Below are 72,089 nucleotides of genomic sequence, written 5' to 3'. Positions count from 1 at the left end.
AAAAACATACATCCCGTTTATTTTGTACTGAAAAGCAGTTTCTCTAAAACAGAGAAACGTGTTTTCAGTTCTCACTTGAAGGTTTCAAGCTGCTCAGGATTTAAGATAAAACCTTCAACCCATCTCTACCGAGTATTGAATACTTTTTACTTAATGTTTAAAAGTTATGTTTAATATTTATGCCTAATATGATTATAGAAGCAATACTGTTTGAATTATCTATAAACTTATTTGAGTTGGATTGTTAGTAAAATTACAATTTTATGTAATTTTTACCATTTTATAACATTACAACTTTGTACCAAAAAATGTTTGCATGTAAAAGAGGTTGCCAAAAATAAAATTCCCCATCCCCATCCCCATCCCCATCCCCATCCCCATCCCCATCCCCATCCCCATCCCCATCCCCAGACGAAGACGAAGACGAAGACGAAGACGAAGACGAAGACGAAGACGAAGACGAAGACGAAGACGAAGACGAAGACGAAGACGAAGACGAAGACGAAGACGAAGACTAAGACTAAGACAGCCAGGCCCCCGGGGGTCGCGGCTGCGCCGCTCCCCCCGACGCCCCCCGCCCTGCCTCCGGCGGGCCGGGGGCCCCCGGGGGTCGCGGCTGGATTGGAACAGCAGGCAGCAGGGTTTTCTACAGTGACTCACGGCTGAAAGTGCACTCAGACCATGTTTTCAGCTCCCACCCCCACCCCACAATTGCCTGGAAGTAGCCTGGGGCTTAAAATATGGCAATAGGGGTCACCTGGCTGGAAGCTCCAACTAACCGGATGGAGGTTCCAAGTAACCGGCCTGTTCCATGGTGTTCCAGGAGTAGTTTGGCAGGGAAAGGGTTAATAAAAGCATGACAGTTCAGTATTTTCATTTCTAAAATATTGCTATCCGGTGTCTTTAATGCTTCCCATTGTTTTTGTGGTACTAGCATTTCTTTAGTGCTCATTCCGGCCTGTTCCCGTGGTGTTCAGGGGGCATTTTGGCAGGGAAAGGGTTAATAAAAGCATGCGAGTTCAGTGTTTTCACTTCTCAAATCTTGTTCTGCAGCGCCTTTAATGCTTCCCACTGTTTTTTGTGGTACCAGCATTTATTTTGACAGGAAAAGGGTTAATAAGAGCATGCTATTTCCATGTTTTCATTTCTAAAATATTGTTCTCTCGTGTCGTTAACACATCCCACTGTTTTTTGTGGTACCACTATTTGTTTAATGCCCATTCCAGCCTGTTCCAGCTTTTACCCCTTCTCTGCAATAATAGAGCAGTCTTCTGCAGACTGACTGTGATCTAGGCCCATTGAAATCAATGGGTCTAGACAAGAGTCACTGTGTGCCAGAGTGCATGGTTACATGGCTACTCTGGGATTTGGTCATTTTTATTGGAATGTCCTTTGAAATCTTTGCCTCCAGGTGTCCCTTGGTACCAAAAAAATGTCCCCACAAAATGCTTGTTAATCACCCCTCATTGCTCTGGAGTTGCCCCCAGATGTTCTTAACAGAAATAGTGAGGTCCCTTGAAAAGTACCACCATTCAAGCACACAACAGGCTATACTCTCAGGAGAATAAAAGGCAGCAGTTTTCCTGGCAGTGGCAGAGCATTGTTCTCAGCCGCAAGCAGACAGGTTAAAGGAGAAAGGAGGAGGGATGGAAGGGAGGAAGCAGGATGACATCGGAGCACACCATGCTCTGGGGTTGTGCAGGGACACAGAATGCTGCAGAAATAATGAATTGCTCCTTTGTGCCTCTGCAGTGCCAACCACCACAAGAGATGCAGGAAGGAGAACACAGATATCTTTGTTGAATCGATTACAGTAAGTGGGTTTCAGTTAGTACTATGCCTTGGCCCAAATGACAGGTAACCAAGCACTGTGTGCAAATGTGTGTAACTAGAAAGAATGACTTTTTGGCACCACTTCAGGAGGGGGACCTTAACTACTCTTTGCAGTTGCTTCTTCAAAATTAACACTGCTATCCTGAGCAAAATTATATGATCCTTCTAATTCCATTGACTTCAATGGATTTAGAAGCATATAACTGCTTTCAGGTTTGCACAAGCTGCTCCCCTCCCCCAGCTCCAAATTGTATTTGTCAGGATAAACACCTATTTAGAACTGGAAGGGGTGAAATAGTGACACCACAGTGGTGGTGGTGTGTGTGTGGGGGGGAGTAGAAGTGATGGGTGGGGAAAACGGATAAGCAGCCTCCTCTGCTGCACTGCTTCTCTGCCCCAAATGCCCTCTCCTCAAGAAACTTTTTCTGTTTTCTGGTGTTTTAAGGCATGGGACTTTTGTATTTTTACCAGTTCACATGTAATGGACTACACAGGTTGGGAATGGGTCAGGCATGTTGCAGGTTCTCTTCTATTCCTGTGCTTGTAATGCTTGATTCAGATTGGAACTGTAGCACATGTGAAGAAAAGGCTTCAAATTCCCTCTACACCACTGTTTCCCAAAGTATGGGTCGGGACCCACTGGTGGGTCGCGAGCGGATATTGGGTGGGCCCCAAAACTGATAGGGCGACAGTCACAACACGTTGGCCGGGCCGTGTCGTTCGGCCGGCAGCCGAATGGTTACTAATAATTTAATTTCTCGCGGCGTGGCGCGGAGTGTGATCGTTCGTCATGGCCGTGGGGTGGGGGTGGGGTGGCCGAAGGCGACTCATGAGCCCGAGCGTCAGTCGTCACTGTAGTATTCGTCGTCGCATATTGTGTGTTTATTATCTTCTTAAAACTAAATAATGGACAAGTGGTTGAAACGGATAGCAAAAAGTATGCCGCCAGTGGCAGATTGCGTACAGAGCGATAAAAAAATAGAAGACGTTATTTCGGATGACAAAAGTGACACTGAGCCTGACCTACTAGCTCCCTCTACAAGTTCACATGAAACAAAACGTCGAAAAGTTGTGAGAAAATATGATGTCGAATACCTGAAACTAGGATTCACGTGGAATCAAGATACGGTGGATCCACGCCCTCAATGCGTTATTTGCTGCAAAATATTGGCGAACGAAAGTATGCATCCAAGTAAGTTGACACGTCATATAGAAACAAAACATTCCCATTTAAAAAATAAGCCAGTGGATTTTTTTCAAAGAAAATTATTGGATATGAAATCTTCAAAGAATATTGTTTCACATTTCATAAATATTAATGAAAATGCTACTTATGCCTCATATCTTATTAGCTTAAGAATCGCCAGAGCAGGTAAACCTCATACCATTGGCGAGAATTTAGTGTTGCCATTGATTAAAGATGCTGTTGGAGTAATGTTTGGAGAAAAAGAAGTAAAGGAAATCGAACGTATACCACTTTCCAATAATACTGTTGCACGAAGAATTGACGAGATGTCCGAATGGGCAGAGGATGAGTTAATCCATAGAGTAGTTGGTAGTAAATATTTTACACTACAACTGGATGAGTCTACCGATGTGCAAAGCCTATCTCAGTTACTTGTTTTCGTGCGTTATATATGGCAAAACAACACGCATGAAGATATCTTGTTCTGCAAACCAATTATTCGTGAAACGGCCGAGTAAATTTTCAAAGAAATTGATTCTTATACAAAAGAAAAGGGTTTGGAATGGAAGAACTGTGTCGGCATATGCACTGACGGAGCTCGAGCTATGTGCGGCAAAAATAGCAGTGTGGTCACGAGGGTTCTTGAACGAAGTCCCAGTCCTTCGTGGACACACGGTAGCCTTCATAGAGAAGCACTGGTTTCAAAACCATTGCCGGATGATTTAAAAACAGTATTAAATACCGCTGTGAAAATTGTAAATTATTTTAAAACAAGACCCTTACAAACACGTTTATTTCAAAAGCTGTGCGAAGAGATGGGTAGTCTCCATAAATCTCTTCTTCTGCATACAGAGGTACGTTGGTTATCCAGAGGGAAAGTACTGACAAGATTAGCGGAATTACGCAATGAAGTTACAGTTTACCTGGAAGGAAAAAATGAGTATCTTGAATCTCTACTGGACGAAGAATTCATCCTCAAGCTCACATACATGGTAGATATTTTCTCAAAGTTAAACGAACTCAATTTGTACCTGCAAGGATCAGACGGATCCAACATTTTTGCAGTTCACGATAAAATTCGAGCGTTCATGAAAAAACTTACGTTGTGGAAGAGATGTATCGAGGAAGGCAAGTATGATAGTTTTGAAACATTTGAAACTTTCATTATAGAAAACGAAGTGCAGCCAGATATCAATGTAGTGTCTGCAATTTCCACTCATTTAACAGAGTTGAAAAATAACTTTGACGCCTACTTCGGGGAAGAGATGAAAAAGTTTGACATGATGAGCTGGATTTTTAACCCGTTTCAAGACAACATACCAACTGTCATGTCAACAAAAGCAAGTGAAGAACTTATTGATATATCGGAAGATACATCACTGAAAAACACTTTTAATCGCAAGCAATTAACGAAATTCTGGCTGTCAGTTGCTGACACCTATCCCTGCCTGTTTGATGAAGCCATGAAAGTCCTCCTCCCCTTCACTACCTCATACTTATGTGAAGTGGGATTTTCATCCATGGTTCATATTAAAACTAAATACCGAAATAAATTGGACATAACGAATTCATTGCGATTAAAAGTGACTAAAATCGAAGTCGACGCTAAAGCTGTAATGGCAAGAAATAGGAAACAAATACATCCTTCTCACTGAAATATCACATCTTATATTTAGTAAGTAAAAATTTCAATTATAACTGGATGTTTTTCTTTTTTTCTTAATTGAACAGTCCACATAGTTAAGATATGTATTAACGAGAAAATGCTGCAGCAGCAATATAACGCTGCTTTTTTCCCTTCATGTTAGGCACGGGTGCGTTATATATCGTTATCGTATTAGGTGGGTCCTGAACTTTGAATTTTTTTTTAGATGGGTCGCGGTCCAGACAACTTTGGAAAACACTGCTCTACACCATTTTCCAGGCCTGAAATGGCTGGGCAGAGGTCGCTTTTTAGCCCATAAGACAAACTTATATGTATCCTGAGATGCATTTAAGTTTCCTCAGCAAGCCAAACAATGGCCCCTGGAGCTGTTTCAGGCCAGGAAAATACTGCAGGGGGTGAGGGGAAAGGTTGAAGTCCCTTTATCATATGTGCGATGATCCTTGTCCAGGCTGATGGGAATTGATGAGAAACAGAGTAGCAGCCCCAAACCTGTCCTGTTACTCTATAATGTGTGGCTTTTCAATAGCCCAATGACAAAGACAGAGAGAAGTAAGAAGTTTTCAGTTGTCTACATTTTTCTAAAAATTCCTGCTGGACACTGGGATTGATGTTTGTTTTTAATTTTTTCAGATCCAATCTAGTGACATGTGCAAGACTGAGCACAGGACTGCATCCTTGGGTTCAGTCTAAAGGGCTTCAGCAGAGAAATGTAAGGTGTATGTGAGTGGGGGAAGGGGGAGAGAAAATATACATGCAGAGGAGCTTTGGCTTCCTCCTTCCGTCAGCTGCACCTACAAAGCCACCCTCCTAATTCTGGCCAGTGCAAACTTTTCTCACAATACTAGGAAGTACTTTCAGAAAAAGAGTACAAGAAGCTGGATGCATGCAAGTAGCCTTGAAACAGTAAAAAGATTCTTTGGGATCCAGTCACTGGCATATACCTTATTTTTTCTTAGGATCTCCACAGTTTTGAAACCAATAATGAGTCTTCTATGGTATTTTATTTATTTATTTATTTAACAAGATTTTTATTCTGCCTTTCTGCCCTCATAGGGCCACTAAGACAGCTAATAACTTAAAATATACAAATTAAAATCTTATCTTAAAAACCATTAAAACTAGCACACAAATACATCATTATCATAATCTTCTGACTCACTGCCTTGCCAATGTGGGGATTCATGGAACAGCCCTGCAATGGCTGAACTCCTTCCTTCGCAATCGGGGACAGAGGGTGGCACTCGGGGAACAGATGTCTGCTCGCCATTCTTTGGTATGCGGCGTCCCTCAGGGGGCGATTCTTTCCCCGATGCTATTTAACATCTATATGTGCCCCGTCACCCGGTTAGCCCGCAGCTTTGGGCTGGGTTGTCACCAGTATGCGGATGACACTCAGCTCTATCTGCTGATGGATGGCCAGTCTGATCTCGCTCTGGATTCCTTGGCCAAGGGTCTTCAGGCTGTGATGGTATGGTTACATCAGAGTCACCTGAAACTGAATCCCCTGAAAACGGAAGTTCTGTGTCTGGGTCGTGGGGCAATTGAGCTGGGGACCCGGCTCCCATCCCTCGACAGGGTACAATTGAAACCACCGACGGTGAGGAGCCTGGGTGTGACCTTGGATGCCACACTTTCAATGGAGGCCCAGGTCATGACTGTTGCCAGGTCTGCCTTTTTTCATCTTCGACAAGCCAGGCAACCGGCGCCCTATCTTTTGCCCCGGGACCTGGCCACAGTAATCCATGCAATGGTCACCTCCAGGCTAGACTACTGCAACTCGCTGTACGCTGGGCTGCCCTTGGGTCTGACCCGGAAGTTACAGCTGGTCCAGAATTCAGCGGCACATGTCCTTACTGGAACGCCAATCTGAGCGCACATTCATCCTGTGCTGTGCCAGCTGCGCTGGGTCCCAGTGGAGTTCCGGATCCAGTTCAAAGTATTAACCTTGGTGTTTAAAGCCCTTCACGGACTGGGACCTGCATACCTGTGGGACCGCCTCTTCCATTACGTCCCCTGCAGTGTGTTGCGCTCTGCAGACAAGCAACTCTTGGTGGTCCCCAACCTGAAGAACATCTGTCTGGCCTCAACCAGGACCAGGGCTTTTTCTGCCCTGGCCTCAGCCTAGTGGAATGCTTTTCTGCTGGAAATCCAGGCCCTGCGGGACCTGTTACAGTTCCGCAGGGCCTGTAAAACGGAGATGTTCCGCTGGGCCTTTGGCTGAGTGCCAGCGGGTGTCCTCCTTTTTCCATCTAAGGCCACCACTTTTTCTGGGGTTGCCCTCAGCCATCTGCTATGCCCATATACGGACTCCCACTATTGTTTAAATAGCCTGCTTCTGGACCATTTTAATGACTTAAAAATTATTATTAATTTTATGGTTTTGTAACTTTTAATGTATTTTTAAAATGTTGTTAGCTGCCCTGAGCCCATCTGTGTGGAGGGTGGGGTATAAATCAAATCAAATCAAATCAAATCAAATCAAATCAAATCAAATCAAATCAAATCAAATCAAATCAAATCAAATCAAATCAAATCAAATCAAATCAAATAAATAAATAAATAAATAAATAAATAAATAAATAAATAAAACAATTTAAAACCAGAACTTATAATAAACATTTTTAAAAAGGCCAGTTAAAATACTGGAGAGGGAGGAGGGATCACTGAGAAAATGCCAAGCAAAACAAAAAGATCATCACCCACTGATGGAAGGCAGCAACAGACAGGGTAAGGAAAATCTTCCTGGGGAGACAATTCACTGTAGGGGGAGAAAGAGCTCCTGCTTCTCTCCCTGCCCCCAAGCTGTTTTCTGTGTCAAAATAGCACAGAGGGAGTCCCCCCCCACTGTGTTTATTGCTCTGCATGCACAGAGACACCCCCAGCTTACTATTTGTAAAATGGTTTGAGGGGAGGGGGAGAGGGAGAGGCTAGGCTGTCCTCTCGCCGGCCATACCACTGAAGATCGTCCACCACCCATGCAGGAGCTCATAAGTGTGGCGCAAGGCATGATGTAAGAGCCAAGCCCTGCACCTAAAATGCTGTATTTTAATATTTATATCCGCCAATTGAGAAATTTTATTGTATATGGAATAGTGTTTTAATGTTGATTTATAATGTTTTTATTGTTTTTAAACTGTATGTTACAATTTGTATGCTGTTACACTGCCCTGAGCCTGTCTGATGGGGAAGGCGGTCTAGAAATGCAATAAATAAATAAATAATAAATTATATCTTGTCAGTATTGACAGTTGGTATGTAGAACATACCTTGACAATATAAACGATCAACTGGTGTTCTCAAATTGGTGGAGAGCCCAGCTTTACTTAGATGTGTCATGAGTGATTTCAAATATACTGTGTCCTACAGCTGCAAATATGACTACCAGCCATAGTCAAAGTAAGCAAAAACGGTAGAAGATCTCCCTCATTTCCACCCACAATTAGACTCATAAATTCTGAGCATGCTCATTAATCTCCAGAAACCACAAAATGTTGAGGGCTGTTGAACATCATTGTGTGTGTGTGGGGGGGGGGGGGGTACAGAGAGAAACTGCTTTGTTCAAGTCCCTAAGAGAATACAGTATTACAATTTATCAGGCTTAGATGCTAAAACTCCCTCATGCAGAATAAGGAGGTAAAACCTTGCCTCCTGCATTTTTACGTCCACACTTATTGTACCAAAGCTTCTTGCTCACCCAGCTACAAACCTAAACCTCAACAGTCAAAGTTTCTTTCATTTTTAATGTCACTAGACATCTGTATCCTAGCTGTTTACTTAAGACAATGTAATGTTCCTAGAAACAATCTTGCTTCTCACTAGAGGCCTCTCCCTGTGTTTCAATTACACAGGCATATGACATATTATATAATAACTGTCTTGTTGATGACAAGCTAAAATGGAACCAAAGAACAGAAGACTAGTCATCAGATCTATCAAGATGCTGACTGACAAGACAACAACACTGGTTGCTATTATGAATATTCTAACATTCCAGAACATTAAGCACTTTTAGAAAACTTTGAGAATGGCTACATAAATGGAAGCATCTGGGTTCAAACCAGCAGATTGCTTTTCTGTGGAAGTCAAACAATTAACTCAGTGAAATTACAACTCACTCCCACTTAACTTGACTAAAATGTATAATTTTGGAAAGTAAATGTTTAAGTTGCACTCTGCCAGCGCTTAAAAACTAATGTAAATAGTCTTCCCAGGTAAGCAAAATGCTCAAGATCAGTTCTTGTCCCAATCTTGCTTTCAGTTTTGATGGAAATGGATTTAATGAACTAGAAGATTTTATATGCCTTTACTATCCTTATGCAATCTTATGCTATCGTTATGCTATGTTATTCTCAGGTACAATTGTAGTATGCAAAGAACCAGCACTGAATGAATGCTAGACACTGTGGGTGCTGGGACAAACCTGCTGCCTGCAGTGGGGATAACTATTCCTTCACCATCATGTGTGAGAGAAGCTGCAGGCTCCACGTTTTTCAGCACTTCAGCATACCCCATGCAGTATGGTATGGGAGAGGGCACACAGCTAAAGAAATTGGTGAGAAACAAGCAGCTAAGAAGCTAACCAGAGATGCATAGGTAGCAAGCTTTATAAGCTTTAGATAGATAGAATTTAGCTAGCAACAGAGAGGTTATTTGTTTTTGTATCTGTTGCCTGCTTTTGAGTGCTTTATGCCCAGGAACACTCTGCCAATTAATAAACAGAAGTTTTATTTAAACCTGTGTCTGGATTTGTGAGCTGTATGTGGGTACAACTTCAGAGAGAACCCAGAGTCTCTCTACACAAGACTTCTGACACGCGTTCTTCATGTGTTGGGAGATGCAATGTTAGCTGGGAAACATAGTTTCAAATGACAGAGCTGGCAGAGATCACTCCAGAGGGGACAGATTCTCTTACAGCCCTCCATCACCTTTGGCATGTCATACTGTTTCCTCTTCAGTTCATTCAAAGTTTTAAGCACTGAGGGTGACGCTTGCCTTTTATGTTTCTGTTAATAAAAGAAACCATTTCTGTTGAACAACTGCCTGGTTCATTCAGATAGTTCTTTAAGGGAACACTCCTGGTATACATTGGTGGAGATATCCCAGTTACCCCCTCTCACTGCATCTCCTTGAATGCTCATTCCCCCCACTCACAAGAAGACCCCCACATTTAGTGTAACGTGAGTGTCCAGATCACATGAGATGATGGTATCACTTTGCTCTGGTTAGATCTCATCTGGAGTACTGTGTACAGTTTTGGGTGCCACAATTTAAGAAGGATGTTGACAAGCTGGAACGTGTTGAAAGGAGGACAACAAAGATGGTGAGGGGTCTGGAGACCAAGTCTTATGAGGAAAAGTTGAAGGAGCTGGGTATGTTCAACCTGGAGAGGAGGCGATTGAGAGATGATATGATAGCCCTCTTCAAGTATTTGAAGGGCTGTCACATAGAAGATGGAGCAGAGTGGTTTTCTGTTGCCCCAGTGGGTTGGACAAGAACCAATGGGCTAAAATTAAAGCGAAAGTATTTTTGGCTAAACATTAGGAAGAATTTCTTGATGTAGAGCGTTTCCTCAGTAGAACAGGCTTCCTCGGGAAGTGGTGGGCTCTCCTTCCTTGGAGGTATTTAAGAAGAGGCTAGATGATCATGTGACAGCTATGATGATTCTTTGGCTTAATATGAATGTATACAGATCAAGAGAAGGGAGTGCATGAAGGGATGAGCCAGTGTTTGGCTTTCGTGGCCCTTTCTTATATGCCCAGGGTAATGGGGATCACTACTTTGAGGTCAGGAAGGAATTTTCCTCCAGGCCAGATTGGCCAGGGATCCTGAAAGTTTTTTGCCTTCCTGTGAGCATAGAGCAGGGGTCACTGGGGGAGGTGAGGGGGGGATAGCTGTGGACTTCCTGCAGTGTGCAGGGGGTGGACTAGATGACCTTTGGTGTTATTTCCAGCTCTATGTTTCTATGTTCTATGTTTCTAAGATGTACTTAAATAAATCTCCTTTGTTGTTTTATTAAAACTCCTGCTTCAGTGATCTCTGTACTCTTCATACTCAATTGCAAACTTACCTCATAGCAGCAACCTGAAGCCTTTACAGTTGCTACCCTAAAAACATCTTGTAACTAACAGGAAGTTTTATATCTCCAAACCAACCAGGTTACCCCAGTTCATAAGAGGCAGTGTGAGTCCCCTTGTTTGTTAAAAAAAGGGGAGTAGCAGCATGTTTTCTCATACGTAGAATAGTCCACATTTTTTAAAAAAATAAGTAGCTGATCCAGCAATGTAAAGTGGCCTTTTGAATTTCATTAATAATATTCCCTGTACATGAATAAAACATTGATGTCATTGATGTCAATCAGGCCACAATTGCATGTTACATTAAATGTGTGTTTGCCATCAAAACCGGTAAACACACACTTAATAGTCCTATTTCCATGCTAGAATGCCTAGTAAATTTACCTAAATTAAATCAAGGAGAATTATTAACTTGTATCTTGTTCCATTCCCTAAGCCACTGTCCCTTGATCACTCAAGCACATTAGATAGCTTCATACTATTCCCTGAGTAAAATTTCCTTATGTCCTACATTTGAGTTGTCAACAGGCCTTAAGAAATCTGTTTCTTTAGTGATCACTTAATGTATGGAAATGGGCAGCTGAAGTTTTCTAAGGCATGGAGGTGTAAATAACACCCCATTAATTCTCTATTAGGGAGAGGATGTTTTTCTTCTGGTCTGTTAGCAACCCAGTAAGATGTCTATTGAGAGCCCAGTGGTGCTCAATACCTGATGTGTGGGTGGGTCTGGAGGGTCATAATTACAAAGTCTTGGCTTAGGTAATCCTCCTGAGTATGAGGCAGGGCATTAATGTGCTGTTGCTATTTGTGGTGGCAAAACCACGTATGTAATTCACGTAATTCTATCTTCAGAGGCATAGCCTGGGATAGTAGCATCAGCTGTCTGTATTATGTGTTCTTGAACATGCGATGTGAAAACCAACTCTGCAGATGCAGAACAGTAACTATGACAATAAAGCATGACAAAGAGCCAGCTGCTGTGGCCCGCTGTAGGTTCATTCGCTCTGTTCCACTCTACCACAGGGGAATACCAAACCAATCCACTAGTTTAAGGCTTCGGTTGCTTTATTTAATTTCTGTTCCATGTTGCAAGGCAACACTGTCAACAGTTAATTATGTTATCACTCAGCATGCTCTGTGGAGGTGGGTAGCAAGCTACATGAAGTGATTGTCTCTATGTAATTCACTTATGCATCTCTGTTATCTTTGCTTAAATGTCATCCCAAATGATTTTTAAATACTGCACTGTGCAGTACCAACTACTCCCCACCCAGTCCTGTAATACTCTCCTTTGTCTCGACCAAACAAGGATACTGTTTACTTCCAGCACCTATCTAGATCACAAGATCCAAAGCTGGATCTTTGATTCCAGTCAGAAATAGAATTTATTATCCTGAGCTGCTCTGGTGCTTTCTTCTACTTCCCTCTCCCAGTCACAGTGGAGCCCATTTGCTATGTAATAGGTGGGAGAGGACCTGAAATTTTTTTGGAAAGATCTGACATTAAACACATTGGTGCAGCTAGTTCTCGGGGAGAACGGAGTAACTAAGATAGACATGGTAATGCTAACTTCCCCTGCTACAGCTGTGCAGTAAAGCTAACATTTCCTGGAGAAGACTGGTAGGTAAAGTGATAGGAAAGCAGGTTCAAATCCCACTGAGCTCCAAAGCTTCAAAGGTCACTTTGGGCCATTTATTGTTGTTGGAATATTATTATTTCAACAACAATAATATTATTACTTATTGATGTCATCACACAGGAGCGGGAGGCATGCCACCTGCACAGCAATCCGGCTGACCCAGCGCCTGGTGTGCCACGGAGCTGGTGGCGGTGGTGCGGGCGTGCGCTGGGGCGGCTGGCTTGCCACGCGGGTGGCTGAGCGCAGGGCTAGGAGGCCACATTGTTCGCCTGCCCCGCTGCCCCATGCCACCCATGCGGCAAGCTGGCTGGCCACCCCAGCACACCGTGTGCCTCAGAGCTGGCGGCGGTGGAGGTGCGTGTGTGCACTGGGGCAGCTGGCTTGCTGCACGGGTTGCTAAGCGCAGGGCTGGGAGGTCTTGCGTGCATGGCAAGCCAGCTGCCCCATCGGCGGGGCAGGCAAGGGCCTCCCAACACTGAGCTCAGCCTCCTGCGCAGCAAGCCGCAGTGCGCTCCCGGCAGCTGGCAGCCGCACCTGGTGCCCCCTCTTTGACAGTGCCAGGGGTAGGCTACCCCCTCTGCCCCCCCTCGATCCAGCCCTAGTCTGCAGAATGATATTACTTCTCACTGGATCCAACTATTGACTCTGATATTGACTTGTGGTGCAGAGTGGTAAGCTGCAGTACTGCAGCCCAAGCTCTACTCATGACCTGAGTTCGATTCTGGCGGAAGCCAGGTTCAGGTAGCCGGCTCAAAGTTGACTCAGCCTTCCATCCTTCCAAGGTCAGTAAAATGAGTACCCAGTTTCCTGGGGGTAAAGTGTAGATGACTGGGGAAGGCAATGGCAAACCACCCCGTAACAAAAAGTCTGCCAGGAAAACGTCGTGATGCGACGTTCCCCCATGGGTCAGTAATGACTCGGTGCTTTATATATATATAAAGAAGGTGGAATATCCTGCATCTGGTGAGTGAAGGGATAGTGCCCCATAATGAAGATTGACTGAGATATTTATATTCTCTCCCTCACAATTATTACCTCTCAGTCTAACTTACTTTAGAGGGTTAATTTGAAAACAAAATGGGAAAAAGTCAAATATGTTCTGGGTAGTTCATTTGAGGAAGGGTGGAGTACACACGCAGTACAGAAAAGTATTTTATTTTTCCCTTGTCTGTTCTGGCAGAACAATCTTAGCTGTGCAGTAACAAGGAGATGTAGAGGACGTGGTGAAATACTGCAACATTGTAATGATGATACACAAACAGAATCCTTACTTCTGATAGGAGCTTGTAAGTCCATCAATCAGTTGGAAAGCTGCCATTTGGAGGCATTTCATGACATGTCTGGGCAGAAATGCAGGAGAAGAGCACTGAAAAAAATGGGATGCTTTTAATGGGGACAGGTTTACTCTTTTTGCAAGGCCCTGCTATTCCTTTGTGTTCTGTAGCCCTCTTCTGGTCATAGTTATCATTTCTCTCCTACCACTTTGAATGGATAGGACTGCTCTGACATTGCTTTGTGTAGCTGCATCCTGAATAGTGTCAGGGGACTGATAATATGAAACTTCAGAAATGGTTCCATGCTTTTGTGACAAAGAACATAAATAGAAACACTGTAAGTAGATGAGTCATTCTTTGGGGTGAAAAAAGAATCTGCATTCTGAATTTAAAAAGCAGATGAACACACACAAATGTGTTCAGAATTATCACTTTACCCTTGCTAAGCTCTCACTGTTGAGCAAGAATTTTTGGTGACAACTCCCTTTTCCTTTATCCTCTGCCAGTTAGCATTAATCATAGAAGAAGTGGTATAATTCTGCTCCTATATCTTTAGAAGGCTACATAACATGTTGGAAGGTTATATTTAATAATAGCTGGTTTTATTCCAAAATAATGCTTTTGCTAAAGACTTTTTTAAAAAAAAATCCCTGTCCTATTAATTGGTGTGTATTTTCAGATGAGAAGGCATGGCAGTGGATTTTAGGCAAGTCAGATCCTTTTTCTGCTCAAGTAGGATAATTCACTAGAACTGTACTGAGAAAGACAATGCAACATGGTGCCCCTCCAAACAGGATAGTTTCAGGTGGGTAGCCATGTTGCTTTGTAGTAAAAAGAGCAAGATTCAAGATCAGTAGCATCTTAAAGAGCAACAAGATTTCTAGGGTATAAGCCAGGGGTAGCCAAACTTGCTTAATGTAAGAGCCACATAGAATAGACATCAGATGTTTGAGACCCACAAGACATAATGTATTGAAGTGACTTCAGAGGAAGAGGCAGATTTGGGGGTGTTATGCACAAACTTGTGCCTTAGGTGTCCCTCTCGCCAATCACAATAAGAGACACACACACCACGGAGTCCTGTAGAATGAAGCAATATATGATTGTTTAATTTAAACAATGGAGGAGCCCATTTTCACAGGAGTAGGTGGTCTCCTTGTGTCCAGAGCTCATCAAAATTACAATAGAAACACAGGCAATTAATACTTTCAGATAATCATAACAATATTACAATATTCTAATATTTGATATCTTACTGGCTCGTAACATATCTAGGGTCAGTTCTGATTTGAAGATGCAGTTCTGGGCTGGCCCCTCTATTTGGGGGAATTCCAGTCTTCACAGTTTTTTTCCTCTGCCCTCATTTTGGAAGGACACTGTCTAAGGACACTGTCTAACCTTTTACCTACTTTCTTCTGGGCATAATACTTCCAAGGGTGCCAATGAGTCTCAATCTGGTACCTTGATATCTTCTGATAACTGAAATCTGTGGATAGGAAGGGATGTTTTCCTATTCGTGTCCTTTTCCCCAGTTTCTTATCAGCTTTAAGGAAGATAATACCACGGGTTAATAAAAGCGGGGCAGTCCAGAGTTTTCATTTCTAAAATATTGTTCTGGAGTGTCTCTAACACATCCCACTGTTTTTTGTGGCACTGGCCTTTCTTTAGTGCCCGTTCCGGGCTGTTTTGTGCTGTTCCGGGAGCTTTTTGGCATGGAACGGGTTAATAAAAGCGGGGAAGTCCAGAGTTTTCATTTCTAAAATATTGTTCTGGAGTGTCTCTAACACATCCCACTGTTTTTTGTGGCACTGGCCTTTCTTTAGTGCCCGTTCCGGGCTGTTTTGTGCTGTTCCGGGAGCTTTTTGGAATGGAACGGGTTAATAAAAGCGGGGCAGTCCAGAGTTTTCATTTCTAAAATATTGTTCTGGAGTGTCTCTAACACATCCCACTGTTTTTTGTGGCACTGGCCTTTCTTTAGTGCCCGTTCCGGGCTGTTTTGTGCTGTTCCGGGAGCTTTTTGGAATGGAACGGGTTAATAAAAGCGGGGCAGTCCAGAGTTTTCATTTCTAAAATATTGTTCTGGAGTGTCTCTAACACATCCCACTGTTTTTTGTGGCACTGGCCTTTCTTTAGTGCCCGTTCCGGGCTGTTTTGTGCAGTTCCGGGAGCTTTTTGGCATGGAATGGGTTAATAAAAGCGGGGCAGTCCAGAGTTTTCATTTCTAAAATATTGTTCTGGAGTGTCTCTAACACATCCCACTGTTTTTTTTGTGGCACTGGCCTTTCTTTAGTGCCCGTTCCGGGCTGTTTGGTGCTGTTCCGGGAGCTTTTTGGCATGGAACGGGTTAATAAAAGCGGGGCAGTCCAGAGTTTTCATTTCTAAAATATTGTTCTGGAGTGTCGCTAACACATCCCACTGTTTTTTGTGGCACTGGCCTTTCTTTAGTGCCCGTTCCGGGCTGTTTTGTGCTGTTCCGGGAGCTTTTTGGAATGGAACGGGTTAATAAAAGCGGGGCAGTCCAGAGTTTTCATTTCTAAAATATTGTTCTGGAGTGTCTCTAACACATCCCACTGTTTTTTGTGGCACTGGCCTTTCTTTAGTGCCCGTTCCGGGCTGTTTTGTGCAGTTCCGGGAGCTTTTTGGCATGGAATGGGTTAATAAAAGCGGGGCAGTCCAGAGTTTTCATTTCTAAAATATTGTTCTGGAGTGTCTCTAACACATCCCACTGTTTTTTTTGTGACACTGGCCTTTCTTTAGTGCCCGTTCCGGGCTGTTTGGTGCTGTTCCGGGAGCTTTTTGGCATGGAACGGGTTAATAAAAGCGGGGCAGTCCAGAGTTTTCATTTCTAAAATATTGTTCTGGAGTGTCGCTAACACATCCCACTGTTTTTTGTGGCACTGGCCTTTCTTTAGTGCCCGTTCCGGGCTGTTTTGTGCTGTTTCGGGAGCTTTTTGGCATGGAACGGGTTAATAAAAGCGGGGCAGTCCAGAGTTTTCATTTCTAAAATATTGTTCCGGAGTGTCTCTAACACATCCCCCTCTTTTTTGTGGCACTGGCCTTTCTTTAGTGCCCGATCCGGCCTGTTCCGTCTCGTTCCGGCTTTTACCCTGTCCCCGGAAATTTATCCTGGAATAAAATTATGGTCCTCTTTAAAGAGCCACAAAAATTTAATCAAAGCAAACGAGCAGTTTATTTCAGAAAGCCCAGAGCGACTCCAGCATCCTAACAAGGAGGGAAACTCCTCTCACAGCTCCCCCGCCCCCTCCCACTTTCTTATTTCCCGCCGACGGCCACTTTAGCAACTAGCCATGGTGATCTACTTCGCGCAGGCGCATTGCCGGAGATTATCCTTGTGGCCGGCCGCGGTCGCCGCTCGTTCTTTTTTTCTCCCCCAAGTCTCGCAACTACAGCCTAGAGGGCGGGGCGGGCCCGCCTCTCCCTCGGGCCCTCTTCCAATGCCGGCTGGGCCAGACCCGGAGAGGAGGTGCAGAAGCGGCGACGATTCTTTAGGAGCCGAGAGTGACGAGGTGGGTGAGGCTCCGGCGCTTGCCTTTGGCTTCCTTCTCTCGCTACAGCTAGGTAGCCAGTAGCATCTTTGTCCCTCTTAGCCCTGAAGACCGCGGGTTGCGATCTGTTTAGCGCCCCGCACGCGCAGAGCCCTCCTGACTCACTACCCTCGCCCCCAAGTCTTAAGGCGGCCCAGAGCCTCTCCTCGGCGTTAAGGGCCCTGTGCCCGCCCTGCCTTTTTTGCTCCATATACCGGTCCTTTCCCAATGCTTCCCGCGCTGGCTCGTGGTGATGGACGGGCCGGCGTGGCTTATTCGCATAGCCCGCCTGCTCGCTCGTCGGCTTCTGGGCCAGGACAGAGCTGGAACATGTTATGTTGGTAAAATAGGCTTTGACCCTCCTTGTAACAAATAACCTTCCCCAAACAAGGGCAGGTAGGTGGTATGAGCTGAAAGATACCCCAAAGCCATCCTCCTCCCTCACAATGACGTGCAGTAACAAGAAGAAACTCATGCCTGAAGACATCTTTTTTCAGATAGTTGAAGACGGTGTGAGAGAGGAATCCCTGCTTGTGAAGTCTGTGCGTGTCTTTCGCTAGTGAGGGGGCTAGTACAATAAAATACGTGGGTATGGTATGGGAAGTGAAATCTTTTCTCTACCACTTGCAGCTCAGTTGCCCTTGAGTATCCTTCAAGGAGCTCTGCTCCTGGATCCTGCCCATATGACTACAGAAGGGATGGAACCCTATTCAGCTTGCCTCGTGCTGTATCTGAAGAAGTGAGCTGTGACTCAGGAAAGCTCATACCCTATCACAAATTTGTTAGTCTTATAGGTGCTACTGAACTCTTGTTCTTTTCAGCTTATCTCTAATGCAGGACAACCTACACACTTAGTAAGCCACTTGTATGAGCAAATTTAAAAGCTGCATGCTTTCCGTCAGAAGGAAAGCGTTTCTTGGACTTGCTGTTGGACGTAGCTTTGAATATACAGCATATTGTGGGATGACTAAATATATTCTGTTATTCTTTAGGATATAAATGATAGACTATTCCTTCAGTCTACTGCTGTTGCTAGTCCCAAGAGTGCAGAAAACAAGATCTGGAGAAAAAGTCATAAAGCTTTTTTTCCCATGGCCACACATCTGCTGCTGCCTAAGGCTGTGGGAAAAATAGCAGGTGATACCATGTTATAGGTATCCCCAAGCACATCCTATGATGCTAACAGTTCAAAATGTTTTTTAAAATGATGCTTGAAGTTTTATTTCTTTAATTATATATTTATACTCCATGTTATCCCATGCTTAAGGCAATTTTCACGCTCTACAAACAAGTTATACAATAATTACAGATAATCAGTAATTAATATAGTTTGGAAGTTTAAATTAGTTAAAAACTTAAATCATGTATTTTGTCAGCTTTGAGAATCTGCAGTTTCCCAAGTAATTGGGCCTTCATGAGGACAGTGACTTAAGATGATTTTTTGGTACTGAATGTTTGACAGTTTATGACTTCGTTGTAGTGTTTTTTTAGTTTCTGTGCTTACATGCCTTTCACTAGGGAGTGTTAGATTTATAAAACAAGCTTGACTTTGTGTTTCTAAAGGCTATACTCTTAGTTGGTTTTACCAGATAATGTTTTTTTTTCTCACTTAGCAAAATATTTGTAACTTGGTTACTAAACGTATAGGTCTACTGGACTCTTGCTCTTTTAAACTTTAAAGTCCTATTAATTTCAGTGGCCAAGACTTTAAGCATGTATTTTGCTTCTCCCTTCAAATAAATGGAACATAACTTAGGTTATTATGTCAGTGGTAAACTTTGCCATAGCAAAGTTCACCACAGAATCCAGTTAATTTACTCATATGATAATGGCTGCATTAGTGGAACTTAGCAGCAGTGAGCTATTGTGCTCAGTCACCTAAGTAGTGATGGCTTGAGATTGTATCTCTTGGGAGAACATGTGTGACTTTATTACATAATTACTTTTCATGCTTCATCCTTATTTTGTATTGAAAATAAACTATTAAATATCTGGATATTTTTCATTTGTTCTTGGGGGGGTTGTACTCTTGATAGTGTGTATTTGGTTCACTTTTCTTTGACAGATCAATATTTTCTTTGTTAGTTTTTTAAAAAACGTGTCAGTTTACTCATTTTTTAATTTTAATTTGTAAATACGTATTTTACATATATTTTGTGTGTGTGTATTGAGAGAGTTTTTGGCTTCTGCTTCAGTTTTACACTTACTTGTACATATTAACATTTTCCATATTAACTAAACAAATAACAAAATGTGATAAGCTTGCATGCTGTGATGAGAAGTTAATTATTTTTCTTTTGCACTGATCCCTTGACTCTTCATTCTTAGAAGGAGAAACTTGTTTCTAGCAAACTTATATCCCAACTAGAAAAATTGGGTGTCAGGCCTGTGAGTAATTAATCCCAAGGTAATATATTCATGTAAACCAAGTGCTTAGAATTGCCTTTGAAGCATTTCCCCCCCTCTTCTTTTCTCATCAACAATTTCTGTAGAATCCTCTATGGATGATTTGTGTGAGGCAGCAAGGGAATATGTAAATAGGCGAGGCATAGTCAACTTTTGGCATTGGCTGTCACTAAGGTATATGCAACTCTTAATTCTGCAGTGGTTTAACAAGATCTTTATATCTTTGATAAGTTGCTGTGTATGTCTGTATGAAGTTGTTTGTTCTCATTTTAATATATCGAATCAGCATAAATGTTGCTGATCTCAGAGGGAATTGTAGGATTTCTTGCGTCTTTTCTGTGTTTGATTTGTACATTATGCTTTAATGCAATCCCATTTGTCTGATTATTCAGCAGGGAACACCATTTCTCCTTCCTACCCTACCAGTGTTTTGTCAGTGCCACTGTACTACATCAGGAATGTGAGATGTTTGAGGCATAATCATTAACAAGTTTATGTTCTTGGTTTGGGACCAGGGTTTACTACATAACTGTTACATTGTGCTATTGGGTCTACTTTTAGCTATTCCAGTAGTGGGGTACAATTTTGTAGAATAAATGGTGATGTTTCCGGATTGTTTCAACTCATGAACTGGAAAAGGAGATGGGAGACTTTAACAAGCTGAAATTTTTGTTCAGCCAATCGTCATATTTTTGTCTTGCCTGGACAAAGGTTTGCCATTCCTGTAGTGCCTAGAGACTTTGCATGTACCTGAGAGAGTGTGACACTGGCTGACCTTTTGCAGACTTGGAGAAGGCCGCCTGGCTGGAAGTTGTATTTCAAGCTAAACATGGAAAAGAGGAGAAAGATCATGGTAGGTTGCTGCACAGAAACCTGAGACGAACCAGCAACTTATATCCAGTCACACCCAGCAGGGTTGGGAACTTCCACGTCCCCATTAATACTTAGCTGAGAGTGACTGGGAACAGATCCCTTCTTCAATTAAATTTGATGGAGATTTATTTATAAAGTGTAAACATTGCATTCACTGCCCCAAAGCACCTGAAAGTACAAACTGTAAACTACATCAAAACTTTATAATATCAGGAAGAAAGACCCATTCAACAGCAAACACAATAGCAGCATTAGTAATAGAATCTGTAAGCAAATTTAACAAATCTAAAGCAGCACTTTCCACGAACTCCTGGGAAAATCATATGAAATAAAAAGTCTTTTTTTTGTCTGGGGAATGCAGTTAAAGAGGTCTGTAGGCAGATCTTGGAGCTTTTCACAGTGCAGCTACTGCATCTGAAGGGGATCTATTCAATATTTACTTGGAGATTTCACTTGTATGTTAAATTCTATATATGAAGCCTTGACAAATTTTCTTTGGCTCGAGGAGCCAAATTTGCCAGACTCAGTGCCGTACTGCATGTAACGTATGATGTGAGTCAGGCCACAGTCCCTTTTACAGACAGACATGATGTCAGGGAACTGATGGTTCCAAGTGCAGTAGGGCCTGTTTTGGCTCAAATGGAGGAGAGGATTCATTTTTTTAGCTGAAATGGCCCGTACATTTTAGCTGAAATGGCCAGGGCAGGGGCTATATTTGCCATGCTGTGGTGCTCCTTGTCACATGTAATGTGTAGTTCACCCTTCTTTTTTCAGTCTTCATGGTTATGTATTTTAATGACCATATTTTCTAGCTATTGCTACCACAAAACCCAGTCATAAACTCTTTGCAGTTTCTTGTAATTTTATGGTAATAAACCTAACATAATGTAACTTCTCCCCAGTAACTCATAATTTCATTATTGCTTTAATAAGCTCCATTGAATGGAATATTTAATCCAGGACAGAAAGTAACATTATTTCATTTATTTATTTACATTATTTATAGCCTGATTTTCTAACAGAGACTCAAGGCAGATTACACAGTGAGTTAATTTCTATTTGTTTGCCTTCATCTATTTGACCACAGCTGTCAGGCAGTAACTCTTTGATTGCATCCTGCAGTGATAGAGTTGGATGTTGTATGCATATTGATAGGCTTTACATAGGAGTTGAATGAGGATAAGATTGTGCCCTGTGGAACCCCACTCTAGATAGCTGGTCTCCAACAGTGATCCTTTGAGTCCATTGCATGAGAAACAATTTAAACCAGTTGAAGGCATATCCTTTAATACTCAAAGGCTGCTTATAGATTCGGGAAGAACAATAATGAAGCATGGTCTTTGTCAATATTTAGAAGGAGATCATTAACTAAAGCTGCTAGAGCCATCTCTGTTCCATGGCCTGGCCAGAATCCAGATTGAAAAGGGTCCAAAGCATTAGAATTGGTCAGTGATTGCTCTCTCAGTCACTTTGCCCAGAAAGGGTGGATTAAAGACTGGGCAATAATTGGCCATGTCATTTTTGTCCAGGGATGGTTTTTTTGAGTAGCAGGTAGTAACTGCCTGTTTGAGTTGCCGGGGAAGGTGCTCCAGGTTAGCAACTGATTTACAGTAGACCTCAGTGGCTCATTTATATAGTCCTTATTTGATCATAACAGCCAAGATGGGCAAGGATCCAGGACACAAGTAGTGGCTTTCACAGATGCCAGGATCTTGTCTCAATTTCTTATTGTAACTGCTTCAAAGTGGTCCATATGTTAATCAGAGGGTGTATTAAGCATATTTTCCATCTTGTCTATATTACAGCTGGCATCCAGATCAGAGCATATTTGTGCTATTTTTATTGGTAAAAGACTTTGCAAAGGCCTCACAGCTAATTGTCTGTTTTTGAGACTATAGAAGTTCAGATTTAGGAGTTAGAAGATGTCAAGATACCTTGAACAATTGGGATGGTCATGAACTAGCTGAAGCAGTGGTTGCAGAGAAATAATGTTTCTTTACTGCTCTCATTGCTGCTTCATAGTTCCTCCAGAAATTAATTCATCCGCCACCATATAATCAAGCAATGACAAGAGCTTCACACACATGCATTTTATGTCAGACAACAAAATATTCTACTGCTTCAGTTTCCTAGCAGACCATCTTTGAAGATACCGTGAATCAGAGTACTGTATATGCATCTTTTATGTATTTAACACTTTGGAAATAATCTGTGTAGTTAGATGTAAATGGCATATATGTCTCATGCTGAACAGGGCTCCAGCTCACTATTGTATAACCTTTGCTACAGATAGTGATGTTGGACCCTTCTCCCACATGCATCAGTCAAAAACACTCCTTTGCTTATGAAGTAGGGAGGTATGCTTTATTTCATTTATGGCTTAAAGAAAATATAGAGCAAGAAATAAAGAATTGTTGGATATTTTTTTCTCAATTCCTGAATATTTCTGATTTCCCCACTAAGTGTCTGTGGATGTAACTAAATGGATAGGTTTGGAATGAGCCAGTAATTGAGTTCTGTTACAAGCCCAGTGTCATCTTTGGCTAATCATAGACAAGTCCTTAGCTGACACACTTTTCCAGGCTTAATTAGGTTTCAGGCTTAGGCTTCAGGCAAAGTTGCCTCTGGAACCTTCTTGTTTGCATAAATAGAATAGATAACTGTGGCTAAGAAATTCTGTGAATATAGGTTACTGTACATAAAAAGGATTAGACCATGACACATATCCAGTACCAGTATAAAATAAAAATACCCCTACAAAAGTTAATTCATTTAATTAGAATTGTAACTTTAAAATATATAGACTATTTCATATTCTGTATGTATTTTGATAAATTGGCCAAAGTGTTTTTCTTACAGCCTTGTGCTAGCAGCAGTATACTTAGACAACATGCTTGCTGCCAGTGTCTTGTGCTGAAAAAGTCACATGAGCAAGCAAAAACTACCGGAGATTTTATATATATAAATTATATAAATATATATAATATATATATAAATTAATGTTAAGCATTTAAGTACTCATTATTAACTTCATACATAAAGATGTAGAAAAGCACGTTACTCCAATATCCAAAAATACTAAAGTATGAATATCTTGTAACTGACCATTTTTCAAAAAAATGAAGGAAGAATATTGTATTGCCTCATTTTAGTGCAGCTTGTCTTTTAGTCCCTTAAAAGACAGAATAAACACAAGAAAGCACTATAGGGGATAATTATCTGCCCTATATGTGATATTCACATAGCCTAAAGGGAAAAATAAGCTGTTAGTGACTCCTCCCAGATTACTTTACAAATCCAATTAACTGCAGCAAAAACTCTGGCAACACCATTCAGAACCCACTTCTGTAAGCAAGTATTTCTACCCAATGCAGTTTTTGTGATGGTCAAAACTGGTAGTAATAATGACAGGATCAACTATCACCAACTCTTTTTTCTGGGTTACAGGTAAGCGTGGCAAGCTGAAATTACTGTGAAGTAATTGCTTGTTAAGCTCATTTAAAACTAAAGGTTCTTTAGTTCTGGACATGTGAAATGTGCCAGTACAAGAGAACTGTAGCTGCTTAATATAGCAGGTCAGTTATAAAGCATGTTTTCTTGTATAGTTTCCCATATAAAACTGAAAAAGGTGAAATGTCAGTTTTGTTTTTGAAGCTGTTAATGTATTCAGTTTTCCTCTGTTCCATTGTAGTTTGCTGTACTAATTACTGGCTGGCAACCTGTTCAAGGTATTGTAAAATACCTGGAAATTGATGTGTGGACCTTGCCTTAATGACCCTCTGACAGAGGATTACTTACTGCTAATTAAGTTCAGTAATTTAGTATTCAGGTACCTGCTGGTAAATGCCTGGTAGTATGAAATACTGAGCTGGCGTAGAACAGCACGTATCCCCAGTTCTACTAAATTATATGCCTTTATTCCTTTTGTATGTATTTGATACATAATAAGCAGTTACGTCTCTATATAAACATGTTGCTTAATGATTAAGTAAAAGTCATCTATGACTAAAACAGATGGTGAATGGCTTTTCAGAAAAGAAAAATCAGTTATCAATTGTTCTGATCCTATTCTTGAATCCTAGAATTCTACTCTTTCTGTCACTTTCTCATTCTCATATTATTAACCTAGGTAATTAGTTTCTTAGGAAAGGGATTGTACTGTACCTGGCGTTTTCCTTTTAAAGAGTTGGCCGCTCATATGCATGTGCATAACATGCAATCTGTGTCTCTGTGGGGCTGAAACAACTTTAGTTTTACACAACTGGACCCAGTGGCTCTTTTGCCTTTTCATAATCATAGAATCGTAGGGTTGTAAGGGACCTCTAGGGTCATCTAGTTCAACCCCCTGCACAAGGCAGGAAATTCACAACTACCTCCCCTCTGGACAACTTTGCATCATTGTTTCTATCCTGGAGATGGCCATCTTGGATAGATGTGGTTCAATGGCTGACAGCCCAAGAGGAGGACTCAGAAATTTCAGATCCCATTAGGACAGTGTACAGAGACCATTGTAAGTGTAAGCTACCTTTAATTGATAGGCAGCATCACAAAATGGACCTTCCTGCTACTGGTGTAAATAATGATTTTATTAATAAGTACCTAATGTCAAGAGATGTTGTTTCAAAGATGCGGAGAAAACATGCCCACATATTTTTATTTATTTTTGTTATTTATAGTTAACATTTCTCACTCAGTCTCAAGGCAGATTACACAGTGTAAGTCAATGCAATAGATGGCTGGACATCTAGTAAACAATACGATAGACAAACAGCATAATTGTGGGATGAAACAGTGAGAGGAAACAATGTGGAAACAAAACGTAAGTCCCTGTCCCTCTACCAAAGGATCTCTCTGAGCCATTTCCTACAGCACAGCTTTATTACATATTGAATACCACCCCTCTGGTTTATACATATGGTTATATGTGCAGGCAATATGTTCTGGAGAGGAGTGGGGAGGAGATGGCCTCATGGGAGATCTTTGAGTGTTGCACCCATAGTGTACTGGATTGTACCCCTAGAGTTTCTCACTAATCTATTAAGTGGTAGTTGCCATAAGGCAATTCAGTTTTTATCACATCAGACTTCTTTTGGGCCTTCTCCTTTTCACACTACCATCCTCTCATTTCTTTCCAGAGGTCATCTGCCAAAATTATTCACAACATTTATTGTTTGGAGTTTGAGGATTCTCCTCAAAACTCCACTGGTATTCCATGCTGCCCCGTATCCAGCACTTTCCTCTAGTTCTTCCTCACCCATTTTTTCGTATATTTGCCCATTATTTGCTTTCTACATATCCTTTCTTTTTTCCGTGTGACCTTTGCTCCTCCAATTCACCTCACTAACCTCTGTGACTTTCAGTACAATCCTAAGTAGCGTTACTTCAGTCTAAGTCCATTGAAATCAATTTGCTTAGAGTGGAGTAATGCTGCTTAGGATTGCACTGTTAGTCCATTTTCCTTGGCTGCTCAGTCATCCATGTTATTTTTGTCTCTTATTCCCCTTCTTTGTGAAGGCCTAATATGACACTCCTTTGAAGCAGAGATCTGCTCTGTTTTTGCTGTGTAAATCTATAAAGTGCGATGCACAATGATAACATTCTACAAATATAGTAGTACTAGTAATGTGTAATGTTCTTGGAAAATGTCTTGAAAGGAAAATGAATGCAGTAACTTCATGTGTACTATCTTATGTTAAACAAGTGTACTACTGATACTGAAAACTTTTTAAACATTATCTTATTAATTTCATTTATTTCTTCACATTGGGGACACAAAATAGCTTACATCATTCTCCTTTCCTCCATTTTATTCTCACAACAACCCTGTGAGGTATGTTGGGCTGAGACTGTATGACTAGCCCAAGGTCACCTAACAAATTTCCATAGCAGAATGGATTTCCTAGGAACCATTAACCATGATATAGTGTGTATATACATGCAGTTCCTTTTAGAAGTGTAAATATGAGAGATGCTGCTGTTCTAGTATAATAGCTTGGTATTACAGAATGCACTTCCCTCAAGAAGCATGTTTGTCTTTATCCTTTGCCTCCTTTTAGAAACAGGTTAAGACATACTTATTTCATCAAGCATTTGGAAATTAGCTGAGACATTAATTGCATTTCCTGTGTATTTTGGTTGCTATTCCTTGTAAATATATTGAAAATGATTTATAATGTTCATAAATTTGTTTAGGGACAGTATTTATAATCCATTTCAACATATTTTAGTAATGCGAATATGCACTGCTGTAGCAGCTATTGTATAGAAGCATGCATGTTTACTGCTTCCCATAGAAGAGTGCTGCAATCAGTTTGGACCGCAAGCCTGAGGAGCAAAGTTGGCAGCTGTTCAAAGGGACCTTAGGAATTCATTCACTGTTCTTTCAGCAGTACAATGCAGCAGAAGAAGGGATTTGCTTCTGCGCTAGCATTGGTCAAGAGCTATTTTGATCAGCCCTTCTACCTGCTCTTCAGCCCATTCTAAGTGTTCAGACATTGACCACAATGGCAAGACATGAGCTCACAATTTAGGGCACTAGATTGATTTCTGTGTCTGACCTGTCACATAGGGCTACATTCTTAATAATTCTACCATGTCAAATTCATGTGAAGAATAATGATCTTAAGAGCATAAGAACCTGCTTGTTCGTCTATGGTCTTCCTGTGCAGTCCCACATGGGACTGCGCGTGTGCAGGCCTGCCGACTTCAGAGATTTCTAAAGCTCAAAACCACCAGGGGGCGCCCCCACCCCCCAGCACACATGCACGGCCGTCTTTCCCACCGAAATTGGCCTCTAAGAGGCAGGGAGCCCCTGTAGTACCCTCAGTTCCTCTTTTGCCTCCAACTCTAGAGGTTCTAGCTCACTTGTCCTACCTTTTGATTGAGGCGTCTTTTCTACAACTATGTCAGAGAAGGCTTTATTCAAGCGGTGTGTATCTTGCGATAGAAAAAATGCCAGTTTGGACAGTCACTCAAACTGCCTGTATTGTTTGGGGGGAACCCACAATACACAGGCATGCATGCACTGCCGTACCTTCACCCCAAAGACCAGAGCAGAACAGGCGGGTAGATTGCAAGCTTCTTTATGGCAGTGGTCCATGGCTGCTACTGATCCACCGGCCATGGCAAAGATCCCTGCCTCATCTGGTTCATCTACCCAACCTGGTCCCGGGCCCTTGGGAGATAAGACACTGCGCTCCCGCTCATCCCTGGCCCATTCAGAATCCCGACCACCATTGGATTCGATCGCTTAGACCCGAAGTGCCTTAAACTGGCCATACCTACCTCTTTGGTTACGATTCCATCGGAGTCAAGAACACCTCGAAGCAGAACGTCTTCGGCATCTATAGTGCTCTCGGAGCAACCTCCTTGGAACCAATGTGACAACTCTGCGGCCTCGAAGGCTTCGGATCCGAGAACCCCTCTGAGTGGAACGCCTTCAGCATCGATTACTGCTTCAGACCGATGATCCCCTCAGAACCAATGGAGCGTCTCTTCGATTCCGAAGTCTTCGGATCCGACGACTGTTCTGGAACCATCCGGAGAAGAAAAAGAAGAAGAAACATCACTCTTCCAAGTGCGACAAAGCAATCCTGGAGAGTGTAATCTCACCTCAACCACCTGCTGAGCATCGGAGTGAGGTTGGATCTGAACCCCCCAGCAAGAAACACCGGGGATCGGGGGACCATTCATCATCCCACAGTACTCCTTGTTCCAGGAGCTGGATGGAGGAAGACGTGATCCTTATAGAGAAACCTCCTACTCCATTGGGCCGGGCCGGATCACCTTCTCAAGGCTCCTTGTCGTCACGTTCATCTCAAGAGGGGAGAGGACACTCCAGACACAGAGGGAGTCCTTACAGGAGGGACCACCCTTACTCAAGAGATCATCATTTGCTCGACAACCCAGCTCCGTACCGTCACCACAGGGACTCTTATTACTCGGAGTGCTTGACCAAAGAATGTTCCAAGTTCCCTTCCATAAGAGCCTATTCCTATGTTGGCTTCAGGCGAACCCTGCGTTTGTCTGAAGTGGAGTTTGAAGGGAGAGGCCTACACCCCAGGTACAATGACACCCCCCGGTCAGATTCGCCGGAGGGAGTGATTGGTCCGACTGAGGAGGCCTACCCCACGGATGGCTTCCGTGCATACAATGAGCTGCTCCAGCGCATGGCTAGAGCCTTGGAAATTGACGTGGCATCCACAGAACCAAGATCTAAAGATAAGATCCTGCAGCATATTTACTCAGGATCTACTCCTGCTGTCGCCTTCCCAGTTATTGAAGGTTTTGTTGAGCTTTTGACTGGCTTGAACTTGAAACCAGCCTCCACTCCTGCCACCAACAGGACAGTCTAGAACCTTTATAGAACAAAGGAAGATCTCTGCAAGAGTCTCTATCTGTCGCCTCCGATAAGGAGAGTAGGAAAATAGATGCTATGGGACAGAAGATCTACACCTCTACCGCTTTCAGCATTAAAATAGCCAATTATGCGGCTATGCTGCTTACTAGCTGCCTCTTTGGAATAAAGTGGTTACCTTCGTAACTCAGTTGCCTGAGGATCAGAGAGTCTTCCTCAGAGTCATCCAGGAGGAAGCAGTCTGATTATCCCGCTATCAAATTAATGTTGGACGAAATGTGGCAGATACCGCCGCCAGGTCCTTACTCTCAGCTGTCGTGCTTCATAGGTTCACGTGGCTGAGAACTACAGCGTTACCGACAGAATAAGGTTGAGGATCTCCCTTTTGAAGGACAGCCTTTATTTTTGGAAAAGACGGATAAATACTTATCCAAGAAACGAAAGGACAGACTTACAGCATGTTCCTATGGAGTCCTCTCTCAACAACATCCTTCCAGCAGATCTCGGTATAAATCTTTCACGAGGAGTCACCAGCATCGCTTCCACCTGTACGAGGGGTATGTCTACCAATCCCAACAACCCTACCAGAGCCAGCAATCATCTTTTTCTAGAAGGAATCAAGGCCATAAAAGCAAACAGGGAGCTCATCAGCAGCAGGCTAAAGAGAAGACCCACTCCCATAAGCAATTCTGACAATTACAGGGCCCTGACCCAATGTTTGGGGTCAGGCTGGCTTCTTACTTTTCTGAACAGTGTAATGTCACCTCTGATGTTTGGGTTTTACAGATAGTGCAAATAGGTTATAAAGTTGAATTTTTAGTTACCTTGTCTGCGACTCCCTACTTTCTCTGTTGAAGGATCCCAGCCTGGGATATTGGCTGAACTGTTGGCCCTTCTGGAAAAAGGGGCTATTGAGGAGGTTACAGATAGTTCCTCACTTTTGGGTTTTTACTCCAATTTGTTTGTTATTACAGATTCATTTTATTGTATATGGCCATTGGCCTTCACAATATCAAAACACTCTCGAATGTCAGTATAATACATAATCAAAATGATCAGGTAATCACATGCTTCAAAACCACATAAAATGCCCTACTAAAAAAAACTTTAAAATTAATAAAACCTCCTAAAAGCAATCACAGCGAATCAACGGCGGATTCCTTTGCTCTGATCTTCCTAGCAGCTAAAGCAAAAAGCACCAGTCTTAGGGAAATAAAAGAATCCTTGTCAGAGAGCATCGTGACAATCTTATCAGAGACAGACAAGGGATGTGGAGCAATCAAGATCTTAGCCAGGAATTTATTCCTAGGTTCTGTGTATAAAGGGCAAGCCAGGATATAATGAGGGAGGTCCTCCACTGAATGACCATATATACAGATGCGTTGGTCAACTGGCGTCTTTTTGTATCAACCCACTAGCATCTCTGTAGGCATTGTTTGAAAGCGCAATGAAGTAAAGGTCCTTCTAAGATTATACACAGTTATGTTGGTTAAGTAGGAGGCCTTACAATGATCTTTTTTAATCATATTAAACCGGGGGGCAAACCTTGATTGAGAAATCAGAGAAGCATCAATTAGGGCATCTTCTCTAAAGACCCAGGCGCAAAGATCAAAGCTATTCCCCGAGGGCTAATTTGTTTGTTGTGGAGAAAAAGAATGGGGGTCTCCGACCTATCCTGGATCTCTGTGAGTTGAATAAACTCGTCCGAGTTTGTAAGTTTAAAATGACCACCTTACAGAGGGTCCCAGCCCTGATACCTTCTCAGTCCTGGTTCGCGGTCTGAAGGACGCTTATTTTCATGTTTAGATTTTTCAGGAGCATGAGAAATTCTTACGTTTTACTTATGGGAATCATATTTTACAGTATAGGGTTCTCCCCTTTGGATTATCTACTGCTCTGCGAGTTTTTACAAAATGCATGGCAGTAGTCGTAGCCTATCTGAGAGTCCAGGGGTGTTGTATCTTCCCCTATTTAGATGACTGGCTGATTGTTGGACATTCAGCTGATGATGTGAACAGACAGGTTTCCACTACACTATCCACCTGCCTTAAATTAGGCCTGGTCATCAATCAGAAAAAATCCAAACGTACCCCTTACAGAGTTATTCAGTTCATAGGAGCTGTTATTGATGGTACCCGAGATGCAGGGTTCTTACCTTCAGAGAGGACCCTGAAGATAAAAGCATTGATTAGAAAATTCAAGAGGTGCAGGTTCCAACCTGCCCGGCTCATTCAAATCTTGTTAGGATATATGGTCTCTACCATGGCGGTGGCGCCTTTGGCAAGGTTGCATATGCGCCCCTTGCAGCTTTGGTTTACCTCAGTTTACTTCGCTGAGACAGATTCTCAGGACAAGAGGTTTAGCATTCCCTGGAAGGTCCTTATTTCCCTAGACTGGTGGGTGGACGATTCCAACCTCTATAAGGCTATTCAGTTTGGTTACAGGCAACTGGATGTTTCTGTTACTACAGACACATCCAATCTAGGTTGGGGCGCTCACTGTGAGGGGTCCTATACAGATGGCGTGTGGGATGATTCTGAACATCACGTGCGTATCAACTTGCTGGAACTGAGGGCATTGTTTTATGCGTTGATTTCGTTTACAGATACCATAAGGAAGAAGACCATCTAGATAGTTACAGACAATACAACCGCTATGTTTTATATAAACAGACGGGGGCAATGCGTCTGTCACTCTGTGCAAAGAAGCAGTGAAAATATGGAATTGGGCCACAGATCAGTCAGTGTGGCTACAAGCAGTTCATATTCCTGGCATAGACAACGCAGTAGCGGATCATCTGAGCAGGTTACAAGGGAACAATCACGAATGGTCCCTGCAGGACACTTACCTACACCGTGTTTTTACTGAGTGGGGTTTTCCCAATGTAGACCTTTTTGCCTCCGAAGAAAACTGCAAGACTTCCCGTTATTGTTCCAGAGGCGGTGTGGGCTGCGAGTCACTCGGGGACACGTTTCGACTCAGATGGTTCAGTCGCCTCTTCTGCATGTTCCCTCCATTCCCTCTTCTGGCCAGGGTGCTCAGCAAAATTCAGGCAGATGGGATGTTGGCCATCCTGATAGCCCTGTACTGGCCGTGGCAGCCTTGGTTCCACACTCTTCTGAGGTTGTAGACTCAAGTGTACTATTTTCCGATGAGTCCAGATCTATTGGCTTGGAGAGGGGTGTTACTCCACAGAGTAGACTCAAACTGATAGTCTGGCTGATTCTTCAGGACAAACCTTGCCCCGCTAGTCGGAATGAGAGACAGACACAGTGTTTGGGTTCTAACATGGGACGCTTTATTAAAATAATAACAAGCAAACATCAACTACAGCAAGGGCCTAACTAGTGGTACAGGTCAGGCCCTGGGGTCACTCCTGGACCCCGCCCTGACCTGTCTGGGTGAGACACCCGCTGCCCCGGGTACAAGCCATCCATGGTATGGCTGGGACCCGGCCTGGCCAGGCATAGTGGTTCACCCCTGTAAAGCTCCCCCACCCGGCCGCAACGCAGCGGGGGGAGACTGGCTTGTCCAGGGGTTCCCCATCTAGGGCGTCTATCCTCGCAACTGGGCCGTATGGCAGCCAGCCGCTCCTGACAGACCCCAATTCCCCACCAATGGGGAGGTGCCAAGGGTGCTCACCGGCCCGCTACAGATTTCCCCTAACTGAAATCCTGCCACCGCAGAGGCCAAGCCTCTGCTTAAGGCCTCAGTGCCCCACAAATGGCTTAAGGCCAACCTAAGCCCTTGCCGTAGGTTGTTCAGGAAAATACTATTACCTCTGAAAGAGAGGTGCACACCATCCCCTCGGTAGAGGTCTGCGGACTCGGCCCGGATCCACGAATGGGGCAAGTAGATTCCCAACCCTCCTGTCATTACCTTGAATAGGGCTCTATTGGCCATTCACCTAGCCCTTTTTACAGCACCGTGGTCCAATGCATCCCGCCACACCCGGTGCGGAAGCATTGCAGACCAAAATATCAGGACGCCAGGCCACCTCTTCCGAATCACCAGGAAGTCGTCCCACGCCTGCTAAGGAAGGGCCATGCCCTTCATCAAACCCAGGTCGTTACCACCCAGGTGAACAACCAGGATGTGAGGTGGAGGGGCACTCCTCCCCTCGAACAACAACGGCAGCAATCCAGCCCAGCGCAGGCCTCTTCTACCCTGCCACTCCACGGTGGCCCACTGGCTGAGTCCAAGCTGGTACCCTATCTGTGTCCTCTTCACTTGGTGTGCTGCCCAAAAGACCATGCTATGGCCACAGATGAGGATCTGTAACCTCTCCTGTCGCACCACAGCACCTGTAAGAAAGACAATGCCAACATGATTGACTACCACTCAGAGGCCTAATGTACGTTCTATAGGCAGAAGAATGCCATCATCCCACCCTCTGAATCTCCAGTCCCGTGAAGCCCATCGCTGCGGCTGTAGAAGCAGCCCCTATCCAAAAAGAATGGGTCCCAAATTTGACCCCACCCAGACCCAGCTTCAGCAGTGCTCTGCCCGTGATTGTCCAAAACTGGTATTTAGTTAATGAGGCACCATTACTGTGGCGAAATAGAATGCCAGGCTCATCACCCCGTGTATCAACGTACTTCCTTAAGGCCACTACTGGGCACAGATCGGTGAGGGCACACTGGCCAAGTATCACATCCATCCCCTTTTGCTGCTGATCCGTTTTGGAGCACCGAATCCTGATAACCACCTGCTCCCCTTTAAACTTAACATCCATTGCCGTAAGAGCACGGCCGGAGTCATCCTTAAGGGACTGAGGAACAAGCTTGCTGACTCTGAGAGCTCCAAAAAACGCAATCAGAGAAGCAGCATGGAACTGCAGCTCCTCAAAAGGTGAGTTACAAACTGTGGACCACATAGCCTTCAAACTCTGGAGGATGCCTGGAGAAATGGGCTGTCTAACATCCCTTGGGGTGGCTGACTCCCAAGACCAACCCTCCAGCATATTCCTAATACGGAAATCCCCAGTAGTGTCTACCAAGACACGGGCCTTGGAGGCAAAAGCTAAAGCAGCAAGTTGGCTATGAATGTACTTGACCCCGTGCCCCTTACCTTTTCGGGCCACACAAAAGCGCACCAAGCGCTCAATGGGGATAGGCGGAGACCTACCTCCAGCCTGAACCTGGCAAACTGCCGTACTGCCCGATCATACGCTCTCCTGGTACTAGGGGCAAGGGCTAACTGGATGGCCCTGACAGCCTTGGATTCCCAATCCTCCACAGCTCCTGGGGCACCTGGGCTGGCGTCAAATTGGCCTTGGGGGCAAGCTGTCAAAACCAGTCCATCTGCAGACGAGACAGGGCTTCTGCCACCTCATTTTTACTCCAGAGATATGCCTGGCTGAAAACAATATATTAAGGTGCAAGCACCTTAGCGTGAAAACTCGGACCAGCTTCATGACTGTGGGCGATTTGGAAGAAAAGGAGTTCACTACCTGCACCACTGCCATATTGTCGCACCAGAAGTGCACTGAGTGGTTAGCTAGTTCCTCACCCCACAGATGAACCGCCACTAAGATTGGGAAAAATTCAAGGAATGTTTGGTCCCTATTCAGCTCCGCCTCCACCCAATTAGCGGGCCAGCATGCTGCACACCAGTGGCCCCTGAAGTAAACTCCAAACCCTATGGAGCCAGAGGCATCAGAGGAGACCTGTAGGTCCCCCTCCAACAACATTTCCTGCCTCCAAAAGGAGACACCATTAAAGCCACTCCAAAACTGGTGCCAAACATCCAGGTCCTCCCTCCTCCCTGGAGAAATACACATCCTGTGATTGCGTCACAGAGGCGCCTAAGAAAAGCTCTGCCAGGCAACACCACCTTGTATGCAAAATTAAGGTGGCCCACCACCTGCTGCAGCTCCAATAAGGACACCTTCCATCTCCCCATAAGGGTCCGCAAGTGTGCCCTCAAATCTTGAAGCTTGTCAGCTGGCAGCCTGGAAGTTTGCTGCTCGGTGTCCAATTCAATACCAAGGAAGGTCAGGACTGTCGTTGGGCCCTCTGTCTTTTCGTGTGCCAGTGGGACCCCTAGTTCATCTCCCAGGCAAATAAAGTCGCCTAAAAGTCGGGCACACTGCCCTGACTGCAGGGGTCCAACCAGGATAAAATCATCTAAATAATGGGCGGTGTCGCAGCAACGCTGCCTGCGACGCAATGCCCATTCCAAGAACGTACTGAAATGCTCAAAAACTGCACACGAGATGGAACACCCTATTGGGAGGGAGGGCCCTGTCCATATAAAATTGACCCTCGAAGGCAAACCCCAGAAGTTCAAAATCCTCTGGGTGTAATGGGAGAAGGCGAAACGCCGACTTAATGTCGCACTTTGCCATCTCTGCTCCCCGGCCACAATGCCTAACCACTTTGACCGCTTGGTCAAATGATGTATAATGCATTGAGCACAAGTGCTCAGGAATCGCGTCATTAACGGAGCCACCTCTGGGGTAAGACAGATGATGAATCAGCCTAAATTCACCCGCCGCCTTCTTAGGTACTACCCTGAGTGGGGAGACCTGCAAGCGGGGAACGGGTGGGGAGGGGAAAGGGCCTAAGACCCTGCCCTCCGTGCATTCCTGAGCTATCTTAGCCCTGACTACTTCCTCCATGCCAATCACAGAACGCAGGTTGGATGCCATGAAGGAAGTCCTAGGACCTTGAAATGGTATCCGAAAACCCAGCAAGAAACTTTGTAACAAAAACTGGGCGTCTGCCTGTCTGGGGTAATCTGCCAACATGGCCTCAAGTACCCTTTTCCAGAACTCTGCTGGGTCCCTTTTCCAGAACTCTGCTGCCCGCCAGGGCCGCCCCCTTTCTTTCCAAATGACTTCTGCCTCTTGCAGGCAACTAAGGGAGTGTGGGCCCCTGCCAATTGGGCACTCATGGCTGAACTGGCAGTTCTTCCGGCTGCAAACACCATGTAAGGTGAACTCAAAACAAAGCAGCCGGGGCTGAACTGACTGCCCTGCGAAGGTGCGGGAGCTAGAAGCACCAGTGGAAGATCCTAATGAACCCAGTGAGGATTGCTGCACAATGTGCCCGCTATCGGATCTATCCCCAATACAGGATTTTGCTGGGGTCATCAGCTGTAGCCATAAGTGCTGATGAACTTGATCCCACGGTAATGAGGGATTAAGGGCGGCCTGCATCCTGAATTCTTCATCATATTGCAGCCAAGCTGCCCCGGCAAAGTCAGTGTGAGCCCTGTATATGATGTCCATATACTGAAAAAGCGAGGCTGCCCTCCAAGGTTGTGCCCGTGCTATAACCCCCGCATAGATTAAGAAACCCGGCGGAGCCGGGAGTGGTAAGATGGTGGCAGCAAACTGCTGAGGCTCCCAAACCTCTCCCCTGATGCAGCTCTAAATCACAATCCCACTAGCAACCCTCTGCTCTCCAGGCATGGGAAGAACTACAGGAGGGAAAAACAGACCCACAAAACTTGAAAAACAAACGGTAAAGGCTTTTTTTCTTACTGATTCACAACAAAGCAGCCCTTCTTCTGATCTCAGGGAAGAAGCCAAGATGGTGCCTGTTGTTTCTGAGGGAGCAACTAATACTGAAGTACTTACTAAAGAGGTCCTCATGGACTGCCTGGCCCATATAGAAACAAATCTAACAGCCAAAATGCAATCCTTTATGGACTCTTTTACAAATCAATTTGATGAAGTTGTACAAAAATTAAATGAAACTACAGCCATGGAGTTGAGCATAACTTTGCAAAAAGAAAATCAAGCCCTACAAAAAACTGAAGCCCTCATGCTTGATAAAATCGCCTCTTTGGAATCTATGCTGAAACAAAACCATATTAGGCTCAGAGGCTTTGAAGAATATGCACAGAATAAAGAAGACCTCTCTATTTTTATAGCTTCCTGGCTGGCTACTAATCTACACCTAGAGGAAGGAATTGCCCCTCTTATTGATAAGGCATATAGAGAGGGCCCTCCTCCACCCCCAAAATCCAGAAGAAGAAGAGACATCATTGTCAAATTTGCAGACTTCAGAACACGCCAGAAAATACTAAAAGAAGCCCGCATGAAGGGCTTTTTTCCTTACAATGATCACAAAATTCAGTTATTTCCAGATCTCCCTTCTAGTATCCTGACCAGAAAAAAGTACTCAAACCTATCACTGAAGTCTTGGCTGCAGCTCATATCAAATATCGTTGGAGCTTTCCATGCAACCTAACAGTGATACATAAAGACGAACAGCTTCAAGCATCAACTTTAAAAGAATGCAAGAAATTACTGTCTGACCTAAATCTGCAACCTCTGGAGTCTGTCTCAGGCCTGCCTGAAGATCCTTCTTTCAGGAATCCAAACTTCAAATGGAGCAGAATTCCTGTTAAAAAACTTTCATAATTTCCAGGACTTTTCCTTGTTTCCTTTTCTTGCCTAGCCTATACTTATTTTTCTACCTTTCTCCACCATGCCTAGGCTTTTCTTACTGTCTGTCTGTTTTGAATAAAGCTGGTTTTTATTATAAATTTCTTCTTAACTGCAACTGCTGCCGGGGGGGGGGGATGGAAAGGGGGGAGGCTCTTCAGTTGTCACCCCTTCACAACAATTCTCCCAGAACATGAGTCTGAGTTTAAGAGCTCATGGTATGTTTCTTTTATTGTTGTTTTTTATTTTTAGTTCATTGTTGCCTTTGCTGGGAGTTTGGTCTCAAAATAGAGATCTACTGAGGAAGGGGGAGTTATGGTCCGTAAACCAGGGCCTATTTTACGTTAACTTTTCATTTCAGATTCACCTTTTAATTTCTGTTTCTCCAAACACCTCACTGGTGTTTGTACGTGGTGAGGAGGGAAATAGTTTTGCAGGAAAACATTTGCATGATAGTGTGATATTCTTTATTTCATTGTATTCCAAATGGTTATCTAAAGGTGAAATGAATGTATGTATAACAAAATGTATCTCTGACAGCCAATTCCTTATAGCAAATTGGCTCACTTACATGAGCTATCTTTCAAGGCCTTCAAATATCATGATATCGTTTAAAGATAATATGGATGCACCTAGGCTGTGTTATATAGATCATCTTTACCCTCTGCTTTTAAATGTCTGGCAATCTTAAAATCAGAACCCTTAATTGCAGAGGGTTAAATAATTGTATTAAATTGAAACGCGTCTCTACTACTCTGGCTAGAGAAAAAGTGGATGTACTTTTTTTACAAGAAACACACTATAAATTTCAGATGGCACAAGTCCTCAAACATAAGTGGTTCTCCTACCAAGAGCAAGCCCCAGGGTCATCTAATGCTAGAGGAGTAGCCATACTATTATCAAAAAATGTGTCATACCAGCACCTAGACTCGCGAATTGATCCTAGAGGCAGATATATATTTTCTAAGGGTACCCTAAATGGCAAACTATTAACTTTGGTTTCTTTATATGTGCCTAATTGCAATCAACTATCGTTTTTAGATGATGTATTTTCTAAACTTCAAGTGTTTCAGGAAGGGGAGACCCTTCTTGGGGGGGACCTTAATTTCATTGTCAATTGCAGATTGGACAGGTCCTATGTAAAACCCCACAAAGTACCAGATTCTAAGTCACTCACTGGTATGCATGAACTGTTTGAAAAATATAATTTGTGTGACATCTGGAGACACTTCCACCCAGGCACAAAAGACTACTTCCACTTCCACCCAGGCACAAAAGACTACAAAAGAAAAGAAGGGAAAAGAATCCAACATGGACGCCTGGGCCACGGAAATGATATCTTCGGGTTACTCAATAGAATTCGTCTCCTTTCCACCAGAGCGTTTCCTAGTGTCTCCTCCCAAGAAGAATCCACTCAGACGTGCGGCTACACTCAAAGCCATTCGACACTTACTGGACATCAAGGCAGTGGAACCAGTTCCCCTCCATGAAAAATGAAAAGGAGTGTATTTGATCTTTTTCATGGTTCCAAAGAGGAATGGGGATTGGAGATCCATTCTAGACCTGAAATATATGAACCGCTTCATCAGATTGCGCCACTTTCATATGGAGACATTGAGATCTATTGCAGAGGCACTGCAACAGGGGGAATTCCTCACCTCGATAGATCTGACAGAGTCATACCTGCATGTACCTATAGCCTTGTCTCATCTTCAGTTCCTCAGGTTTTGCGTGAAGAACATGCACTTCCAGTTCAGGGCAATGCCCTTCAGCCTTCCTACAGTGCCAAGGGTGTTTACCAAGCTTTTCATCGTCCCAATAGTCAGGCTTCAAGAAATGTGTCTCCATCTACACCCATATCTGGACGATATACTGATAAGATCGGACACTCAAGAAGCCTCTCTCAGGGACACAGCACTCACGATCCATTTCCTGGCGAGACATGACGTCCTCATAAATACTTCCAAGTGCTCGCTGGAACCATCTCAACTCCTGGAGCACTTGGGCTTGATAATAGACACCCAAAAAGGACTGTTAAACCTTCCCAGGCAGAAGGTCGCCAAAAAAGAGGGTCTCTGCCATTGTCAAACAACCATCTTCTCTCCTGATGGATCTGTTGAAGCTTCTGGGGATTTTGATGGTAGATGCAGAAGCTGTTTACTGATGCCATTTTCACACCAGACTATTACAGAGTCTACTTCAATCTTTCCAATTTCAGATAGCTCAAAAGAAAGCCATCAGAGTGTGGGTCCCTCATGTTATCAAGAAGAGCTTGCAGTGGTGGATAGTCAATACAAACCTCCAACAGGGCAAGAATTTCCTTGCTCCCCAATTCACTCAGCTATTCATGGACGCCAGTCTGAAAGGATGGGGAGCCACACTGAATGGGTCTCCGGTACAAGGACAGTGGTCTGAGATGGAGAGGTCATTACCAATCAATGTCCTGGAAATGAGAGCCATCTGTCTGGCGTTAACACACTTCAGAGACCAGATAGCTCAACATCATGTCCTGATTTGCACGGACAGTGTCGCCACGAAGACCTACATCAACAAGCAAGGGGGAACCAGGTCTTCAAGGTTATAACAGGAAGCTTCCAGGATCGTCACCTGGGCGGAGACCAATCTGCAGTTGATCCAGGCAGAGCACGTCAAAGGAATACACGACATACATGCGGATTGGCTAAGTCGAGAGTGCCTTCACCTGGGAGAATGGTCTCTCAAGAGAGAGATTTTCTGCCTTGTTTCAGCCCACTTCGGGAAGCCTCAGGTAGATCTGTTCGCCTCACATCTGAACTGTCAAGTCCCCCATTTTTTCTCGAGGTACTTCCACCTGGAAGCGGAGGGCACGGACGCACTGATGTCTCCGTGGCCAGAGGGTCTCCTATATGCCTTCCCTCCACTTCCAATACTCCCCAAGGTGCTCAGAAAGATATTGGAGCAGGGGGCGATGGTGATCCTGATTGCACCATGGTGGCCACGGAGACCATGGTTCTCAACTCTGCAACTCTTGTAAGAGGAACCTCCACTTTGATTGCCAGTTCAACCAGATCTTCTGCAACAGGGACCACCTGGAGTGGTGGTCTTTGACCGGGTGGAAATTGAGAGGGAATCTCTTTGCCGTAAAGGCTACCCATCGGAGATCATAGAGACGCTGCTAGCTTCCAGAAAGAAGTCCATGACCAGGATATACAACACAACCTGGAAAGCCTTCGCCAGATGGTGTAGGCGGAAGAAGGTGGACCCCCTACAGTCTTCCTTGAGAAACTTCCTGGGTTTCTTACAAGAGGGTTTGGATAGAGGCCTGAAACCAGCAACTCTGAAGAAGCAAGTAGCAGCCATCAGCACAGTCATCCCAGTGATGGAAGGATTACCCCTCATATCTCACCCTCACGTTCGCAGGTTCCTCAGGGGAGCAACCCTGCTAAACCGTCGGACGATACACCAATTTCCAACCTTGCGTCTACATGTGGAATTGACTGTGCTTACTAGAGCACCTTTTGAACGATGCTGTCTTGAACTGTGGAGGACTTGAATCTGTTGTAATTGATAGGAATCTGTCGCAGTCAGTCAGGCATGCTCATGCTCGCTACACAGAGCACTTGGAGGCTAAACACCATAAGCAACAAGAAGAAGTTCAGAAGAAAAGAAGAAACTTGAGGGACAAATTAAACATCTTGAAAATGCTAAAAAAAGACTGAGAGAAGAAGCCAAAATGGAAGAGGAAACAATTGATGAGAAACTAAAAGAGTTACAAAATAAAAAGAGAAAACCGTAGAAATGATAGCTTTATATCTTAAATCTTCATTCTTTAAAAACAGATTACTTGTATTCTAATTTCTAACTTGATTATTACTGCAATTTCAAAACTAAGTTTCGCAATGTGGCTTCAGAAAAACCATTTTAGATAGAACGTTTATATAATTTTTAGTGTACCTTTAAAACAATAACAAAAATGTTATGTCATTTGTTAGCATTCAGAGTTTACTTGAATTGAAGTTTGTATCTTGGTGTAATTTTTGGTGCAATTGCAAAACAGATGTTGCTGCAGTTAATGTTGAAAGAAGTTGATATTAAATCTCTTACTTTGACAAATATTTTTGCAGTTGAGACTTGTGTAGTTGTAGAGTGGAACATTTAGCCTTGCATTAATGCAACACGACCTATTTATTTTTAACTTGTGGTTATATTTGAATGGTGGTCAGGGAAATTGACAAATGTTGGTCAGGGAAAGTCAGGGAAATGAAAAATAAAATTTTAGTGGCAACCCTGAAATGTGCCATATGATTACTGTACACCTACCAAAAAAAACACAAGTATATATAGGGTTAGTAATTAATGTGAGTACTTTCTGGCAACCAAGATTGCTTACAATTGTGCAACAAAAATTCTTTATCTGTTCAGACAAATAAAAACAAAAGCATCCCATACACTGCTCTTTACACTTTTTAATGTAAAATAAAACATTATCTGAACTGAATCATGGCACTTTATTTTCTGTTAGTAAGTAAATCCAACTTACTTTCTTCAATCATAGATATATTTCTGGATGTCATTTGAAATCCTCTCCCCCAGTCCAAAGCTGGGTTGGAACTCCCATTGTCCAGTATTTCATTCTATTTTTGCCTTGCACGTTGCTATTACTTAGTTTCAAGGGAGAAAAGTGTAAATTTTTCTTTTCCGACTTTACTATTACTTTGGCCCACAAGCACATGAGATTTTAGTTACGTATTTTTAAAGTGCCCTAGCAAGTTTGAACTCTTGTTAGTGAGTAAGACTAAAACACCTAAATATAGATAGATAATAACTGTGTGGTGCTGTATAGAGAAAAAAATGATGTTTTCTGTCACTTCTTGATGGGATACGCAAGTGAATTTCTAAAGAGTTCTTGTTCTTCATTGAGATTAGTCATCCTACTACTTTTCAAATATAAATGCAGAGGCTGACTATTACTCATGATACTGAAGTTTGAACAGCTGACTTACATTAATTTCATTTGCAGATAATCTTTAAACCTAAACTCTATAGGATTCCAGAAATGAGAAATTATTGAAGTAAATAGCAGGTTTTTGGTGGGGAAGATTGTGGAAGAAAGGGGGATAGGACTCTAATTTTTCTGGAAATAACTAATAACTTACCAGTACATTTGGAAGCAAGTTGGCTAAACCTTTTTTATTGTCCTTGCAGTATGTTTTCTCATCCAATTAGTTATCTTGGCATCCAGCTATTGCATATGAAACTGGACAGTCGTTCCAATGTTATGGCATATTTGCATACTCATATGTAGTGTGCTGCTTTTCCTTCAGTAAGCTTCTGTTCATCTTCACATGTATGCAGCAATGATAAAAAATTACTTTTGTACGCAAATATACTGCAATTCACAGTATAAATCTTTCCGTCGAAGCAATCTTCTGTGTTGTAAGAATAGCAGTAAAATTTTCAGTATACAAAGAACCTAGCATTGTAGTATTTCAAATGAAAGAACACCTCTATAATGCATTTAGAATGAAGACCTCTGGGCCAAACTACACACTTGCTTTTTTAAAAGAGCTGGGTCTGTGTTCCCCACAACCACAAAGCATCTGCAGGAAATGGCAATTTTAAAACAAAGCAGAGCTTGTTTGGCTGGGAATATTGCTCCTGCATCTCCCCCAGCTGTTGTTTTTGCAGAAATAGTGCAGAGGAAGGTATTTCCTCATTTTTGGTGTTCCAAATGGAGTATTCAGTGAATATGGAGCGGCAAAAATAGGAAAATATCCCCCTCCCCAGCATTGTTTCAGCACAGAAAACGGATGAAGGGGGGGATAGAAGCTCTTCTTTCCCTATGCTTTATTTTTAATAGCTCTTTCCTGCAGTTGGTATGCAGCTGTGGGGGAACCTGGACCCAACTATTTTAAAGAAGCAAATGTCTAGTTTGGTTCTCAGATGGCAACGAAGTATGTTTTATTGAACTGAGAAAGAATTGGTCAGTACTTGTTGCTGTTAGTCTAGAATCACAGTTCAGTGCTATATGTTGCTGAACCATCACATAATTTGACAGTTTTGACAGTTCATTGCCATGTCACAAGGTGGATGCAGATTAATGAAGCTGTTTACAAATATAAATTTGGGTTTGTTGCGCTAGACTAAGCCTGTCCTGACCTTTTATGAAAGCAAATTATAAAGGGAGGAGGGTGGATAACAGATTTTTCTTTAAGGTAAAAGGCTATTTGTGTGTTGTATTTATATACCAAATTTCTATACAATTTTGGGGAAAAAATGATCCCAAAGTGATTAGGAAAGACAGAAGCTATGCTTGCAGGTTCCAGTTTTGGCTGTCAAAAAAGGGGATTGGGTGGGGAATGGCAGTTTATGCAGTTAAGTGTGAAAGCATGGGGGGATCATGAGCTTGTGTTTGAATTTTTCTGAACTAATTAAGGTGCATTCAAAACTCGTATTGTGCAGAGCAACCTGGGAAGGGCTTCTTATCTCACTGTTGACAAACTGAGATAGACAATTCTGTCATGAATTGATCTGTGGAAAGTATTTGAAAAAGATACTGCTAGAGGTAGTAAATGTGTTTAATATATAAGCAAGGCATGTTTAGGAAAAACTTTGAAGAGTAGTTACATTATGGAAAAAAATTGAATTTTGATGTTCTTCCGCACTTGCCATACATTGAGAATGATAAGGAGTAGAGATGGGCACGAACCACCAAAAAATGAACTTTGTGATTCGTCCTATTTGATGAACCACGAATTCCTACGAACTTCCCATTTTCACAAACTGCTTCGTTCGATTCATGGTTCGTTATGCCATACTCACATGGAGTTTTCAGAAGGCTCTCCTCCAGCCAGCCTCTCAAGTTTTGCGAGGGTCGGAACATGCATCTTCAAGTTATAAACCCTCCGAAGCCAGCACCCCCACCAATGGCTTCTTTGACTGTACTGTAGCACCCAACAGTTACCAGACTGACGAACCCCCAGGCTTAGGTTCTGTTGATGGCCGCCCCCTGCTCGCTGGTCAGGGGGGCGGTCAATGGACAGGATGGCCCCCCCTTGTTCCCCCAGGGTTCCACAGCCCCAGGGGTGGCCCACACCACTCCCACTCGTGCCCAAGGTGCGACCATCATGCCAGATGTGTGTTTTGTTGGCAGCCGCCCCTCCTCGCGGACTGAGGAGGCGGTCTACGGACAGGACTGCCACTTTGTTCCCTGCACCACCCTCTTATGCCCAAGAGGCACCCACCATGCCTGACCCGTGGGTTGTTAGTGGCTGCCCCCTCCTTGTGGGCCAGAGAAGCGGTCTATGTACAGGACTGCCCCCTCATTCCCCCAGGGTTCCACAGCCCTGGGGGTGGCACGCAACACCCCCTTGTGCCCAAGGGGCAGCTACCACACTGGATGTGAGTGTTTGGTTGGTGGCCACCTCTCCTTGCAGGCCAGGGAGGTGGTCTACGGACAGGACTGCCCCCTTCATTCCCTGCACCACCCCCTTGCACCCAAGGGGTGCCCACCACGCCTGATGCGTTTGGTTGGTGGTGGCCCCCTCTTGTGGGCCAGAGAGGTGGTCTATGGACTAACACAGACCCCATGTCCATCCAGTTTTATCTGTGCCCCCCTCCCCTCAGCAGTTACAGAGGGTAAGACGAAGTTCCCCATATGGGGGTAGCAGGGGAATGCAGCAGATTGATGCCTGTCTCTCGTGTTGAGGATTACAGGGCACCAGAAACACCCACTCGCTGGACATGGCAGCACCGGTGCAGACTAAATCTCGCCAAAGGGGTCAGTAGGGAACACTCACAAACTGATGCCAGTACTGCAAGGGGTGGCCATCACCTCCCACAGCACACCATTGAAACATACCTATGCCCCCTCACTGAGGAGCTTAGGCTGCCGAACTAACACACCCATTGGCCGTGGTGGCGGCGGAGGATGCCCTCTCCCAGGATGGGGGAGGGGATGGAGAGACCCATTCCCCCCGGAATGGGAAAGCAGAGCAATGCTGCGATAGGTGACCGCCTCTCGCGTTGAGGACTGGAGGCTGCCGCCTACCAAACGTGCCCGTCAGATATGGTGGCAGCAGAGAATGCCCTCCCCCAGGATGGGAAAACAGCAACACAGCAACACATGCCCGCCCTTGCATCGCAGGGCGGAGGAGACAAGAAACACTCTCCGAATTGACATGGCGGAGCCTGGAGATCCCCTCCACACCTCTCCAGGCAGGACAGGGTGCACCAAACAAGTTCCCTGGGCAGGGAAAACAGCAGCAAAAGAGACTCAGTAGAGTGCTGCAAGATGCGGGTGACTACCCCTCATGTTGAGGCGTTGGAGGCTGCCGCCGACCAAACAAAGGATGCCGTCCCCTGGGTCATGGAGGGGATGGAGAGACCTGTTCCCCCCGGGATGGGAAAGCAGAGCAGCGCTGTGATAGGTGACCGCCTCTTGTGTAAGAGAGTGGAGGATGCCGCCAACCAAACATACCCGGAAATCAGGGTGACACAGCGGATTGATGCACATAGTGTAAGGGGGGCACTATAACTCGCTGCAGCATACAATTGAGACCTACCGATGGACCTTCACTGAAGAGCGGAGGCTGGCGACCAAGCATACCCATTGGCTGTGGTATTCACATTTCTCAGCATGTACACTGGTATCGCAATCAATATATACTTATTGTTTGGCACGTTATTGGTTACAACGCAAAAGTCTAGGCACATGGCACAATACTATATCGGTAAGGGGAGAGGCTTTGTAATAGGCACAGAAATCACTCTTCATGGGTGTATCGCTAAGGGGTGAAACATGGTTATAGGGCCAGTTTGGTGTAGTGGTTAAGATTGCGGGACTCTAATCTGGAGAGCTGGGTTTGATTCCCCGCTCCTCCACTTGAAGCCAGCTGGCTGACCTAGTCGCAGTTCTCTGGAGCTCTCTCAGCCCCACCCACCTACCAGGGTGTTTTGTTTTGGGGATAATGGTAACATACTTTGTAAACTGCTCTGAGTGGGCATTAAGTTGTCCTGAAGAGTGGTATATAAATCAATTATTATTATTATTATTATTATTATTATTATTATTGGTATATTGGTTAGGTGATATGTGGGTTAATGCGCAACGGTTACTACTCCTCTATGTATCGGTACAGGGTTACACGTGGTTGTAGGCACAAGGTTCACTCTTCATTGGTATATCAGTATGGGGTAATACGTGAGTATAGGCACAGAGGTGACTTCATCGTTATATCGTGCCCATCTCTAATCAGCAGTATCTTATAGACACAACAAAAGCAAGAAAATCATGATTAGTTCAGCATTGAGCTAAATTGGCTCAATTACATTTATTACATTTTGAAATGAAATTAATGAAATACCATTACAGTTCTTGTTTGTGTGTGTTATTACTGATATTTTTAAAGTGTGCAATTGGATTCTAAAAACAGCAAAATCAAAGATTATGTAGTTGGAAATATCCCATATAAAAAGATGGTCTCAGTTGTATCTTTGTACTTGGAATTCCAGGTTATGGTCATAGCTAGGAGACTTACACCACCACCACCACCAATTTCTATGTTACCCAAATTGGCAGTCTCTAATTAGTTGGGGAAATTAGCTTAAAGAAGACAAAATGAGAGGGGGTAACTGGGATTCTTCACCAATATTTATCGTGGGGATGCCTTTAGAGAATTCTCAAAATAGACCAGTCAGATGTTCACCTGGAGAGGTTTTTATTAAAAAAGAAATAAAAAGGCAAACATAGAATCACACACAGAACACATATGAGGCTAACTAAGAGGAAAATCGTGTGCGCACACACACACACACTCACTCCCTCACTCACACTCTGTGGTGGCTAGGGACTCCAGATATAGGGCAAAATGCTCCTTGGGGCAAGCTAACGTTTTCACTCCAAAACAACTTGATTAATTTCCTGGAGGTGGATAACAGGTATAAATGGTGCTTGATGACCCTGTGGGTACCGGATGGGAAAAGCTATCAGGTTAGGTGAAGAGCATTGAGTGTTGCTTAATTAGGGTAAATGGGTGAGGGAAAGTAAGGGAGGATGTGGATGAGATTAGTCAGGAGTTTCTTGGGAGACCTCACTTTCCTAAATTATGCATCTTTCCAGGGTATGGAAGAGGCCATTAGTCAGCCATTCGAATTCCTCTTCTAAAATATTTTCCAGGCTCTGATCTGGATGGCATCCATGCTGTTTCATTTTAGGCCAAGCAATATTTTGCACTTACAATATTTGAGGTGATATTTGAGGAAGGGTGTTTGTGGTTTTATATCTATAAACTGCCCCTCAGCAAGAGGGGGCGGGTCTGCCTGCTAACATCCACCTAATAAAAATGTTGCCACACCAGATTCAGATCTGGCAACTGTGATTACATATTTATAACTTCACTGTTAGAGTGCTGTTGGTCAGGATGCATTTTAATTAAGGGTGTGCACCTGGAAAAAAATCAGGTTTCCTGCTTCGGGTTTACCTAGCCAGAGTTCACCCAGTCAGGAAGACCAGCTAGGTGGTGGGCTAGAGCCACTGCCTCTGCTGCCACAGTGGCCAGCCGGGCGGTGGGGTAGGCTGGAGCTTCTGCGCCACCGCAGTGGCCAGCTGGAAGGTGGGGAAGGCCGAAGCCTCCACTGCCGCCTCTGCCACTGCAGCGGCCAGCTGGGTGGCAGAGAAGGCTGGAGCTGCTGCCTCCGCTGCTGTCTGCCACCACAGCGGCGAGCTGGGCAGCGGAGAAGGCTGGAGCTGCTGCCTCTGCCACCACGGTGGCCAACTGGGCAGCAGGGAAGGCCTCCACCAGTGCGGTAGCCAGCTGGGCGGCGGGGATAGCTGGAGCTGCTACAGCTGCAGTGGCTAGCAGGAAGAGCCTGGTAAGTGGAGTGGTAGGAACTTCAGCTGGCCTGCATGGGAGGGATTCCACCGCAGGCCAGCTGAAGTCCGGAAAGGGCCCTGAAGCTTCCCAAAGTGACCTGAATCGCTTCAGTAGCCTTTGAGTCAGGATTTCTTGAATCTTTACAGATCGCGTCCAATTCGAACCTTTTCCCGAATCAGAAACCTGAAGCACACACCCCTAGTTTTAATTGCTTGGGAGCTTTAGTTCATGAAGAATATTATGGTCATTCATCTTATTCACTGGCAGTGCACTAGAGTTTTTATTGGTTCTTCAGGATTTGTCAGGTATGATTCAGATGCTGGCTATTGAGTCATAGGGATATCTTTTGAAAATACTGAAAATGAGGAATCTTAAAAGTTTAAGGTATGGGGTCAAGAAAATAATGCAGGAATGAATCTGCCATTGTTATTGCAGGCTTCCAGCCATCACTAATGTACATGTTTGTGGAATGGAGTGAAGTAGGAGTGTGCACCGGGGAAATATTCTATTTCCCCACTTTGAGTTCGGGTTATCAGAATCGCTTCGGTATGCTTTGTAATTATTCGGAGCATACCGAAGTGAGATCCCCACCTCCCCCCTGTGCCCCCTTCCCCCAACCCCAACCCACTTACCTTTCCCGAAGGCCGGAGCAGGTGCCTTTGCTGCTGCGGTGGGGAAGGCCGTAGCCACCCACGCCGCTGCTTCAGTGGCTGCAGTGGCCAGCAGGGCGGCAGGGAAGGCCGCAGCCTCAGCTGCCTATGCCACTGCTTTGGCCACCGCCGCGGCCAGCAGGGCAGCAGGGAAGGCCGCAGCTAGCGCCTCTGCCTCCCCCGCCACTGCTTCCACAGGTGCCAGGTAAGTGGGGTGTTGGTGGAAGGGAACCCTTTAAAAAGGCCCCAATGCTTCCCCAAGCAACCCGAAGTGCTTTGGGAAACTTTGATTTGGTATTACCGAATCTTTACAAATCGGGCCGGGTGCAGGTTTTTTTCCTCGAACCAGGAACCTGAAGTGCATACCCCTAGAGTGACGTTTTAACTTTGGATTTTAATTATTTTGTACATTTTTATTCTTCCCTACCTCCTAGGAGTTCAAAGCAGCTTATGTGGTCCTCTTTCCTCCTTTTCATCATCATAACAGCCCTGTGAGATAGATTAGCTGTGACAGAATAATGGCTCAAGGCCAACCAAGAAGTTTTATGAGTGGTGGCGATTGGAACCGGGGGTCTCCCTGGCATAGTTTGACACACTTACTACTACACCACTCTGGTTCTCACTCTGGGTTTATGTTAGTTGGTTTTAGAAAGATTTCATCTCTGTACTCAGCTTTATGCTTGTTTTTCAAATTTCTGCTACCATGCCCTATTCTATCTCTTTTCTATCTCCAGTTGTTCTTTATTGTTCTTTGCTCACTGAATGTCCTAGCTTATACAGTGGTTCCTGCTTTCTGCACATGCTTGAATATATTCAATCCTAACTTCCCTCCTGTCATCATTTTCTGAAGATTTATTGTTGATGCGCAACAAATGTACAAAAAGTAAGTAAAGATTCTTTTACAAATCTTCTGTTTCAAAAGGTACTGCAATGGCTGCAGGAGTCCTGTTGGAAAATGAATTGCCTTATTGTTCTCTGGTAAAGAGCAGCACATATCTTTCAACTATGAGTTCAGGTAATTGGTTTTTTTAGTAAAATATTTTAGACTGTAAAATTTGGGAAATGAACTAACTCAAAAACCCCCAAAAGTTATTCTTGTAAGATCTACAGTATCTGACATAACTATATTTTTGTAAAGTAATGGCAAGTTATCATTCTGAGCATTTTAAATTATAAAGTATATCTATATAATTGTTAAATCTTGTATGGTTTTATACTAGCTTATTAGGATAATACTTTAAATGTGTGTAATGGATTGAACTCAAAAGCAGGTTTCCTAAGTGCAGCACAGTCAGGGAGCTGGGAAGGAAAGAGTTTGGAGAGCCTGAGTTACAGGCTGCTCTCTCCTCTCTGATTGGTCAGTTTAGAACCATACTGAAGTGAGTCAGTTAGTTTCTGACAGGATTGTTCAGAGTGTATGAGTGAGTCTGACAGAAAAAGTCACAGATTCCTTTTTGGGTGAGGGAAGAGGGCTGTGTCGCCTTAACTGTATCACTGATGTCTTGAAGAAGAATTCTATTAAAGAATTCAAAGCTGAAACCCGTTTTACACAGACACGAGAACTGGGAGTGCGTTTTGGCAGGAATGACTGGGTAGTGGGTTTGAGACTCCCTTTCAAGCCAAAAGAAGAAGGGTTTTATCGTCTGAGGAGAAGAAGATTAATTTTTTCCCAGTTTCTAAAGGTTTGGCTTTGAGGAGAACCCCAAGTCTGTTATGAAGGGAAAACAATTTTAAACCAACTCCAGGAAAAGTGAACTGTCATAGGGAATTTTGTGAAGAAACGTTGCTGTAACTAAAGTTCTAAGTAAAACACCTCTCACTGTTAAGATCCAAGAATATATAAGCTTCAAGAGTTCTGTTTTGCCTGTTACAAAAAGTGTATTCTGTACTACCAACCAAATTTAACCTCAGCACTTTCATCCCCTGACTACACCTACTCAGTCCCTGCATGTTAAATAGTTACTTCTTTTTGAAATAACCTGACATTGCTTCTTTATTTTTGTCTGACTCAAGCTACAAGTATTTATTTTTTTACCATTCCATCCTTCAAGTCATATTTATATGTTCCTTTACATATCATATAAGATAACAGACTGTTTTGGCCACAGTGTCTCACCTTTCCTTGCTGTTGATGAAACGCAAATGAATGGTTGGATCCTTTTCAGAATGCCTCAATTGCTTTGGAAAATATTAATTCTTCTCTGTTTCTGAAAGTAAAATGAGTGAGAACTCATTTTGCTTAGAAAATGAGCATGTTTTATAATATCTCCAAGAGACATTATTATTTTCTGTCTTCTGGTTTTCATATTACAGTCCTGAATAGAATGTTTACAGCCTCTGTCACTTAAGATTGAAATCACACAGGCACTATAAAGTGCTGGAAGGATGAAACCTGATGGCCCTATAGGAAGGCTGATTTATACTTATTAATACTACTTGTGTTTTTCAGATAACACAAACATGACATTTATGCACTTTAAACTCTTTTTCTGGCTTTTACACATGCACAGAGTGGGAGAAGGGCTAAAAGGTGCTTTGTGGCATGTGTGAATTCAGCTTTAGTTGAATTTTCTTGAACCATATTTATTTCCAAGTGTGCTTTGAGGGTGGTTTTCTTGTCCAAGATGTCAAAGTTAATGCTTCAGATTCCTCAAATCCTGTCTATTTATGGTGAACTGTTTGAAAGTTCCTGGTCCGCTTCAGAATTATCTGGTTCAGCTGATGCTCTCCACATCAATGTAGAACAGTTCATCCTATAAGGAATCAATGTATATAGAATTTAGCTGCCAAAGGGGTAGCTGCTAGTAGTGAGTTCATTGTTGGTTTCTATGGAGACAGATCAGCCTATCCTGAACAGCCATTAGATCACACAGAAAGATGCATGTCTTTCTGCGTAAGTTCAGTACAGAGCAGTTTGTCTTCATACAGCTTGTCTAAACTGCTACAAGTAGTGGATGAAGATGCAAAGTTCACCTAGGAAGCGTCTGGCAGTTAATATTTTTAGCAACTTTTTTCAAGGCCGGAGACATTCTTCTTCTGATCCTCTTCTCCGCATACTCCACAGGAGACGGAGCTCAGTTGTAGAGGTTCTCTCAACTTCTACCCACAGGGTTATGATAGCCATTTCCTCTGTAAGCCCTGAGGAGCTAAATGCTGCTTTCCTTGAGAAAAGAAGTAAAGTATTAGAAATTTTATTTCTATAACCATACTTGAGGTTTATGTTTATGTACTGTGTGTGTAATTTTGTTCTCAGCATACATGAATGCTCAGAATATTTCAGAATGTTTTGTATTTCTGTGCTCATAATTTATAAAATGTTTTGTACTTACGTGTTCATAATTTATAAAAACAATGCATTTTCAAGAATTTTAGTTGAGTATCTTTACATTTTTGTTTGTTATGTGAAAGAAAGGGGAAAGTATACATTTCTAGATAGGACATTTTATGAAGATGTTGCAAATATCCTAATACATTTGTATGTAACAGAAATGAGAAATGCATTTGAGTAAATGCATTCATGATTTGGTTTGGTATGTTTTTAAATATATAATTACGTTAATTTATTTTTATCAGTATAATTCATACAAATTCAGGTCAGGACCTGTAGCTCGTTGAAAGTTTTAATTTTGTCTCCCATTGTGCGTTGCAGGAAGACCTAGGCGTCCAACTGCAAAATACACTAAAGTTGGAGAGCACCTTCGTCATGTAATTCCTGGCCATATGCAGTGCTCCATGGCTTGTGGTGGCCGGGCTTGCAAATATGAAAATCCAACTCGGTGGAGTAATGAGGAGCAGGCTATTAAAGGACTTTACTCATCCTGGTAATCTAAATCATTTGGTGCCTCTAAGCTTCTAAAAAAATGTTTTTAAATATCTAATCCTATGAACATTTCTCTGGGAATAAATCCCATTGAATTTATTGGGATTTCTGAGTAAACTTCTTTAGGATTGTGCTCCAAGGTTGCATTCCTAGGCAGTTACTTGGGAGTAAGCCCTGTTGAACTCATGGGACTTCTGAGCAAACCTTAGGGTCAAGCTACACACTCAGTGAAAGAGATAAGTGTTGATAGGATAGATGTTTTCATACATCTGGACTAGATTAAAAGCAAGAACAGTAGACATGAGAATGTAGGACTCCTTTTGAATTCTGTGAGCCTTTGACTCAGGCATTAAAAATATCTCTGTTTCAATATGTGATTTTAATTACAGAACTATATAAATTCCATTCACATCTTAAATGTATACATATTTAAATTAAATTGACATTTTAAGATAGTATGATAGGATTATGTTAAACCATTTTGCAGTGTATATGGGCATTTTGTAAACTTGTTAAAGAAATGTGAAACTATTTGGAATAGGTATCTAGAAATAGACATGTAAATCTTCTAGGCAGCCTTCATTCCTATTACTCTAATGGCATTCTGCTATAAAGTGTTTCAATTTCATATGCATAACAGGCATTTAAAAGTTAGAAAAACACAAAGCCTTTTCTTCTGAAAAACCAAGTACGAAGTATTTTTACTTTTTTTTCTACCCTAGGGTAACAGATAACATATTAGCCATGTCTCGACCCTCAACAGAAATCATTGAGAAGTACAATATTATTGAGCAGTTCCAAAGGTAAAAGAAATGTATCAACACTGAATTACTGTACTTACATCATTATTTTCCTCTCTGTGTTCGTTTGGATTGTTAATAACATTTTTTCTGACCTAAGATGGAACATGAAGAAAGAAAATTAAAAAAAGATTGCAAAAGCATACACAGTTCCATAATATATTGTCTTTTCCCCCTTGACTAAGATGCGGCATAAAAACAATAATTAACCTTCAGCGTCCTGGGGAACATGCTAGCTGCGGGAATCCACTGGAACAAGAGAGTGGTTTTACTTACATTCCTGAAGCTTTCATGGAGGCGGGAAGTAAGTTTGCTCCTGCTGCTGTTCCTTGTTAATTATGAAGTGTGGCACTTACAGGCTGTTTCTACCACCTACTTCTTTGGTTAAGAAAACCTCAATGAGGAATGTTTGCCAAAGAAAATAACTTGGAGCTAAGTATAAAGTTGAAAAATACACAGCTCTTATGTGCAGACATGGTAAATGTCATACACATCAGGAGGAGACTGGAGAACCAAAAGTCAATAACTGTGTTTAGTCATATCTGTATGCTTGAAATACTGATGGTAATGTTCATTTCAAACATTCACCTGCATTTTGTGTATTTACAAAGCAGTAGATTTCCAGGTGGATTTGTTATCTTCTTCTTTCCCAGGACAAGGTTTTCTCATCAAATGCCAATTTTTTTCTTAATTTGATGAGATTGACAGCTGTGTAAGAAAGATAAAGCATTGCATTAGAGATGCTGTTATTTCCCAAACAGAATGTTGCATTGTTACTCTCTCTCGCTCTCGCTCTCTCTCTCTGTGTATATATATATATATATATATATAGCTCAGTAATCTGAATATGACTCACTCTTCCTTGTTATAGATTTTACATTCCTGCTGAGGTTTTGTGTGAAATGGCTTAGCTAACTTGTAATACAGACTTCGAAATTCTTATAGAAAACCTACTCTAAAATATAGGGGTGTGGGGGCTCTTTTTTGCTAGTAATCCTGATCGGGTCTTTTAATTACATTTTTTTAAACATTGACTTGTTATTGATCTTTTGCAAAAATAATAATAATGTTCTAAAATGTTTCTTCTAGTTTATTTTTATAACTTTGGATGGAAGGATTATGGTGTGGCTTCTTTCACTACTATCCTCGATATGGTAAAAGTGATGACTTTTGCCTTACAGGAAGGAAGGGTAGCTATTCATTGCCATGCCGGACTTGGCCGAACAGGTAAAAATACTCAACCATCAATTCACTAAAAATATGCTTTCACACCCCAAAAAATATTTTTCACTACTGTCGAGTTTGAGCCATCCCCAAGAATATTGATGGAGTGTAAGAGCGTTCATCTAATCCTTAGGAAACACGAGCAAGGCCGTTCCATCTGTTCTTGTTTCAGTTTCAGTGTCTTACCATTTGCAAACCTTTTGCTTTGATACATGTTTAGTTATTTGAAAGTCACCACTTATCCATCTAGAGCAGAGAAGTGGCCATCTCTCTGTGGTTGTTTTTTTAAAAAAACTGGACTACAGCTATTTCATCTCACCTGTGACAAAGCTGCCCAGCCAGTCAATTTTGCCAGATGAGATACTGCACTAGTAAATGTGGAAGACCTTCCTGATTGTGCCATTAAAGCATTTACCAGGTGGCTTGCTTGACCTCATTTCATTAGCAAATGAAGACCTGTTGGTTTCAAAAGGTTTCCCCCATTTTTTGTGTCTCATTTTACTGGCAGTAAATCAGCTGTATGTAGCCGTTGCTGGTTCTTAATTGTTTTTCATTCTGTAAAATACTTTGAGTATATTATTAATTTGAAAATGCATAAACATATGAGAAAATAAATGGCAAAATGCACAATTCTTGTCTGGAAGGTCTATCTCCTTCAAGGTATATATTTTCTCATAATTGTTAGTAATAATGAAAAAGAGCAAGAGAGAATTAGAGATATGTATCTGGGGGAAGGGGAATGGTATTTTATGGTTTCAGATTTCAGGAAGGGAATAAATACCAGTATTCAGGGGTATTTGGATTCCCTTGATACCATTTCAGGATTTGGGATTTCCCCCCTTGAATTCTAGAATTATTTGTCTTCCATTATTCCATTATTCCCTTGCTGGGGGAAGCCAGAGTGGCTGTTATTCAGACAAATGACATTAAATTGACAGGGACTATGAGCGGAACTACAAGTGACAAAAGGCACAGGTCGGACACTTGTCAGCTTCCCTCAAGTTTTGATGGAGAATGTAGGCATCCTAGTCTTGCAGCTTCGCTCTCTAACTGCTGTCCAATGGACTTTTCAACTGTCACTTGTCCAACATTCCGCCAAGCTGCCTACATTTCCCATCAAAACTTGAGGGAAGCTGACAAGTGTCCAACCTGTGCCTTTTGTCACTTGTGGTTCTGCTCTATGTGGCTATCCACATAGGTTAGGGAATTGAGTGGCAAGCCATCCTTCAGGAAGATCAGTTGCTCAGCCTTCCAGTGGAGCAGACATGAGTGATGAGGGCTGAAAAGGTCATCTGTCTGGGAAAAAATACACTCACTCTGCACACTTGTTGGAGGCAGGAAAGGAGCCTCTGAGCCACAGGAGCAAGGTCCAGCTAGACCATCTCTTTTCTAGCCCAGTACCACAGTGAATTGGTGAGACACAAGTGGTAAAGCTCAGCTAGGTATTTCCTCACCACTGTGATTGCTGAAGCCTAGTTCATGCACCACATGTTCCCAGAGAGGCCAACTGCCTCCCCTCTGGCCTCCAGCAAATGAGCTGGCTGGCATACTTGGCAAAGCTGCCCTTGATGTATGGGTCACACATGGTCACCCACACATAGACCTTCTGGGTGAGAGGTTTCAGGTGGGACTTGATGCCCTCTTGCAATCTCTGCACCAGTGCATGCACTGCTGGAACAATGTTTGCACAACCTGGGTTCAAAAAGGTAGCTATCTTCCTCTGAAGCATTTGGATCAAGGAAATTATGAGACCCAGTCTTGCCATGTCAGACTAGAGTGCTTTGGTGAATTCCTTAAAGGGCTTAAGGACCTCCACTCTGGGAGAAACTCAGCCTCTTCTTGTTGCTGAACACTGCACCAGAAGTTCAAGTATAGTGCAGGTGGAGTTCTAGCAATTGCTGATATTGGTCTGGCACACCTGTCGCTGCTGCTTCTGACACAGCAGATAGATAGCCTTCACACTGGGTGAGAAGTAACTTGTGAGATTCCGGCAATTCTGGAGCAGATGTTGGAAATCATGTTGCAGTGTCCAAGTTGGAATTCTCTGTAGAACCCAAACTCAATGCATCCTTGGGTTCGGTTCCTTGATGGCCCTTATGAGAGGGCAGAAAGGCAGGGCATAAGTTTTGCTAAATAAATTTATCTCTCACCACTTGGTGAAGTAAGTGAGCCATGCTGCTACCCTAATATTTTCACCATATCAGTCACTGTGGAGCCAGAAGACAAGCTGGTAGAAGGCTGCCAAAGGGCAGGCCTCCTTACTGATGAGAGAAAAGCTGCAGCCATTCCCCTCACTCCTATTCTGCTTAGCCTTTCCCCCCAGGGTCCGGCTGCACTGCCCACCTATCACTCATTCCATCCCCCTGGACTACTTCATCAAAGTCAGCTAGCTGCTACACTATACTGTGAGTCTGAGTAGTGACTGAGCTGCTCTTGAACCTGACTAACCTGCTGCCCTTGACTTTTTCCTTCTCAGCACTAGCCTTCAGTTTCCTTTTTTCAAATGCCCACACAACCTAACATTTTTTTTTGTAAAACTACACCTTTAGGCTTGCTTCAATTGAATTTTTAAAAAACCCTGGATCTGATTTTTTAGCCTAAAAACTGGATAATTCTTTTGTATCTACAACCTGAGATGGAAGTATGGAACTCTTTTTAAAAGCCTTTTTTTATTCAAGTTTAACAGCCCATAGGCCACACACTATTAAAAAAATTAGGAATTTAAAACTATGCCATATCCACAATGCAGCTTTTGCAAAGGCTACCCAGAAGTCCTTTTTTAATTACTTGTTATTTTTCATAGCCTAAAAATCTAACTTTTTCTAGTCTTTCTGAAAATCTGACTTCAATTTTTGGAAGACTAAAAGGTCAGCCTAAACCGTATTTTTTTGTAGCCCAGATTAGGTCAGCCTAATATTTTTTAAAGTGAACCTATGCTCTATTTTAAAAAAAACAACAGCCTGGCTTACTATTTTGGAAGCCTAATGAAAGCCTAATTTTTGTTTGGAGGGCACTTACTGAACCTAATTGAAATTTATTTTGTGTTTTTAAAAATACCTAACACCTTAACTGAAATTAACTATTATTAAAACCTAACCAGAAATTTCTGTCAGAACAATTAAATTTTTCAGAACCAACAGGAACACCCCCAAACTCCACTGGACCACTCCCCCCAAAAACATGACACACAGGGATCTTTAAAACAACTACAGAACAAACCATAACAATGCTAAAAGATAAACTTATAAACAGCAACAACCTGGATTCCTCCCAGCACAAACCCTTTAAAACTTAAAGTGCAAAGCAGTTAGAATTAAGAATTCTCAAATAAGTCAAGAAACCCCAACAAAACATTACAAGCCTTTCAAGTCAAAACAATACAAAACAAAACCAAAGAAAACTATTTTTTAAAAAAAATTTGAAAGAAAACAAAGCTCCCCCCCGTGCACGCACGCACGCACGCACGCACGCACACACACACACACAACAACCCGCCTGGCAAAAACAAAAATCACAGGTGAACCTGAAATAATTTAAATAATATTTTTAAACAAAATGCAAAGCAGTCCTGGCACAAAACAAGATGACAGTCTTCCCAGGCAAACAGGCAGGAAATAGGCAGACCAGAACAGCCAGCAGCACACCAGTTTTCCAAAAAAAATCTCACCCTTGAAATGGAGTCAAGCTGCTTTTCTCCTCATTGCCCATGGTCAGATAGCTGTGGGCTATGAGAAAATCTCAGTGGTTGGACACACACAGCTCCTCCTAAGGTGTGATCCCATTTGGTTGGAGAGCTGCCTTCTTCCTCCCTCCCTCCTGTTGACCTTGAAACCCTCCCGAGAATATTTTCCTGGAACTATTTGGGACCTGAGAATCCCAAATATTGATTTAGATACTCAGAACATTCCAATAAGGTATTTTTTGGGTATATATTCAGACCAGATATATCTGAACATACATCCCTTGAGAGAATATAGAATCAAGCTGCATTCCTAGGCTTAGATCTCATGGAAGGTTTCTGCAAGTTGAAGAGATTTCCATCCATAGAGCCCAACTTTTTTGTATTCCTTCCTTCAGCTGCCGCCCCAAATGCCTCCTTGGAATTTGCTCCAGGGGCACAGAGGACAGCAAGAAGGCGAAGTTGTAAGTTCCATGGAAGGGGAGAATTGGCAAAAATGCTCCCTTTTTCCAGCTGCAGAAATCCTCTGTGGGATCCAAGCCCACTGTGTGTGCATGTACTGTTTTTATGCTTTCTTTGGCTTTCATTCTTCTTGTTTTTTTTAACCTTTCTAGGTGTTTTAATAGCTTGTTACTTGGTTTTTGCAACAAGAATGACTGCAGATCAAGCAATTGTTTATGTCAGGACAAAGAGGCCTAATTCAGTTCAAACTAGAGGACAGCTTTTGTGTGTAAGGGAGTTCTCTCAGTTCTTAATTCCACTTAGGAATGTTTTTGCTTCCTGTGAGCCCAAAGCTCACGCAGTTACTCTTTCCCAGTACCTGATCCGACAGCGACATTTGCTTCATGGTTATGAGAGCAGACACCTCAAGCATGTGCCAAAACTTATTCATTTGGTTTGCAAACTGTTGTTGGAGTTGGCTGAAAACCGGCAAGCGATAGAGGAGGAAGTAGTAGATTTACCAGACCTGTCCGCTGAAATTGAAGAGACTGTTTTTCAGTTAGATTCCACACAGCTTGATAAAGAGTTAACAAGGCAAGACAGTAGTACATCAGAGCCGTTCTCCCACTCAGGATCGACTACTCTTCATTTAGGCAGTCATGAATGTGATCCTCTTTGGAAGAGGAGGAATATTGATGGCCTTCAGCCTCTGAGTCGTGCAAAAAGGCGCCTGAGCTACAGTGACTCAGATTTAAGGAGAGCTGTATTTTTCTCTGAGCATGGAGAAACACCATGGTCAGTGCCTGTCCAAGTGCCGCTCGGCAACAAAACAAACCAACAGAACAATGAAGAGGATTGTCAAAGTCTCCGGGCTGAGATAAATAAAGAACTCTTAGTTCGTAATACATTTACTTTCTGGAGTCAGGGTAAATTTAATTTAGATGGAAAAGGAGGTAGTTCTCCACTTTGCCATAAAAGTAGATATCCTAAAGAAGTACAGCGCAGTAAAACGTTTTCTTCAGGCCTTAGATGTGATTGGGAGGAAGAGGATGAGGAAGATGATGAAGAGCTAAGAGCATTAAACTACAACTGTCGCAAAAGAACATGGTCCTCTGAGGATTCAGACTCTTCTAAAGCAGAGCATGAGAGCCGTGACTTTAGAGAACTCTGTGAAAATATTCCCCATATCGTTGTGCAGTCAGAACTAACCCTGGAGGCCCGAAGAATTTTAGCAGCTAAAGCCCTTGCAGATCTAAATGAATTTATGGGAGCAGAAGAAGTAAATGGCAAGGTGGAAATGTGGCAGGTATTTTCAGTTTGTAACTTTACTGTTGTATTTGTCTCTTAGAAGCACAGATTCTTGGAAAAGACCTCCAGCCAGAAGGAATTTGATGGCATCTTTGCTTTTATTGTATGAAAGGCATTCTCTCTGCTAAGTGGGGTAGTGTTCTACCAGCAAAGAGAGTCCATCTTATAAACCTGGGGAATGTGTTAGGAGAAGACACTCCTGTCTAATCCTTATTGTGTAATTTAGGAATGAAATGCAGGAGTTTTGCATAAACCTAATGTGGAAAGAAAACTGTATATTCAAGTCTGTGTCACCTGAAACTATATTAGTGCTGCATTTCTGGACTTACTTGCAGACAATTGAACGTTTCATTAAAATGGTACCCGCTGCCCTGCAGTGATTCTCATGTTGCTTAAAGAGATATTGAAAGGAGTGTGCTCTTGGCCAACATCTGCAGCAGATCTGCTTGCTAGAGGCAGCAGTACCATTTTAAATGGTTGGCTTGATTCCTGCTTCCCTCCCCCCAGTTCACAGGCAAGCACCATAGCCTGCTGCTTGTTATTTTTTGCATCTATTTGTGAGTACAAACTGCAGGCTCACAAGGAACAGCATAAGAATTTTCTGGGCAGAAGAGAAATACATTCTCATCTTCTTTCAGAAAGGAGCTAGGAAATTACTAAAAGAATCCAAACAATGGATTGCTCTCCTTTCATAAACAAGAATGCAGTCTAAGAATTAATGATCCCCTCATCTGTCTTGTCCTCATAAAAATATGAAGGTGGAGCATTTATTGTAGAGAATTGGCATCATAAGGAGATGCTTCCCCCTACTTTCACTGGCTGATCCCCCCCACCCCACCCCAGCAAATATGTAGGACCAGCTATAGATAGTGGAAAAGTTAGGTATTTGCCAGGAACCCAAGACCTGCCAATAGTCCACCACCCCAACAATACTGCTACTTTGCATAGAGCACACAAGAAGGTCATAGACAGCATGAAAGAATTCTTTGTTTTGTATGTACCGTCTCTTTCCAGTTAAGGCAGCTGACTGAGAAGGCATTGCTTGAGGGCCCCCAAAATCTAGGAACTGGTACTACAAATGCTCCCCCAACACAAGCAACATTTAACAAATTTGTCCCCCAAGTCTGCTCTGAGTCTAGAAATCAGCCTAGCCAGGGGAACAGAGACCTAGAGGCCATTTGTAGGGAAGATTCAGTGGATGTTAAAAGGTATCCATTAATCTACCCAACAACTGTCCCCTGCCCCCTCTCCCTCCATGTTTGCATGATCTTGGAAAGTATGGATTTGGAAATAGATGTTTGAGGTAATGTATACTGCTCTAATACTACTAAAGCAAAGTTTCCTAATTTAGACAGTTTACTTGGATTTTTACTTTTGTTAGAAAGAACTAAATTCTCAAAATGGAGCCTGGGATAGGATATGCGCTGAAAGAGACCCTTTTATCCTCAGTGGTCTGATGTGGTCCTGGATAGAACAACTAAAAGAACCTGTCTTAACTAATGATGATATTGATTTACTTGCAAAAATTGGCATAGACTCTCAAGAAGGACTTAAATTGCTAGAGAAGGTAAGTACTTTATATCTTTCCTTGCCCCTGGCATTTCCCCTTTATTCAGTACATGGAGAATTGTGTGTTTTGTTCATCCATAAAGCAGATTACATTTGTGCAATGTAAAAGGGATGGTGAAATACTACATTTCCAGTACCAGTTGGATATATGTTACTAGGGGTGTGCGCTTCGGGTATCCGATTCGGGTAAAATACCTGAATCTGGCCCAATTCAGAACGCTTTATTATTTATTATTCGGAAAGCTTTATTATTTCCTGACTTGGAAATACCGAACAAAGCTTCTTGAAGCATTATGAATGCTTCGGGAAGCTTCGGGGGCCCCGGGGGTTAAGTTTAAAGGGCCCTGTCGCAAGCGGCAGGGCCCTTTAAACTTTTCCATTCCCACCCTTTCTTCCCCAGCCCCACTTACCTGGCACCGGCTGGAGGAGGAGGCCCTCCTGTCTCCCCGCTGGCCTCCAGCGGTGGCGGCCCTCTCTGCTGGCCAGCCACGCTGGCGCGGTGCCAGCAGCAGGGAAGGCCCTCTCTGCCTGCCAGCCACACTGGCAGCAGAGGTGGCAGGGAAGGCCCTCTCTGCCCGCCAGCCGAACCAGCCCTGGCAACGGCAGAGAAGGCCTTCTCAGCTGGCCAGCACGGCATTGGTGGCTGGATCCTGACCAGGTAAGTAGGGGTGGGGGTGGGGTTAAAAGGTGGGGGTGGGAGTTTAAGGGAGGGGTGGCCTCCCCCCTCCCCCGTCACTTCAGTATGCTCCAAATCTTTATGGACCATACCGAAGCGGCTGTTGAGTTCACCCCCCACCTTGGCTACTGTTCCAAGTGCTGACTGCGGCCTTCAGGCTTTAGCAGCTCTTGGGGAAGGTTGGACACCCCTATTTGTTTGGGTTCTAAGTCTGGAGGATTTTGCACACAAATGGTCAGACACTCAAACACAAGACATGTACAAACAGATGTTTTATTAACTCAGAGGTGTGTATGCAGACGGCAGGAACCACTCCCTTTAAGGCACAAACAAGAGGCATTAAAAAAACAAACAGCTAGACTAATCTTTACTAGTGCTATCTAACTAAAACATAAACTTGCTAACTTTCATTTCTGAAGAGGCTTGAGGCTCATACTGACACATTCATAACCCATGCCAGGCAGGTAGTCATCTCAGGCCTGACCTGGAGCAAAGTCTCTCACATGCTAACAGAGAATGGAATGATCCAACAACATCTCAATGAGTGTGTGTGGCATAGTTCCCTGTTAACAGCGAGGAGCCATCTTTTCAAAGATTGCCAGCCAATCAGAGGCACCTTGTAATCAGTGTTGCTAGGCTGAGAAGGTGTACGTGCAGAGCCAAAACTCCCTTGTGTCTCAAAGAAACCAGCTCCAGGTGCAATTAATTACTGAGCTGCACATTCCACTCCTGGGGTGTCAGGCCAAACTGGGCCTGTAAGATTTTAGAAACTTAAACCAATATAGGCAAATGGGCTCACTATGGCTCCGCTAGACAGCGGCATACCACTTTGGATTTCAGGATTTTTTCCAAAGCTTTTTCCTGCTTCAGGAAACCCAAATATTTTTGGGGTGCACACCCCTATATGTTACATTAAATGTACTGTGTCAGGCGTTAGCAGGCAATTCATCATGCTTATAGTATGTTAGCATTGAACAAATATGTGAATAAACCCTGTGTCTCACAGTAGGAGGATCTGTCCCTAATGCTTATATATCTTACCCCACCCTTTGGTCTTCTGTTATTTTCTTTCAACCTTTACCAGTTGCATTTTTCTTCAAAACCAGACTTGACATCTTTTTTCTATTTTTTTTTTAACTGAGAATGGATTTGGTTTGTGTATAATCTCTTCTGCCATGTCTATCCCACAGTCTATTCACTTCCTCTTTTTTATTAATCCTAACTTTCCACTTTCTTAACATATAATAGCTGAGTAAAAGGGCTGTTTTATGTTTATGTATTTTACAGCATTCTCTTTATAATGCTTGTCTAAATTTTGAGTTTCATATGTAAGGTCCATTAAAGTAAGAGAGAGGAATACTTTTCCAGTCTGCTATTTGACTATGGGGCAAAATTTAATAGAAATGTTATTTCCTGTTTATACCAGTTGTATATGCTAAGTCACAATTGCAGATTATAAGTATATTGATTTACTTACTTTAATCACCCAATTGTTTAACTATGTAAATATATTGATTCACTTACTTTAATTACCTGATTGTTGACAAGACTTGTAAAACTGTACAAATGGTCAGTAGAAAAAAAATTTTTTGATGGTATATGTGCGTGTGTGTATAGTATTTCAAATGCACATAATTTTCTAAATAAATTGTATTTCATATAAATACAGGATTTGAAGATTACCGTCTAACAGAGAATTAGGTGTACTTACTGATGTCCAACTCTGTCCAACTCTGTTGGATTATGACCAAAAACTCTTGGCATGGTATTCTTGAAAACATTGCTTACATAACACACTTCTTTCTCTCATCAGGGAAAATATCATACCATATTATGTATCTTAAAGTGTGTGGTGAATTTACAAACAATACCAACAGATGTGGAAGAACTTCTTCTTGATCGTGCTATCAAAGCATTCACAAAGGCAAGTAGTATGCTCCATTGTGATCTCTTATTAAGAAATTGACAGCTGCATTAACCATAATAATCCTGGTAGCAGCTATTTCAGACTGACTTTCCCTGCACCTGTGTTTGAAATTCTTATTGCAGTGAGGTTTTGGTGCTGTATGGGAAACATTTGGTAGGAATATCTTTTAAAGCAGGAGAGACGACCTTCTTGACAACCTCAGGCACGTAAGGGGAGAAGACTCTAGTCTTTTACTTGGTGATGGTACTCTAATGCTTTTGAGGCCCCCTCAGGGCCCATAGTATTTTGATTGTTGTGGGGATAATAATAACATAATTTGGAAACTGCTCTGAGTGGGTGTTAAGTTGTCCTGAAGGGCGGTATATAAATTGAACGTTGTTGTTGTTACTATTTCTTTGTAATTTTCTCTGACTGTCTCAGGCGCTAGGCAAGAGATGTGATGGGGATGGCTTCTCTTGGCCTAAATAAATAGTGCTTGGGCAAGGAAGGCTTTTTAACTGTGGGTGTATGGAGGCCACCCACTTGATGCAACAGGGCTGTTGGCTGTGCCAGTATGTCACATATAATTGGAGGCTTAATATGTCTCTGCTGATCCAACCCACCTTCGTGCTTTAAGGCATGACTGGACAGGCATCAGTCTTGCATGGTATACTCTTTAATTTACTAGAGGACTCTGGGTTCACAGGTAGTGGTAAATTTTAGAACATACTGAAATAATAATTAAAACTAAACAACTTGAACTCTAGGAAGATATGCATCTGCTATATCGTGCCTCACATTTTAAATTAAACACTTGTTGTATTTTGAGAATGCCTAGGTTTATTTAATGTTAAAATTTTAATAAGGTGACTTTAAGTTTACTCTTTGCAGATGAATTTTGATTCTGAGGGTGGCCCGTATGTTTACAACACTCTAAGGAATGTTTTCAAACAGATACTGGATCACCAAAGACAAGACTGCAGAGAAGGAACAGGAAACCCCGTTTGACATTCATACTTCTAAATTATAGTTCTCTGTAGCCCTCCAAAATAAACTTTCATTTGTCAGCTGTTATAATTTGTATCTCTTGGACTGTGTTAACTAAATTTTAGTTGATTCTGGTTATTAAATAACTGCAACTTATTCATTCATAGATATATATGAGTTGCCACTTTGTGTTTGTACTGTAGAATTTTGATGCTTTGTTGTAAAAGTAACATTTTGTTGAGTTAGAAGGTTTTTCATTAATAAGCTACATTTTCAAGACAAACTGTTGCCATAAATTCAGTGCCACATTATGCAATGGTTTATTTAGTTGATGTTTGTATATTAACATTTTAAGTATATGTTATGATGTTTACAGCAGTAGTATTACATTTTACGTTGTGATAACTAAACATTTACTTATTTTGACAACTATTATACAACTGTATGGATTTTCCTTGGGAATAAAAAAAGAACTGCCAAACAAACTTGTATAAAAATGTATCTAAGAAATACAGAATTGGGCAATCTGTGGAGCATAGGTCCTTGTTAGAAAATTGAAAATATTTTTAACACTATAAAAATGTATTACTCTCCCTTGTGTTGGAAAATTGAAACATGAGACCTATATTATCTCAGAAACCAGAATTCAAATAAACAGAACATTTTCAAGTCTTCTTGTTTCCTATTCAGATTATTTGGAGGAGTGTGCTGATTTGAGGATACATGCTATCAGATATCTTGTTCAGTCGTTCAGCCTGTGGACATGGACTGCTTCATTTTTAATTGCAGTACTATGTCTAACAGTTTTAGGAGCTATTACTGAATAAACCAGCTGTGGAACCCTGCCTCATATGATGATGATGATAATAATAATAATAACAACAACAACAACAACATTCGATTTATATACTGCCCTTCAGGACAACTTAATGCCCACTCAGAGCGGTTTACAAAGTGTTATTATTACCCCACAACAATCACCCTGTGAGGTGGGTGGGGCTGAGAGAGTGGCTTTTAATGCCAAACATATTGCCCATATTTAATATAGTTTCTTTTTTAGAGGTAGACCTGAAACAAGATCCCTTGTCACTAATATGATGAGAATCTCCTTGGCTTCACATCCTTCTAGAAGGTTCTGGCATTTGTCATTATGCAGTAAAGTCTGAGACAGTTTATAAGGCTTCAGATACTATAAGAGATTCTGGAATAGCTTTTGGCAGTTAAGGAATTAGAACTTCTACCCTGAAAATATCTGCATACTCTGTCTTCTCCAGTTTTTCCTCCTACACCCCCCTCTATCATTGTAGTTTCTTTGTCTCATAGACAGTATTTATTTATTTAAAAGGTTTAAACCCCACCTTTCAGCATAATCAGGACCACCAAGGCAGTTAACAACTAAAACAGAGCAATATAAAAACATACAGAATGAGGTAAAAAAACAGAACTAAAATACACGGGGGAGTGGGGGAAGACCAATTTAAAACATAAGGTAGGGAAGAGTGATTATTCAGGAAACACCAGAAAATTTTTTAAGAAGTCTTCACCTGCTGACAAAACAGCGACAGAGGAAGGCAGACAAATTTTCTGTGTAAGGAGTTCCACAGTCTTGGCACTGCAACTAATCTTAGAATTACCTACCTGAAACTTAGTTCCCCCAATGTCTGTAAAATGATTAGAGTCAGGCTGAGGGATCCCTAATTGCTGCCCAGAAGAGAGGAGAGGAAGGATCAGGCTAGTGATCGAAGGTGTTTTAAGATGAAACACTTCTCTCCCATGCCCTGGACTCAAGCAGCACTAGCCCATATGATGGAGAGGAGCCTTTTCTTGTCCTTGCTCCCCCTTCAGGTTCCAGAGGCAGGGGCAGTGTTACAACACAGGGGCTTCACACACAGTTAGCCTCTTTCTCTGACTCAATATTTCTCACAGACGTGCTTAAAGTTACTCAGGCTGCACATAGCTTGCCTGCTTTCCTCTGACTGAATGTTCTTTCCTCACCCTCAGTGAAGAACCACAAGTGACAAAAGGCACAGATTGGACACTTGTCAGCTTCCCTCAAGTTTTGATGGGAAATGTAGGCAGCTTGGCGGAATGTTGGACAAGTGACAGTTGAAAAGTCCATTGGACAGCAGTCAGAGAGCGAAGCTGCGAGACCAGGATGCCTACATTTCCCATCAAAACTTGAGGGAAGCTGACAAGTGTCCAATCTGTGCCTTTTGTCACTTGTGGTTCTGCGTCTCAAACTGCCTTCATTCTGTCCACACTCTGTCATCAACCAATCATATCGCTCACTCATCCCTCTCTTTCACCCCCACTCTTCACCTATCTCACACCAAGCATTTAAAGATACATGCACACATTTACTTGAAATCATTACAGGCAGCAAGGATTATTGACCTCCCCAATCTACTCCACTCCACTGCTGCTGCCCTGAACAGGATGGCATGGGAGGAAGCCTATATGGGACGGCTGAATGACTTGAACTAGTCGAGGTGGACCATATGTTACTTCTCAACATTAATGTTAATAGTCCTATTAAGTCCTATTAAGTATCTGTGATGTTCAACTTGTTATGTACTGTACGCATATCTGTTGCAGCAGTTTAGCTCTGCAAGCTTTTTCCAGGCAATGACTCAAAGCACCTCAAAACCCTGAAAAATAAGGCTTTCTGGATTTTACTTATTTTATCAGATGTCTATACCAGCTCTCAAAATCAACTAAATTCAAATATTAATTCAAATATTAAAACAATTCAACTCTTAGCAGCATTTAGTTTGCTTTCTTAGACTTGGTGGCCCTGGGCACTCTATGCTTTTGTAACCTACAACAGGTGTAGAATACAGTAGCCTAATTATTGTCATGGGTCAGCTGATGGGGACACATCTTGCCAATTTTAAAATATCTACATTAGCTGCCAATCTGTTCCTGAGTTCAATTCAAGAGGCTGGTTTAAAGCCCTTCATAGCCTATGACTCATATATCTAATGGCCCTTTGCTTCCCATATGACCCACCGTGTGTACCAACTAGGCTGCTACCTACTGGTTGTTCTCCTGCTTAGGGTAGCTCAGCTGGCATCAGCTAGAGCCTGTGCCTTTTCTACTGTAGCTCTTGCATAGTGGGGGGAGGGGCTGTTTGTAATAAATCTTAGGTGGTGCCGCAAGGCCACTATATTTCCAAGGGCTAGGCTTCAGGCATTGTTTAATGGGGGGAGGAGGCTATCTGAGATTTTATTTTATTCCGTACACTTTAAATTATATGTAAGCCACTGTTAGTCACAAAGAAAGAAAGGTGGACTATACATATTATAATTAATAAAACAATAAAAATATCAAACAACATATATATCACAGTAATCCGCAACAGAATAAAACAAAATCCTTGAAAAAAAAAATAAACAAACCTGAAGTATCTTCAGAAATTAATACATTTCACCCATCTCTGACAGGAAGCAAATGAAGGAAATCAATTGATCTTTAAAGGAACCTGATTCTAGGGGAGCCACTGACAAGACCCTGATCCTTGGTGCTAATCTTGCATCCATGTTAATTCTCATTCTGATAATATGCTTTATAATATTTTTTCCTATTTTGGTTTCTTATTCTCCTTGGAAGTCCTCACGCCTTTTTGGAAAACTTGCAATTGAGACTTCTTTTAGAAGAAGGAGACTATCAAGAATTGATCAACTGTATAAGAAGTCCAAATTCAAGTAATTATATTTTATTTCAATGCAGGGAAAGCCACTATAGACAATTTTTAAGGCACCCTTATATAAAGTTCTACCAAATACAGGAGGACCAATACTTCTGTTTCTCCTTAATGAAGGAATCTCTTTTGTAGTAAACCAAGTATTGATGTGCACACTAAAGATGAAGAAGTGCTTTCCCATCTGCTTTCCTACACCTCTTTCCTTAGGCTCTCTTTAGGATTTCTTTTTTAAAAAATTCCATCAGAGTACCTTCTTAACATCTGTACTCACTATACATTCTCCCCGCCCTCAGCATCAGCAACCATCCTTGTCTCTGTTGACATCCCACATTAAGGCAATATACTACCTTTGTCCCCAGTTCTATGATCAACAGTTTGCTATATTTAATTTAAAGTAGGTATAGGTTATAAAATACAGGTTTTAATGTACATGCAACAGGAATGTATTTTGGTACAGAATCTACAGGATTCCGCTTCTGAAAGAATGAAGCTGTTGGTTTGTGTTGCTATGGAGCTACTGTGATAACCATCTCAGATGCATTCACTGCCATTCTAGAACTCTGAGCAGAAAACACTGCAAAAAGAGACAGGCTGTTACTCTGTCCCTTTATGATGAGTGTAGTTAAGTCATGGAGACTTTGGCTCAGGTACTTTCCTGTCCAGTGTGTTTAGAGTTGTTTACTCCTCCAGTGCTGCTCCTGTCCTGCACCCACAATTTCTGCAAGAAATGTCTTGACCAGATCCTCATTTGCCAGAACTGTAATCATGTCAATGGGCAGTTCAGCTGTCCTGTGTGCAGAAAAGTAAGTAGAAGTGCAAAACTTTTTTTATATTCATGTATCAGCAGGCAAGACAGTGTTTTCAAATGATGCAGCAAATTGGAGCACTGGAAATTTGTCAATTTTAAATTCACTGTTTGTGAATGTCTTCTAAGAATACCTGCATATAGAGCATCCCTACACAACAACTGCATATATGAGTTTTCTATTGCACATCTATATTGACAAAAGTTTTACCATTTTTATTTGCTTATTTTATAAAGCAAAAGCTGTGGGTTCCTCTGGATAGATTTGTCACAAGAAACCACAATGAAATGAAAATGTTCCCATTTCTAATGTAGCAATTATATAGTTGCTGTGCAAACTAGGCATATATCTGTATCTTTGACAGTACTAGCTGTAGTATTTAACTTCAGATTTAAAAGCTTTAATTTAAGATCAAATAGAGGAATGGTACATTAGAAGAAAGTGTTGCACAGCCCGCATGATGAATTCATCTCACTTTCAGATCATATACTTGAGAGGAAGAGGAGTCAATGGACTGCCAAGAAATACTCTGGTGGAGAGTATTCTGGAGACATTTAAATATAATCAAGAAAACCTGCACGCCAAAGAAAATCACTTGTCTCAAATATGTAAAGAACATGGGGAGAGTATGAATTTGGTATACAACTATTATTTCATTCTGACTACTTACTAGAATACCATACAATACTTTCTGTGGTGCTTATTTAATTAAACTGCATGCACACTGAGGTTCTATACTTTTGTCAGAACTTTTTGTAAAATGCTTTGGGAAGGGGGAGGTGTTCTGTGTTGACTTACATCCATAGTTCCTTCATGCAAGCATTTCTGTTGGGGATATTTTGGATTTCTCCTTCTTACGTAGTCATTTTTTCCCAGTTAGGATGCAGATGTTGCACCTTCTAGATTCTGCCTGTGGTAAAACCTCCCTCTCCCTCTTATTCACACACTATTGTGACCTTTTAATGTTTTTTTTTTTAAAAAAACCTAGCTCAGCACCTAAAGGCCACATGTTCTCAACTGACATTTCTTCTATACAATAGCTCCTCAGATAACCTTTTTCTAAAAATATCTATCCCCTCATTTAATAAACCTTTCACTTTATTTTCTTTCTCACAAGACTCTGTACTATCTCTAGCCATCAGGACATATCAGTCCTGACTTTTCTTTCTTTTGAAAAGGCAGCACAACTAATTCTCTGCATGTGATATTACTACTAGTGAGAGTACTGAACTAAGAATAAAATCTGTTGTTGTTTTGCCACTTCCTGTGGTACTTATTTAATTAAACTGCATGCACGTTGAAGTTCTATACTCGTCAGAGCTTTATGTAAAATGCTTACAAGAATATAGAACCGCAAAGTCCTTAGCTGAAATATAATGCCTCATGTTTCCTGAACACTCAATTGTTGTATGAAATAATTACCTATTTGTTCTATTCCATTCAGTTATGTCTAACTGAAGATAAACCAATTTGTGCCATCTGCAAGCTCTTTGGAGATCACAAGTCCCACAGCGTAGCAAAAATATCTGAAGTCTATTCAGAAAGGAAAAGTAGATTAGTCAAAGATTTAGATACGATGTTCCAGCAATCTCAGTGTGCTGAGCAAGCAAATAAGGTACTTAAAAAAACTTCTCTGTACATCACATGTTCTCAGCATGAGCCTATGAATTTTAAAGCATTAGTGGTTTACTTGTGACTGACATTTATTTTATTCACTCTCACCAAAAGATTCGCTATTTGTTCTTTTCCAAAAGGCCACACATTTGATGCTTCCTAGCTGTTCATCTTTAGTTACCTGATACGCAAGTAAATTTTAGTATGATAAAGAATAATGTCACAATATTTTTAAGAGAACTGCATGCACATTCAGTAAAAAACTTAACAGAGTTTCAGAGTGTCAGACTAGGATTTGGCAGACCCAGGTACAAATTCTCTCCCCACCATATAGCTCTCTGGCCCTGTTTCAAGTGTCCCCACCTTTTGAGATTAGATGGGTAGCAACCAAGGAGAGGGCCTTCTTGGTTGTGGCACCAGAACTCTGCAATACTCTCCACAAAGAGATTTGTCTGTTGCATTCTGTTACCGTCTTCCACCAGTGGGTGGTTTGTTTCATTTGGCAGGCCCGCAGTAATCCCTCCTTCATGCCCAGTGTTTTAATCATTTTAAATTTGTAATTGTTTTTATGTCTTTGTATGTTTTTAAAGCTCTGGTTATATTTGTTTTAATGATGTGTTTTGGTTGATTTTAATGGTTTTAAAATATGCTTTTAGTATGTATGTTTTAATTTGTTAGCCACCTTGGTGGCCCTTGTGAGGGCAAAAGGGCAGGATATAAATTTTGTTAAATAAAATAAAATGAATGGCTCTCAACCTAACCAATCTGACAGGGTTGTTGTGTTGATAAAATGGAAAGGGGAG

General features: G+C 42.5%; 1 protein-coding gene across 1 annotated transcript; it reads left to right on the top strand.

Moving 5' to 3' along the window:
• The first annotated feature begins 17,168 nt into the window (after positions 1–17,168).
• On the top strand, positions 17,169–65,800 carry PTPDC1 (protein tyrosine phosphatase domain containing 1). The gene is made up of 10 exons (XM_054977696.1): positions 17,169–17,199; positions 49,676–49,775; positions 52,413–52,574; positions 53,296–53,376; positions 53,559–53,677; positions 54,463–54,600; positions 58,891–60,023; positions 61,407–61,592; positions 64,084–64,194; positions 65,068–65,800. Exons 2-10 carry the CDS (start codon positions 49,684–49,686, stop codon positions 65,182–65,184), a joined length of 2,139 nt encoding a protein of 712 aa, XP_054833671.1. The 5' UTR covers positions 17,169–17,199; positions 49,676–49,683; the 3' UTR covers positions 65,185–65,800.
• Positions 65,801–72,089: the final 6,289 nt, after the last annotated feature.

This window comes from Eublepharis macularius, chromosome 4, assembly GCF_028583425.1.
Source record: "Eublepharis macularius isolate TG4126 chromosome 4, MPM_Emac_v1.0, whole genome shotgun sequence".
In the NCBI taxonomy this organism is placed as follows: Eukaryota; Metazoa; Chordata; class Lepidosauria; order Squamata; family Eublepharidae; genus Eublepharis; species Eublepharis macularius.
Note: the sequence above shows the minus strand (reverse complement) of the source record. Positions and strands in the feature narration are given on the sequence as shown.

Excerpts from the sequence above, each read along its gene's own strand:
- PTPDC1 (XM_054977696.1), top strand. The coding sequence starts at position 49,684 with ATGGCTGCAGGAGTCCTGTTGGAAAATGAATTGCCTTATTGTTCTCTG. Across the intron at positions 52,575-53,295 it reads AAAGGACTTTACTCATCCTG|GGTAACAGATAACATATTAG; the intron begins GTAATCTAAATC and ends TTTCTACCCTAG. Across the intron at positions 53,678-54,462 it reads AGCTTTCATGGAGGCGGGAA|TTTATTTTTATAACTTTGGA; the intron begins GTAAGTTTGCTC and ends TGTTTCTTCTAG.